Here is a 72,089-nt window from a genome sequence, read left to right on the forward strand (position 1 = left end):
GGGAAGATTATCATACTACATAACTGTGTGCTTTGTTTGTATTTTTAAATGTATATTTCTTTATATCTAATATATACAGTATATTGTTTTATTTTTATTTTTTTAAGAAGGGAGATGTAATGAATATATCATAATGGTTTCTTCCAGTTGTTGCTGTTTATATTTGTTGCAGTTCATATATTCTAACACTAGAGACAAGCATGAGGTATAACAGTGAAATTGGTGTGTTACTTTTAGTTAATAAAAAGTTCTTGACGTTGAACAATGGTGCATTCATGAGTTCTGTGCATTCTATAACAGGAGATCTTTACATGTCCAACTCTGTGAGTGGGAGAGTCGGTCCATTGTGACCAACCGTAACAGGAAGTGAGCTGGAGAAATTTTGTTGCTCCAGGCTCAGTGGGAAGTCCCCAAGAATGAGGGCAGGGATATCTGAGGAGAGGAAATAAGGTAGTCAGGCCACAAAATGATCAAAAATTGAGTTGAGGAGCTAAGGGTGTGATATAAAACCACAACACATAGGGAGAGGGGAGATAGCAAGCGAATCATGTGGGTTTAGAAGAAATAAAATCAGCTAGATTACGAGTTTTGAGGGATTTTAACAACCGCCACAAAAGCGGCATTATTTCACCTCCCTATAGCGCTGGAATTACGAGTTTTTAAAAAGCAGGCTTGCGTGGGCGATATGGTTGCGTTGAGCTCCATACTGCACCCAAATACAAGCGCTGCTTTGAAGTGCTCATGCATAATTTCCCCATAGACATCAATGGGGAGAGCGGAAAAAAAAAAAGCCTAAGACCTGCGATCACGGAATGAAAAGCTCCGTAACACAGCCCCATTGATGTCTATGGGGAAATAAAAAGTTACGTTTAAACCTAACACCCTAACATAAGCCCCACATGTGGGAGAAGGATTACCAAGGCAGTTGTTAATTCAGAAACCAAAGTATCTCCATTTCATTTTTTTGTAAGCCTAAAAATGGTACCTTTCAATGCCCCGGGTGCTCCCACTGTAACAATGTCATTAAAGGTGATGAGATCTGTCATCCCTACTCAGGCTGTAAATTTAAAAAACAAGGTTACTATACCTGTAATTCATCTTATCTTGTGTACGCCCTAAAATGCCCATGTGGGCTACTATATATAGGTGAGACCACCCAAAGAATAAGGGATCATATTGGCGTATTGGACAACATAAATACAACATTAGAAATACAGGCACTAAAGACCTCCCAGTACCAGCCCATTTTTTAGAAATGGGTAACCAGTTTAATCAATTACGTTTCATGGTATTAGACCAAGTTAAGAGAAAGCCTAGGGGGGGTGATAGACAGAAAGATCTGTTCTACAAAGAGGCTAAATGGATATGGAAATTAGACACATTACACCCCAAAGGCATGAACAGGGATTTTGATCTCAATCCAATTTTGTGATTTTTCTATCTAGATTAGCTCAGTTATTATTACTATATAAAGTTATCATAAAAAGTTTTTTCAAAAAATTAGACCATATCCCTATACAAGAAAGTGATATGCATTATTTGGCTGTACAAAAATCTTTTGCTTCCTTTTCAGATTGTTTTTAATCTATGCCCTTTTGGGACAAATTTATGTTTAAATATTTTTATTGGACTTTTCATAACATATATGCCAAAATAAATAAGGTATTACAGAAAAAAGACAACAAAATAAAAGTACAAAAAATATAAGGAATTGGGCTCCCGGATGGGGGAAGGTTGACATTAGAACATCATTCTAATACAACAGTTGCTGCCCGTGTATATAAAGATAAAATAATAAGAAAAAAAAATCAAAGAAAAGAAAAATAGAACAAATCCATCATCAACACATGTCCATATAACTTTTGCCTTTAATTTTATGAAAACTCTTAATAATTGCTTTGCATTGACCAATTGATTACTCCCACTTGGTCCCATTGTAATTAATATCCCTGAGTACCATTTGGTTCACAACGCTATAAACTAGTGCTTTTACTCTATATATGCTAAGTGGTAAGTGTGTTATTCATGATCCAATAGAACCAGATTTTCTCAAATGACTCCCTAGTATTCATGATCCATGAAGTGGATTCAAACGTGTTGTTTATCTTATTACTTATTTCCATCCATTATGGAACCCCCGTTTGCCAATAGTAAGCTATAGCTGTCCTAGTGATTGTACACATTATTCTAAAGAAAGTGTTAATATGTTTGTTATATTTTTCGTCACCTAGGTTTGTTATATTTTTCATCGTCTTGTGTTATGGATTTATAGAGTGGTATGTAGTTATATTTATACAGTAGATTGAACTGTGTCATCAGTTGTATCCCCAGGTATTTGAGAGAGTGTTTTACCCACTTAAATTCAAAATTAAGTTCTATGGTTTTCTTAGTATGGGGGGTAGAGCTATTGGTAGTGCCTCACACTTCTCAAGATTAATTTTATATCCTGAGATCTTTGAAAATCTATTGAGAATATTATATAGGTTCGGGAGAGATATCAAGGGCTTTGTGATTGTAACTAAGATATCATCTGCAAACAGGGTGAGTTTGTAATCATGATTAGCTATTTTTGCACAGGTTATGTCTGGGGACAAACGTATTCTAGCTGCTAGGGGTTCTATGCAGAGTGCGAATATTAGGGGAGAAAGAGGGCACCCCTGTCTGGTTCCATTCCATATGGGAAATGGTTTAGACCTATATCCTGTCGAAACCACCTGTGCTGTGGGATTAGAGTAGATCGCTTGGATTGCCTTAATAAAGGGACCATCAAAGCCCATATGTTGGAGAACTTTCATCATGTATCTCCAGTCTACCCTAGTAAACGCCTTCTCCGCATCTAAAGATAGGAGCAGAGAATGCGTTTTCTCTCTACCAAGGTGATCTATGATGATTATCATTCTCCTTATATTATCAGGGGCCTCCCTATTCGCCAAAAATCTCACCTGGTCTGGGTGGACAAGTGAGGGTAGCATTGTTTTTAAACTATTGGCCAGTATTTTTGTAAAGATCTTTAGATCCTGATTGATAAGCGATATAGGGCGATAGCTGGAACACAGTTTAAGATTTTTCCCTGCTTTAGGAATAACCACAATTTTAGCTCCTAGTAGCTCCCTCTGTATCTCATGGCCTTCTAAGAGGTGATTACAGGATTTTGTGAGGTGAGTCAGCAATGTTGTACGAAATAGTTTATAATAGTCTCCCGGGAATCCATCTGGACCCGCCACTTTTCCCACCTTTAATTCTTTTATGACCTGTATGACCTCTACAGGAGATATGGGGGCATTCACAATTTCCTTATCTTTCTCAGAGATAACTGGAAGGTGGGCATCCAGTAGAAAGTCACCCTGTGCAGTAGTTTGTGAATGTACAGTCTTGTGCATGTCATAAAGTTGTCCGTAGTACCTTGCAAACTCGTCAACTATCTCTTGAGGAGAGGTTATTGTATTACCGTCTGCCTGTTGAATAAGAGGGATAGCCGTGGCTTTATTTCTCTCTTGTATTTTGTGTGCTAAATATCTATCTGGCTTGTTAGCAAATATGAAGTATTGTACTTTCAATATATGCAGTGTTCTAGAGGCATTCGTAGTCAATAAACTAGCTAACGCTGTTCTCTTCGATTGTAAAGTCCGCAAGGTTCCAGTATTGTGTGTGAGTCTATGTACCTTCTCTAAGTTGGCTATCTCCTGATGGAGTTCAGATATCTGTTGTCGTTTTTGTCTAGTATGTGCCGCCTTTCCCTGAATTAGTAAGCCCCTCAAATATGCTTTATGAGCTGCCCACGTGTAGAGGGGGTTGGAAGTTGTGTTTACATTTATGTCCCAATATTCTCTAAGATGTTTTAGGATGTGTTCCTGGGCTAAGGGTTGTTTGAAATATTGTGGGTCATAAGTCCACGATTTTTCTCGTTTGGTATCTTGTACCCCATCTAATAGTAAAGATACTATGGAGTTGTCGGACCACACACAGGTATGGATCTCAGAGGATAGCAAGACTGAATGAAAAACTTGGCTGGCATAAACATAATCAATCATTGTGTAGATTTTATGGGTAGCAGAGTAATAGGTGGTGTCAGTTGTAGTACCGTATAAGGCCTGCCAAGTGTCTATAAGAGTGTGGGATGTAAGGTGTTCTCGTATATATTTAACATCACGGTTATGTTGTTGTTTCTTGTGAGATAAAGCCTCCCGGTTGGGTGCTGTGATTGGAGACAGGTCAATGTTAAAATCCCCAGCCATAATGATCCTATTCTGAGACCATTGAGTCAGGAGATAAGATATCTGGGAAAAGAATTCTGCTTGTTTTTCATTGGGAGCGTATATATTACAAAGCACTATATCGGTGTTGTCAATTTGACCTTTAACTATTAGATATCTCCCTTCCTCATCTATGATTGTGGATTCCTGTATAAAGTTAAGGGCCGAATGGATTAAAATAGATACTCCCCTTTTTTTAGTAGAGGCAGTTGCATGAAAATGCTGTTGAAAGTGTCTGGACCAGTATTTAGGAACTTGATGTCTAAGAAAATGGGTCTCCTGTAAGAAAAGGATGTTAGCCTTAATATTTATATATTGGTTCATAGCCACTCGTCTTTTAAAATCCGTGTTCAGACCTCTTACATTGTGAGAAATCAGTTTAATGTTTGGGGCCATCAGGGTAAGTATTGTTTGGAGCTATAGAGCAGCTAAAAAGTATCTTTATAATGCTATTACACCAGGTATCTTTCGGGTGGGAAGCATCTGCTAACCAATCCCATATAGGGTCTGTGGGGAACACATGGCATTTATCAGTGACTTGTGGATCCAAGCAGAGAACATGTTTGGTTGTGTGGGTATAGTAACAAGGTAACAAACTACCCATAAAAAAACATAGTAATTCCCTCGCGAGAGGGTTATGTAATAGAACAGATAACATTGAAATATTAAAATAAATGTGCAAGTGCTATATATCAGAAACGAACAATAACAGGTGAAGCCCCCTCCATAGGCATATATTGTCTGCAGTAGACACCCATTCTACCTCTGGGTTGCCCATGAACCTGCATATATCATCATCAATAATCTGGTAGCCCATAAAGGGAGTCCCACAATGCAAACGTTCATTAAACATTACAACTGTAGAAAGTCTTATAGCTAACAATTCTCCAGTACAGCTCAGTGGAGAATCTCAAAAAAGGATACTCTGTTCGAGATGGTTAGGCCCTCCAAACATCTTTGGGCCTTCTTCTGTCATCTCCTCACCTCTAGAAAATTTCTGGGACATAAATCTGTATTTCATTTCATTTTGGGACGTCTTTTGCCTGTTGTTTTCCATTTGGGTAGAGTGCTTGATTTCAGCTGTGCTTGAGGTTCCAGTTGCAATACTGAAACCGGCGAATCAGGTATTTTTGGTGAATCTAGTCCCAATCTTTGACACAGATCCGGAATGTCAGTCGCCTCCTTAATGGTTATGGTCAGATTGTCCTTTAGGATATAAAGAGCAAAGGGGAACCCCACTTGTATTGAATCTGTTGCTTTCTCAATAATTGCGTGAGAGGGTGCAGACAGTTCCGTCTTTGTAAAGTCCTAATAGACAGGTCTTGGTAAAATTAAACAACCGACCCTTGGAATTTGAAGGTGGGGTATTTCTGGATGCAGAGAGTATCATCTCCGTATCCTGGAAAGGTAGCATTTTCACTATTACATCGCGTGGTGGAGCCTCCCCCCACTAGGTTTAGTTTTTAGGGCCCTATGGGCCCTTTCCATGGTGAATTCCATATCTCCTTCTGAAGAGATGATGCAGGTAGGTGGGCAGGTCTTTACCGGCTACTGTCTCCGGTATACCTTTTAATCTTAGATTACTTCTTCTGCTCCTGCTCTCCAGGTCCTCTAGTTTATCTTGCATCTCTGTGAACAGGTGTTGATGTGAGGATACAGTTTGCTAAACTCCAGCTATATCCTCAGTGATTGCTTCCATGTGCTCTTCGAGTGTATCTATTCTGCCCCCCAGTTCAGCTATATCTGATCTGATTTCTATCAGACTGGTAGTGACTTCTGTCTGCATAGAGTCGAAAAAGAACAGCCTTGTACAGGATGGAGAACCACTGAAGATCTTATATGCTGGGAGAGAGGCCCACACCACAGATTCTAAGTTTACACACACATATATATATATATATATATATATATATATATATATATATATATATATATATATATATATGGTACCAGAGTGACTGGAGTATTACAGGGGGTCACTCTAGCATGATTTCAATCAGCCAATAGGATTAGAGCTGTTAAAATCCTATTGGCTGTTCCAATTAGCCAATAGTATTAGAGCTGCTAAAATCCTATTGGCTGTTTGAATCAGCCAATAGGATTAGAGCTGCTAAAATCCTATTGGCTGTTCCGGTGAGCTGCGGAATAGGGGTTAATACATTTTAATAGTGGCGTTGATGTCCGGAGCAGCAGATTAGGGGTTAATACATTTATTATAGTGTTTGCTATGCGGGAGGGCCTCAGTTTAGGGGTTAATAGGTAGTTTATGGGTGTTAGTGTACTTTGTGACAGTTATGAGTTTTATGTTACAGCTTTGTAAGGTAAAAAACTCATAACTACTGACTTTAGATGGCGTTACGGATCTTGTGGTTATGGAGTGTACCGCTCACTTTTTGACCTCCCAGGCAAACTCGTAATACCGGCGCTATGGGAGTCCCATTGAAAAAGGACTTTTTTAAAAGTGCGATACTGATGTTGCGTGACAGGCTAAAAGGTGTGCGGTACACCTATACCGACAAGACTCGTAATAGCAGCGTTAGGGAAAAAGCAGTGTTTATGGGCCATAACGCTGCTTTTTCAATCATAACACAAAACTCATAATCTAGCTGAATGTGAGGGAATGGTGCAATCAAAGAAAAGTAAAATACCTACACTACCTCCTTGTCTGTTTCCAGATCTAGGGGTGTCATATAATTGTCTCTCCTTTCAGGATATAACAACTTACTATCGTTTACTGTGCCTTTAAGACTGTCAATTGCCTTACCCTATTAAACTCATTCCGGTTACCTTACAGTGCTTGGTATTTTCCTCCTTGGAGCCTGTAACCTGAGCCTCACTCTTGCTGACCTCGTTAGCAATCTCCAGCTGTCAGTCCTAGACAGATCCCTTGTACACTTCAGGGGTTTCCCTGCAACTTCCTGCTGCAACCTTGTGCTGTGACGTCACAAGCCATTCTGTTTACTACGGACCGGGTGAGTCCTGTAAGCTAGCTCGTCTGCTGCATTTAACTCCTCATAAGGTACCTTATTAATGTTATTTAAAACTTATTACTACCTTATACCGTAGTGTGAACTCTGGGACTTTTGTGCAACTTATTTCTGATCCATTCCTGACTTTCCTTTCAACTGAAACACAGTAAGCTTACTATATTTTGTTTATCATTTTTTTATGCTGCGCCCATCAGCTATAGATTACTTTGAGAAGCATACCTAAATTAAAGGGCCATGATACCCACATTTTTTCTTTCATGATTTAGAAAGAGAATGCATTTTTAAGCATCTTTCTAATTTACTTCTATTATCTAATTTGTTTTATTCTCTTGATATTCTTTGCTGGAAAGCATATCTAGATATGCTCAGCAGCTGCTGATTGGTTACTGCACATAGAAGCCTCATGTGATTGGCTCACCCATGTGCATTGCTTTTTCTTCAAATAAGGATATCTAAAAAATGAAGCAAAATAATTAATAGAAGTAAATTGTAATGTTGTTTAAATTTGTATGTTCTATCTGAATCATGAAAGAAAGATTTTGGGTTTAGTGGCCCTTTAAGGAAGATATCCAACTTCACACTGTTCTCTCTTAACAATTGTTGAAGTATATCTACCACACACAATATATTTTTATCTAAGAGTAACTTATTTCTACAGTTGTGGTTCTTAAAACATACGCTTTATTAAATGTTTTACAGGAAAGGAAACCTGCACTACATATAAAGTGTCATTCTGAAATAGGAATAGGAATTATTCTATCAGTATTTATTCCAATCCTACAATAACCTGTACATATTGTTACATAATTGTTACATAATACCAAGCCTAAAAATGAACCCAGTAGATTTGGTTACTCATGTTCAAAGTTTAACAGATAAGGTTGAGTCTATGGCACAAGCTTTAGCTTCTGTGCAACAAGAAAATATAACTTTAAAACAGTATATTAAAGAAATTGCAGACAAACAGAAAGTTGATAATAACCCTGAACCCACTCTTTCAGCACCAGATACATTCTCAGGTGATAGGAAGCATTTCAGAGAATTTAGAAATGCATGTTATCTGATTTTTTTTCACTAAAACCCAGAACTTATCCCTCAGATCATACTAAAGTTCTGACAACTATATCATATTTAAAGGGAGAGCCACGCATATGGGCAAATACATTTTTTGAAAGTAATAACCCCATTCTGTTCTCCTTGGATGCATTTTTTTCAGCTATGTCACAATTATATGATGATCCTTTTAAACAGCAAACAGCAGAGAATGCTTTGAGATCTCTAAGACAGCTAAAGAGACCTGTAGAGGATTACATAGCTGAATTCCAAAAATGGTCAAAGGATGCTGGGTGGAATGATTTATCTTTAAAAAATCAATTTAGGTTGGGTCTTTCAGAAGCTCTAAAAGATGAGTTGGCCCGAGTAGATCCCCCTGCTACTCTAGAGAGTCTAATAAATCTTAGTATATCATTAGACAGACGTTTAAAGGAACACAAACAGGAGAGATATTTAGGGGATCAGGTAGTAAAATGAACACCAGTATACAACACTAAGTCTACTACAATTACATCCCATGAACCCATGGAGATTGGGGTCATCAAAGGACCACTTAATCCCCAGGAGAAACTACGTTGCAGACAGAATAATCTCTGCATGTACTGTGGATCAAGTGAACATACTGTCAAAGATTGCCACATTCTAGCCCGCTTGAAAAAGGGTAAGAAGAACAATAATGGATACTGTTTAAATTTACATAACGTGAATACTAATCAATGCTCACTATCTATTCTCATACAGTGGGAGAACAATCAACTTCATAACAGAGCTATCATTGACTCCGGTGCCAGCACTAATTATATTGATTTCTCATACACTGTAAATAATAAAATTCCACTAATAAAGAAATCAGTTTCTGTGTCACTTCGTGTCATTGATGGGAATCCATTACCATCTGGTCCAATTGAATACCAAACAATTACACTGCGTGTTACCACATCTGAAAATCACACTGAGTACATCACTTTTGATGTAGTTCCCTCTCCTATTTATCCAATCATATTTGGACTTTCCTGGTTAAAATTACATAACCCGGTAATATGCTGGAAGACATGCAAGGTTCAATTTACTTCAGATTACTGTCTCTCCACATGTTCTATTAATCAATACCTATTACTCACTGACTCTGCTATAATACCTCCCGAGTATTCAGACTTCCATGATGTCTTTAGCAAACAAGAGGCAGAAAACCTACCCCCCCCCCCCCCACAGGAAGTATGATTGTCCCATTGAACTGCTCCCTGGGGCAGACATTCCATGTGGACACATTTTTCCCCTATCAAAACCAGAACTAGAATACTTACGGGGATATTTAGATGAAAATCTACGCAAAGGATTCATTAGACCCTCCACATCACCTGCAGGGGCTGGCATGTTTTTTGTCAAAAACAAAGACAACAGTATACGTCCTATCGTAGATTACAGGGAGCTTAACTTACGTACAAAAAAGAACAGGTATCCTCTACCCTTAATTTCTGAGTTAATTGAGAGACTTGAGGGGGCTTTGTATTTTACAAAATTAGATCTCAGAGAGGCATACAATTTGATCAGAGTTCGGGAAGGTGACGAATGGCTCACAGCGTTTCGTACAAGATACGGTCTATACGAGTACACTGTGATGCCATTCGGCCTGTGTAACGCTCCCGCAACCTTCCAGTTCTTGATTAACGATATCTTTAAGGATTATCTAGACATTTTTGTAGTGATATATCTCAATGATATATTGATATATTCAAATACACTGCCAGAACATATCAAACATGTCAGATTGGTTTTAACCCGATTAAGGGAAAATCACTTGTATGCTAAACCTGAAAAGTGTGTTTTTCACAGTAACAATATCACATTTTTAGGTTACGTGATCACCCCCAATGGCATTAACATGGAAACTACTAAAATCCAGACCATTCAACAATGGCCAATACCTACTAGTAAAAAACAAGTGCAAAGATTTATGGGCTTCGCAAATTTTTATCGAAAATTCATTAAGAATTTTGCCCATCTAACTAAACCACTTGTTAAACTCACAAAATCTGATCAAAAATTTCAGTGGACTAAAGAAACTCAAGAAGTCTTTGACAACCTTAAGCTCCAATTCACCACAGCACCTATCCTAACATTTCCAACCCATCGCTGCAGTATGTTCTGGAGGTTGACGCCTCGGATTTTGCCATCGGTTCAGTGTTATCACAAAGATTGTCATTAAAGATCCCTTACATCCAGTGGCATTCTATTCCAGGGTGATGAAAGCTTCGGAACTTAATTATGCCATCGGTGAGAAGGAATTGCTTTCCATAAAATCCTCTTTAGAACACTGGCGACATCTGTTGGAGGGTACTTCGATACCCATACTCATCTATACAGACCATCGAAATTTACAATACCTTAAAACTAATAGAACTCTTACATCCAGATAAGCCAGATGGAACTTATACTTTAATAGATTCAACTTCCTAATTACCTATAGACCATCCTCAAAAAACGGAAAAGGTGATGCTCTATCATGAATGTATTAAAAACATTCTATTCCTCACCTTAAACAAACAGTCATTCCTTTGGAACAAATCGTTGGTCTTACCCAAGAATCCACCATAAGATTCAAACAACAGCAACAGTTGGTGTTAGGGGTAATATGAACCTGATGGCAGCCATCTTGTTCTTCGCAGCCATCTTGTTCTTCGCAGCCATTTTGTAATGAATAGACTTTATTATACTGGGGTATTATGCAGTGAGAATTATATGCATGTTATGAGTTTCTTTAGCTATTCGGCCTTGCCAATGTACCCTGGCCTAATGCCTAGAAGTAAGATAGAATAAGATAATGTAAACAAGAGGCTTTAGACACTCGGTTGTCTCTGCAGATGGTAGTTTGTTATGACTCTGTAAATATTGTTATGAGAAACTCATGTTCCAGTTTTTCCTTGTAAATTGCTCTGTATAACTGTGTAAGATGACGCGGTCCTAACGTGTCATCCCCTTAACCCTGTATGTCACTATAAGAAAGGCTTGCACTGTGCAATAAACAGAATTGGCTTTCGATCATAATGCTGCGTGGTCTGAGTCATTCTAAGGGGCCCTTATCAGATAATCTACATATGCCTCAGGTGGTACACTAGGCCCCAGGCTTTGGCCTGCGCTGACACCCCCCCGTGGGAAAATACACCTTACAATTCTTGGTGGCAGTTTGTGGGATTCGCAGTGCGTAAGTATGAGTGCTTTTACCATGCTTTCCTTCTGTGAATCTGAACCTAAATTTAGTTGTTTGTGTTTTTTTTTTAAAAAAAAAAGAAAAAAAAAAAAGGTGTAATATATGATATAAGGTTAAAGGGGTTCCTGTGGTTGAAGCACAGGTTTGCAGAGGTTAGAGTCCTGCCGGCAGTTGTGATACCCCTCCAGACAGGTAATCAGTCCTGTGCTGGGACACGACAGGTATTGTGAGTCCTGTCGGTGATAAGCGCGCAAGTAATATATGTATGCCAGTTGACGGGGAGCTTTTAAGATAAGCTACTCCGGGCGAACTTGGCAGTGAAGTGAGTAAGTCTCACGTGTGTTGAAGTTTCCCATATTCATTCCCATAATAGAGTTTTGCTACCCACCTGAAGCTCATGTTGATATCTGATGCTTGCTTTGCTTTGTTTGTGTTTTTTTTGATGCTGTGCATAGAAAATATTAAGTGGCTGTGCATGTTATTATTGTGGCTATTATTGTATTGAGAAAGGAGAACTGCTTATTGATAAGAATGCACAGAGAAAATTACATGTATAAGGTAAAAGAAAAGAAGAGTTAATAGTTTCTGCAAAAGACAGAAATATTTTTTTAAAACACTGTCAGTAAGTACTGCTGTTTGATAAATAGAGAAATCTCTGTGTTAAAGAATGTAGCAGGCAAAGAAGGGGGGCCACCACTGAGAGCGCACATAGCTCAGAAGAAGAAAAAAAAAAAAAAAAGAGAGAAAAGAAATCCTGTCTCCGTTTGTAAGATTTTTTTTGTTTGCTTGCAGTAACAAAAATGAAATTTTGTATATTGAGATGCATAATGTGTGATGGTCTGTAGGTTCTCACTGTGGTATGAGTGTAACAGATTTGCTTTAAACCAAAAACAGAATGTATTATTTGAAAATGATTATCCCACTCCAGGCAAAAAAAATGGCCATTTTGCGTGGAATCGGAAAAAAAAAAAAAAAATACATTGTGGACATGGTGAAAAGTTAATCTAGTGTTTTTTATATATATATATGTATGTCGTACGCTAGAAATTAGATGTTTTTCTGAGAAAGGAAAAAAGGGAGTGAATCTCTGGTATGCGAGATGGAATGAACTTGTGTGTCTGTATCGTAATAATGTTTCCTTCTGTTTCTCTGCTGGGAAATCAGACGTTTTTAGAAGATATTTGGTAATGTTATTTTATATACCTGTATTTTAAAGTCACCAGCATGTTTTAAGTATATGGTATTCATATGCAGTTTTATTTTTAAGTGATAATTGTTGTTCGGCATGTAAAGATATGATATTGTTTTTGCAAGTGAAGTAACGGCTTTGAAAGTGCGATGGTGTGTGATTTTTTGTCACGCTCTGGTAAATATGAAATTGTTTCTGGTATGATTAATGGGTTAACGTATGTTGTATTTGTAAGGTCTGTGCACGGCGTGGGTGCACACAATGAAATATATTTATAGGCTGTAATTGAAAGTTTTTCTAAAAGGGCGTCCGTTTTTGTTGCAAGTAAATTAATCTGCAGGTCATGCTACAGTACAGAGGTGAAATTGGTGTGGTAAATCATACAAGCAGCCTAAATTATGGTTAGGATATACATATGTAATTTGCGTGATGAATGGTTAGTCCTTAAAGGGACGGTTCACTGTAACAAGGTGTTGCTATTAATGTATTGTCCATGACTTGTTATACAAGCGGCATATTATCTTATATTTGTCTGGAAAATCAGAGCTCAGTGCGTAGACGGAGCAATAGAAAATTGTCATTTTATTATTTAAAGAACCAGTGCAATAACCCTGTATTAGTAGTTTGCTAAATATATTTTTAGAGACCTTTCTTTGTATATATTTATTTTAAATTTGCTGTTCAGATAGCAGATATTTTTTTTGCAGCATAACTTAATTCTCTCTGTAATGCAAACTGAAGTGATAAGTTGTCTACAATTTTAGTGGAGGGATCCGTGAGACTAGTGGACAGAAAAGAAAAAAAAAAACCCAGAAAAAAACAGGAGAGAAAATATTTAAAGGGATACAGGAAAACTGGTATAACATCTGAGAATTTAAGGGAATATTTACATAAAAGACGATGAGGTTTACTGTAAGCCTAACACTAGTATATTTCACTGTGTTGGCAGTTTCAATTACAGATTATTTTTAGTTTGGTTAAAATGTCCCTTTAATTAGCCTGCATCCCACTGTGAGTGCGTTCTTATGCTGCTTATGCTTGTTTAGGCTATTTAATGAACGTCAGTATACATTTTTTTATTATAAGGATCATTGGGATTAATTTAAAGGGGAAATTGTATTAGTATTTCTTTTTCAGAAAGCTTATTTTTTTTGTGTTATATGCGGTTGTTATATTTGGCTGGATAGCTGCAGAATGGGGAATATCAAATTATATACAACGTTAAATCCAATAATTTTGTTGTGGTTAAACTAATTAGCATTTATCAAGTTTTAGTGTGAATTTTATATTTTTAAGCAGTAAACAGTGTTTCTCCTTTAAGTAGAAATGAAACTTTGAGCTTGCTTCACTATCCTTGAGAAAGACTGATAACACTGTGCATGTTTTGGTTTCCTTTAAAAAAAAAAAGAAAAGAAGTTTCTCTCTTGTGTTTGGCTTTGTTACAGAGAGAACAATTTGCACTGTACATTTAAAGCGGCAGTACTGGTGTTCTATGTTATAAAAAAATGATAAATATAAATTGCTCACTACAAAGAAACAAGTATTTATATTATATTCTGTCACAGAATATAGCTTAAAAATGATAATTTTATTTCTGTGGCTGTCAAACTGTATCTCACAGATATAACTCTTTGTTATTTAAAATAACCCCCACTGCGTTCAATAAATAAATGAGATATTATTTAATGAAGTGATTTCAGTGACACTTTAAAATATATATAGTTATTTGGTTATTAACTAGTCTACCACTATTATTGCAATGACTTTGATTGCTGCTTAACAGTTAAGCCGTGGTCTATAAGGTGTCTAGAAATAAACACCCCTAAAACAAATGATGCACAGTTTATCTGATTCTACTGCATTTATATAACTTGCTAATTTATCTGATCACAGTTTTAGTTTTATTTATATGGCTTACGTGTATTCTGTCTCTTGGTGTTGTAATGAGATTTATACAGCCTGTGATAAGAGGCAGTCCTCAAAGGTTTAAAAAATTAGCATATGAGCCTACCTATGTTTGGTTTAATCTAGGAAGGTTGGTTAAAATTAAAAGTCCTATCTGAATAATGAATTTTCATTTATCCTAGAATGTCCCTTTAACAGTGGCTACTGTGGTTATCTGATCTTTCCCAAATAAGCGCAATTTTATTTGTGCAATCTGCAACTTAAGTTTCTTGGGCATCTGCTGTGATTGCTTTCTTTGTGTGATATTAAAGTTTTGTACATAGTGGATGTTTTTAATTGTTTGACGTGTTCTGAGTGTGTTGCATTTCAGCGAATGTCAGAATATGTGTTGCATTCTAAGTTAATTGTGGTTGTTTGAAATTTGTGTCAGCAGCTAATGTTTCGTTTTGTGTAAGACAAGAACGATTGGTTTTCATTGTTTGTTATGTTTTTCTCTTTTGTGGACAGCATATTGAATTGTGAAGTGTATTTCATTTTGCTTGCTATTGAGAATTGTCTCTGCATGAGTGGAGTGCATGAGTTATCGTTTAGTTTCTTGTTATCTTGTGTTTGCGTGTCACATGAGATGTTTCACGCAAACATGGGGGAAGTATTGATGAGTATTGATGAATATCTTTATGTAATGGGGGTGATTGCTTTTAGGAGGTGAACCTAAAACGTTTTGAATCTCCTCGTACAATGTTATTGTGTTAATTTCACATGCCTAAAATGTTTTATTTTTCTATGTGGTTCTTAACACTATATTTGTATTTGCAGGATGAGAGTATGCTGTCTTCAGAGATTGAAACACACTAACTGAATTATTTTTGAGTTTCCATATTTAGGTAAAATCTGTACAGGCAAAATTCCATAAGTGCACTCTTCAAAAGATTAAAGATTGAAAGCAAGTAAACCTTTAAAGAAAGAAAAGATAAAGATGAAAGACCTTTTGTCAAGCTTGTTTTAACCATCATACTGCAGTAAAAAAAAAAGTTACTGAACTATCTTTGGATCCATTCTTTGCTTTGCATGCTGGTACCAGCCCCAGAACTGGACTCTGGGTAATCCATGACTGTTTCCTCTGATGTGTGTCTTCAGGACATAAAGACTATCCTTCTCTGGACTGTGCCTTACCGCTCGATATGGAAGTCCTGTTATGCTGTTACAGGGTCAACCAATTAAATTAGGGGAGTATTGTTTTAACCCCATTCCTTATATTGCTTGTTTTGTATTTTCTTGTATTTGTTTTATTTTTATTGATCATATTTGGTCTAAGAAATCATATGCTTCATTGGTATTAGTGCACATTGTAGTTTATGTGCTTAACATAGTAACTTTTTAGATAAAGGTAACTGTGAACTTCGCAGTATTGTACTCTATTGAATGGCCCACTGAGTATAAGAAAATATGTTCAAGGAAAATGCTGCAACATAGCATAATATTTTAGACCCTTCACCCTTTAGAACATAAGGAGGACACGTCTAAGCTAGAAGTTTATAGTAAATATACAGAGAAATGTTTGTTCAGGGAATAGCATAATTATAGTTTATGAAAGCAAAGGTATTTTTTCCCTTTTATTAATTAGTATGGTATCTGCAAAGTGAATTTGGTCATTCCTGATGTTTGTCAAAGAGAGTAATTCTTACCATAAAGATGTGTTTACCTTTAAAAGAGCTTGTAGTTTTAAATGATGTTCTGTTTGTATGCTTTCCTCATATAGGAGTGTGAGAGAATTTAGGTTGGAGAATTATAAGCATTATAGATAGCAGCCATCCAGAATAAAGCAACACAAGGTTCTTTTATTTTTTAGAAGTTCAAAGTGATATTGTAAAGAAATTCATTTATTTTCATTAACTGTTTTATTTTTTCCATTCTTACTACAGGGCAGGCCTTAGCATAAGTTTTAGCATAAACAGTCAGGCCCTTGAGGAAGTCTGACAGGTTTTCACTTGCGTAGTATTCATGAAGTATCATTTAAAAGTGTATAGAGAAGTTGTAAATTATTCTCTGAGAAATGTCAATGTATTTAGGTTGTATTATATATCAACAATGTTTTGTTTGATTTTAAATGACATAGGATGAAAGTGACGTTTTATTTGGACATAATTGTGATTGTATTGCGGTGTGTACTCATCCTGTACTGTTTCTGTTTGCTTCCTAGACTCCCTGTGACTCGAGTGTCTGCTTGCCATGGGTATCCACTGGTTGCATTGTCTACCCCATGAACAAACCATCAGATTTCCAGTATCTCCCTGCGGAAGAATCGTGGATAAGCACCCCTACTGCAAATGAACTGTTGGAGAACTGTATTATAGCAAAGTGTCAAGGTGAAGCGCTCTCAAATGGACAAAGACTGTTCTTAAAGTGATCAGAGGCCACCTAGAGACAGTTGTGCTGTTGCTATGTCATGCTTTACTGTGGAAAAGGAACTGTTGGACATATTGGGGGGTGCTAGCAATGCAGGTGGAGAGATAGAAGATGCAGCGTTGTTTGGGGGTAGATGGGGGCTGGTTGGGTCTCTGTGCCGGTGGACCGGTAGTTTTGGGAAGGCTGGAAGATAGATGGAAGGTATTGGAGGGACTGTACCTATATGCAGTGACAATTAGCCTATAAAAGTATATCACGACATGCGAATATTTTTCTCTTTAGTATTCTTATAGAGTTCTGTTACCATAATATAAGGCTTTACTAATTTTCTATGCCTGTCTATTTTTATGTTATTCTGTTAGAATAAAAGGATGGTATGTTAGGGGTAATATGAACCTGATGGCAGCCATCTTGTTCTTTGCAGCCATCTTGTTCTTCCCAGCCATTTTGTAATGAATAGACTTTATTATACTGGGGTATTATGCAGTGAGAATTATATGCATGTTATGAGTTTCTTTAGCTATTCGGCCTTGCCAATGTACCCTGGCCTAATGCCTAGAAGTAAGATAGAATAAGATAATGTAAACAAGAGGCTTTAGACACTCGGTTGTCTCTGCAGATGGTAGTTTGTTATGACTCTGTAAATATTGTTATGAGAAACTCATGTTCCAGTTTTTCCTTGTAAATTGCTCTGTATAACTGTGTAAGATGATGCGGTCCTAACGTATCATCCCCTTAACCCTGTATGTCACTATAAGAAAGGCTTGCACTGTGCAATAAACAGAACTGGCTTTCGATCATAATGCTGCGTGGTCTGAGTCATTCTAAGGGGCCCTTATCAGATAATCTACATATGCCTCAGGTGGTACACTAGGCCCCAGGCTTTGGCCTGCGCTGACACCCCCCCGTGGGAAAATACACCTTACAGTTGGATAAAACATTACCCAGTCTGAAACTAAATCAATGGGGGGATGACCTCTACTGTTATGAGGATAAGGTCTACGTTCCAACCACTCTCAGACAATCCGTTCTTCAAACTTATCATGACAATCCTTTGGCAGGACATCCGGGTGTTAATAAAACCATTGATTTAATAAAAAGAGATTTCTGGTGGCCCAAACTTACTCAAGACATACAAGATTATATCAAATCTTGCAAAATCTGTACCACTAAGAATCATACTACTAACCAACCTTATGGGAAGTTAATATCTCTACCAACACCAACTAGACCCTGGACAGACATAGCTCTTGATTACATTGTTGAGCTAACAATAATACCATTCTAGTCATCACAGACTTATTCAGTAAAATGGTACACTTTATTCCAACCAACAATCTACCATCAGCTGCAAAGACCGCAGACGTATTGTTTCATAATGTTATCAAATTACACGGTTTACCACAAAGTCTTACATCTGACCGAGGATCGCAATTCACCAGTAAATTCTGGACTGAGTTGTGTAAGAAATTGAATATCCAAACCAGATTCAGCACATCATTTCATCCTCAGACTAATGGACAGACTGAGCGTAGCAATCAGTGGTTAGAACAATTCCTTCGCTGTTATGTTAATTCCAAACAGGATGATTGGACCACCTACTTACCTTACGCGGAATTTGCGTATAATAACGCTAAACATTCTACCACAAAATATTCTCCATTTTATATAAATTATGGATACAATCCATCATTCGACATTGACTCAAAAGAAGAAAGCATCTGTCCATTGGTGAATGATTTAGTTAACAATATCCAGGAAACCTTTTCATCTGTCCAGGGAAATATAGATCAAGCAAAACTGTTTCAGGGACTTTATTATGATAAGAAAAGAAGACCTGGTCCTGCTTACTCAGTTGGTTATAAAGTTTGACTCTCTACCAAAAATTTGAAGCTGAACTATCCATCCCGTAAACTGGGATCCCTGTTTATTGGACCTTTTTCCATCAAGTCAATTGTTAATGACAATGCTGTCACCTTACAATTGCCGTCAACTATGAAGGTGCACCCAACCTTCCACGTGTCTTTGCTGTAACCCTATCATCATACCCGAAATATAGTAGATACTGAAGTTTCGACACCAACTGATCCTGACTGTGAATATGAGATCCACTCCATTCTTGATTCAAGACGACACAGAGGTGATCTGCAGTACCTTATTCATTGGAAGGGGTATCCTTCTGAGGATGATTCCTGGGAGCCTGCAGCTAATCTCATGGCACCTCGGTTGGTCACCCAGTTTCATAGACGGAATCCGGATAGGCCCAGGTGTTGATCTTCGGAGCCGATCCTTGTTGGGGGCGTTCTGTCATATGATTGTCTCTCCTTTCAGGATATAACAACTTACTATTGTTTACTGTGCCTTTAAGACTGTCAATTGCCTTACCCTATTTAAACTCATTCCAGTTACCTTACAGTGCTTGGTATTTTTCTCCTTGTAACCTGAGCCTCACTCTTGCTGACCTTGTTAGCAATCTCCAACTGTCAGTCCTAGACAGATCCTTTGTACACTTCAGGGGTTTCCCTGCTACTTCCTGCTGCAACCTTGTGCTGTGACGTCACACGCCATTCTGTCAGGGTTTTTTCCCTGCTTTGTTTGCCATGTGCTGCTGACCGCCATTTTGCTTACCTTTTCTTGTTGAATCTGGTGCAGAGTGTGTGATGCTGCTCATTTCCTGCACGCCCTCTTATGGCCAGACTGTTGTACATCATCCGTGTGAGACAGGTTGCAGTCTCAGAATTGTGATGTCATCACTTATTATTTAAAGGGCCTCTGTTCAGTATGCTTTGCCCTTGCGTTGTCTCAGACCTGTTTGTGAGTTCCTATGTATTACCTGGCTGTCTAACGTCCCTCCTGGTTCCTGACTCGGCTCGTCTGACTACTAGTGATGTCGCGAATAGTTCGCCGGCGAATAGTTCCCGGTGAACATAGCTTGTTCGCATTCACCGTGGCGGGCGAACATATGCAATGTTCGATCCGCCCCCTATTTGTCATCATTGAGTAAACTTTGACCCTGTATCTCACAGTCTGCAGACACATTTCAGCCAATCAGCAGCAGACACTCCCTCCCAGCTCCTGGACAGCAGCCATTTTAGATTCATTCTGATCCTGCATTCTTAGTGAGAGGAGGGATAGTTTAGCTGCTGATGATTTTATAGGGAAATTGATAGCTAGGCTAGTGTATTCAGTGTCCACTATAGTCCTGAAGGACTCATCTGATCTCTGCTGTAAGGACAGCACCCCAAAAAGCCCTTTTTAGGGCTAGAACATCTTTTTCGCCTGTGTAATTTTGACTGTGAAACATCAGTCTGCTAATGTAATCTAATTGCAGTTGCCTGCCTGCAGTGCCACCACTCATATCTGTTGTAACAGTAGTGTAATATTTGTAAAAAAAAACACTTTTTTGACTGTGAAACATCAGTCTGCTAGTGTAATCTATAAGCAGTTGCCTGCCTGCCAGCGTGTGTGCCAGGTCCACTTGCCAACTAGTGCCACCACTCATATCTGTTGTAACAGTAGTGTAAATTTAAAAAAAAAAACTTTTTTGACTGTGAAACATCAGTCTGCTAGTTTAATCTAATTGCAGTTGCCTGCCTGCCAGCGTGTGTGCCAGGCCCACTTGCTAAGTGCCACCACTCATATCTGTTGTAACAGTAGTGTAAATTTTGTAAAAAAAACTTTTTTTACTGTGAAACATCAGTCTGCTAGGGTAATCTAATTACAGTTGCCTGCCTGCCAGCGTGTGTGCCAGGCCCACTTGCCAACTAGTGCAGCCACTCATATCTGTTGTAACAGTAGTGTAAATTTAAAAAAAAAAACTTTTTTGACTGTGAAACATCAATCTGCTAGTGTAATCTAATTGCAGTTGTCTGCCTGCCAGCGTGTGTGCCAGGCCCACTTGCCAACTACTGCCACCACTCATATCTGTTGTAACAGTAGTGTAATTTTTTAAAAAAAAAACGTTTTTGACTGTGAAACATCAGTCTGCTAGTGTAATCTAATAGCAGTTGCCTGCCTGCCAGCATGTGTGCCAGGCCCACTTGCCAACTAGTGCCACCACTCATATCTGTTGTAACAGTAGTGTAAATTTTTTTAAAAAAAAACTTTTTTGACTGTGAAACATCAGTCTGCTAGTGTAATCTAATAGCAGTTGCCTGCCTGCCTGCCAGCGTGTGTGCCAGGCCCACTTGCCAACTAGTGCCACCACTCATATCTGTTGTAACAGTAGTGTAAATTTTTTTTAAAAAAACTTTTTTGACTGTGAAACATCAGTCTGCTAGTTCAATCTAATTGCAGTTGCCTGCCTGCCAGCGTGTGTGCCAGGCCCACTTGCTAAGTGCCACCACTCATATCTGTTGTAACAGTAGTGTAAATTTTGTAAAAAAAACTTTTTTTACTGTGAAACATCAGTCTGCTAGGGTAATCTAATTACAGTTGCCTGCCTGCCAGCGTGTGTGCCAGGCCCACTTGCCAACTAGTGCCACCACACATATCTGTTGTAACAGTAGTGTAAATTTAAAAAAAAAAACTTTTTTGACTGTGAAACATCAGTCTGCTAGTTTAATCTAATTGCAGTTGCCTGCCTGCCAGCGTGTGTGCCAGGCCCACTTGCTAAGTGCCACCACTCATATCTGTTGTAACAGTAGTGTAAATTTTGTAAAAAAAACTTTTTTTACTGTGAAACATCAGTCTGCTAGGGTAATCTAATTACAGTTGCCTGCCTGCCAGCGTGTGTGCCAGGCCCACTTGCCAACTAGTGCCACCACTCATATCTGTTGTAACAGTAGTGTAAATTTAAAAAAAAAAACTTTTTTGACTGTGAAACATCAATCTGCTAGTGTAATCTAATTGCAGTTGCCTGCCTGCCAGCGTGTGTGCCAGGCCCACTTGCCAACTACTGCCACCACTCATATCTGTTGTAACAGTAGTGTAATTTTTTAAAAAAAAAACGTTTTTGACTGTGAAACATCAGTCTGCTAGTGTAATCTAATAGCAGTTGCCTGCCTGCCAGCGTGTGTGCCAGGCCCACTTGCCAACTAGTGCCACCACTCATATCTGTTGTAACAGTAGTGTAAATTTTTTAAAAAAAAAACTTTTTTGACTGTGAAACATCAGTCTGCTAGTGTAATCTAATAGCAGTTGCCTGCCTGCCTGCCAGCGTGTGTGCCAGGCCCACTTGCCAACTAGTGCCACCACTCATATCTGTTGTAACAGTAGTGTAAATTTTTTAAAAAAAAACTTTTTTGACTGTGAAACATCAGTCTGCTAGTTTAATCTAATTGCAGTTGCCTGCCTGCCAGCGTGTGTGCCAGGCCCACTTGCTAAGTGCCACCACTCATATCTGTTGTAACAGTAGTGTAAATTTTGTAAAAAAAACTTTTTTTACTGTGAAACATCAGTCTGCTAGGGTAATCTAATTACAGTTGCCTGCCTGCCAGCGTGTGTGCCAGGCCCACTTGCCAACTAGTGCCACCACACATATCTGTTGTAACAGTAGTGTAAATTTAAAAAAAAAAAACTTTTTTGACTGTGAAACATCAATCTGCTAGTGTAATCTAATTGCAGTTGCCTGCCTGCCAGCGTGTGTGCCAGGCCCACTTGCCAACTACTGCCACCACTCATATCTGTTGTAACAGTAGTGTAATTTTTTTTTAAAAAAACGTTTTTGACTGTGAAACATCAGTCTGCTAGTGTAATCTAATAGCAGTTGCCTGCCTGCCAGCGTGTGTGCCAGGCCCACTTGCCAACTAGTGCCACCACTCATATCTGTTGTAACAGTAGTGTAAATTTTTTCAAAAAAAAACTTTTTTGACTGTGAAACATCAGTCTGCTAGTGTAATCTAATAGCAGTTGCCTGCCTGCCTGCCAGCGTTTGTGCCAGGCCCACTTGCCAACTAGTGCCACCACTCATATCTGTTGTAACAGTAGTGTAAATTTTTTTTAAAAAAACTTTTTTGACTGTGAAACATCAGTCTGCTAGTGTAATCTAATGGCAGTTGCCTGCCTGCCAGCGTGTGTGCCAGGCCCACTTGCTAAGTGCCACCACTCATATCTGTTGTAACAGTAGTGTAAATTTTTTTAAAAAAAACTTTTTTGACTGTGAATCATCAGTCTGCTAGTGTAATCTAATTGCAGTTGCCTGCCTGCCAGCGTGTCTTCAAGGCTCACTTGCCAACTAGTGCCACCACTCATATCTGTTGTAACAGTAGTGTAAATTTAAAAAAAAAACTTTTTTGACTGTGAAACATCAGTCTGCTAGTGTAATCTAATAGCAGTTGCCTGCCTGCCAGCATGTGTGCTAGGCCCACTTGCCAACTAGTGCCACCACTCATATCTGTTGTAACAGTAGTGTAAATTTAAAAAAAAAAAAAAACTTGTTTGACTGTGTAACATCAGTCTGCTAGTGTAATCTAACAGCAGTTGCCTGCCTGCCAGCGTGTGTGCTAGGCCCACTTGCCAACTAGTGCCACCACTCATATCTGTTGTAACAGTAGTGTAAATTTAAAAAAAAAAAACTTTTTTGACTGTGAAACATCAGTCTGCTAGTGTAATCTAATAGCAGTTGCCTGCCTGCCAGCGTGTTTGCCAGGCCCACTTGCCAACTAGTGCCACCACTCATATCTGTTGTAACAGTAGTGTACATTTTTTAAAAAAAAAACTTTTTGGACTGTGAAACATCAGTCTGCTAGTGTAATGTAAAAGCAGTTGCCTGCCTGCCTGCCAGTGTGTGTGCCAGGCCCACTTGCCAATTAGTGCCACCACTCATATCTGTTGTAACAGTAGTGTAAATTTTTAAAAAACAAACTTTTTTGACTGTGAATCATCAGTCTGCTAGTGTAATCTAATTGCAGTTGCCTGCCTGCCAGCGTGTGTTCCAGGCCCACTTGCCAACTAGTGCCACCACTCATATCTGTTGTAACAGTAGTGTAAATTTAAAAAAAAAAACTTTTTTGACTGTGAATCATCAGTCTGCTAGTGTAATCTAATAGCAGTTGCCTGCCTGCCAGCGTGTGTGCTAGGCCCACTTGCCAACTAGTGCCACCACTCATATCTGTTGTAACAGTAGTGTAAATTTAAAAAAAAAAAACTTTTTGGACTGTGAAACATCAGTCTGCTAGTGTCATCTAATAGCAGTTGCCTGCCTGCCAGCGTGTGTGCCAGGCCCACTTGCCAACTAGTGCCACCACTCATATCTGTTGTAACAGTAGTGTAAATTTTTTTAAAAAAATTTTTTTGGACTGTGAAACATCAGTCTGCTAGTGTAATCTAAAAGCAGTTACCTGCCTGCCTGCCAGCGTGTGTGCCAGGCCCACTTGCCAACTAGTGCCACCACTCATATCTGTTGTAACAGTAGTGTAAATTTAAAAAAATAAACTTTTTTGACTGTGAATCATCAGTCTGCTAGTGTAATCTAATTGCAGTTGCCTGCCTGCCAGCGTGTGTTCCAGGCCCACTTGCCAACTAGTGCCACCACTCATATCTGTTGTAACAGTAGTGTAAATTTAAAAAAAAAAACTTTTTTGACTGTGAAACATCAGTCTGCTAGTGTAATCTAATTGCAGTTGCCTGCCTGCCTGCCAGCATGTGTGCCAGGCCCACTTGCCAACTAGTGCCACCACTCATATCTGTTGTAACAGTAGTGTAAATTTTTAAAAAAAACTTTTTTGACTGTGAAACATCAGTCTGCTAGTGTAATCTAATAGCAGTTGCCTGCCTGCCAGCGTGTGTGCTAGGCCCACTTGCCAAGTAGTGCCACCACTCATATCTGTTGTAACAGTAGTGTAAATTTAAAAAAAAAAACTTTTTTGTCTGTGAAACATCAGTCTGCTAGTGTAATGTAATTGCAGTTGCCTGCCTGCCAGCGTGTGTGCCAGGCCCACTTGCCAACTAGTGCCACCACTCATATCTGTTGTAACAGTAGTGTAAAATTTAAAAAAAAACAAACTTTTTTGACTGTGAAACATCAGTCTGCTAGTGTAATCTAATTGTAGTTGCCTGCCTGCCTGCCAGCGTGTGTGCCAGGCCCACTTGCCAACTAGTGCCACCATTCATATCTGTTGTAACAGTAGTGTAAATCTTTTAAAAAAACTTTTTTGACTGTGAAACATCAGTATGCTAGTGTAATCTAATTGCAGTTGCCTGCCTGCCAGCGTGTGTGCCAGGCCCACTTGCCAACTAGTGCCACCACTCATATCTGTTGTAACAGTAGTGTAAATTTAAAAAAAAAACTTTTTGACTGTGAAACATCAGTCTGCTAGTGTAATCTAATTGCAGTAGCCTGCCTGCCAGTGTGTGCCAGGCCCACTTGCCAACTAGTGCCACCACTCATACTATACTCATATCTGTTGTAACAGTAGTGTAAATTTAAAAAAAAAAAAAACTTTTTTGACTGTGAAACATCAGTCTGCTAGTGTAATCTAATTGTAGTTGCCTGCCTGCCAGCGTGTGTGCCAGGCCCACTTGCCAACTAGTGCCACCACTCATATCTGTTGTAACAGTAGTGTAAATTTAAAAAATAATAATTTTTGACTGTAAAACATCAGTCTGCTAGTGTAATCTAATTGTTGTTGCCTGCTTGCCAGCGTGTGTGCCAAGCCAACTTGCCAACTAGTGCCACCAGTCATATCTGTTGTAACAGTAGTGTAAATTTAAAAAAAAAACTTTTTTGACTGTGAAACATCAGTCTGCTAGTGTAATCTAATTGCAGTTGCCTGCCTGCTAGCGTGTGTGCCCGGCCCACTTGCCCAGTGCCACCACTCATATCTGGTGTAACAGTAGTGTAAATAATTTAAAAAAAAACTTTTTTGACTGTGAAACATCAGTCTGCTAGTGTAATTCTAATTGCATTTGCCTGCCTGCCAATGTGTGTGCCCGGCCCACTTGCCCAGTGCCACCACTCATATCTGGTGTAACAGTAGTGTAAATAATTAATAAAAAATACTTTTTTGACTGTGAAACATCAGTCTGCTAGTGTAATCTAATTGCAGTTGCCTGCCTGCCAGTGTGTGTGCCAGGTTCACAGCGTATACTGTGCCCACTTGCCCAGTGGCACCACTCATATCTTGTTTAATAGTAGTGTAAGTGTACATTTAAAAAAATAAAAACTTTTTGGACTGTGAAACATCAGTCTGCTTTGTTGTGTTAGGCTCACAGTGTATACTGTGTCCACTTGCCCAGTGCCACCACTCATATTATCTTGTTTAATAGTAGTGTAAGTGTACATTTAAAAATAAAAAAACAATTTTGACTGTGAAACATCAGTCTTCTTTTTTGTGTCAGGCTCACAGCATATACTGTGCCCACTTGCCCAGTGCCACCACTCATATTATCTTGTTTAATAGTAGTGTAAGTGTACATTTAAAAATAAAAAAACTATTTTGACTGTGAAACATCAGTCTGCTTTTTTGTGTCAGGCTCACAGCGTATGCTGTGCCCACTTGTCCAGTGCCAACACTCATATTAACTTGTTTAATAGTAGTGTAAGTGTACATTTTAAAAATAAAAAAACTATTTTGACTGTGAAACATCAGTCTGCTTTTTTGTGTCAGGCTCACAGCGTATACTGTGCCCACTTGTCCAGTGCCACCACTCATATTATCTTGTTTAATAGTAGTGTAAGTGTACATTTTAAAAATAAAAAAACTATTTTGACTGTGAAACATCAGTCTGCTTTTTTGTGTCAGGCTCGCAGCGTATACTGTGCCCACTTGCCCAGTGCCACCACTCATATCTTGTTTAATAGTAGTGTAAGTGTACATTTAAAAATAAAAAACTATTTTGACTGTGAAACATCAGTCTGCTTTTTTGTGTCAGGCTCACAGCGTATACTGTGCCCACTTGCCCAGTGCCACCACTCATATCTTGTTTAATAGTAGTGTAAGTGTACATTTAAAAATAAAAAACTATTTTGACTGTGAAACATCAGTCTGCTTTTTTGTGTCAAGCTCACAGCGTATACTGTGCCCACTTGTCCAGTGCCACCACTCACATTATCTTGTTTAATAGTAGTGTAAGTGTACATTTTAAAAATAAAAAAACTATTTTGACTGTGAAACATCAGTCTGCTTTTTTGTGTCAGGCTCACAGCGTATACTGTGCCCACTTGCCCAGTGCCACCACTCATATCTTGTTTAATAGTAGTGTAAGTGTACATTTAAAAATAAAAAACTATTTTGACTGTGAAACATCAGTCTGCTTTTTTGTGTCAGGCTCACAGCGTATACTGTGCCCACTTGTCCAGTGCCACCACTCACATTATCTTGTTTAATAGTAGTGCACTGTCAGTGTACATTTTAAAAAAAAATAAAAAATTTGACTGTGAAACATCAGTCTGTTTTTTTGTGTCAGGCTCACAGCGTATACTGTGCCCACTCACAGTAGCTTGCATGCATAGTAGCACTAATCGAAAAAAAAAAATGACAGGCAGAGGCAGGCCAACCCGCAGGGGCCGTCGTGGTCGTGGTGCTGTGATTCCCTTTGGCCATAGAATAATGCCCAGTGTTAGGCCACGTACCATGAACATGAAGAGTTCTGATGAAATAGTTGACTTTATAACACAGGACACCCAATCTTCTACAGCTTCCGCTCGTAACCTTGACGCACCATCCTCCTCCTCTAGCTTAACTTCGGGCACCTCTCAACTTACCACTCGCCCGCCTGCCGCAACCACCGACACTAGCACCACAGCCGCCTCACTTGATCTGTCAGAAGAGTTATGTACACCTCAGTGTGAAGAAATGAGTGATGCGCAACCATCATTGGCAGAAGATGTAGATATCTGTGATATGTCTCAGTCAGGCAGCATTACAGACATGGACGACGCACAGTGTGATGATGATGATGTACCCGCCGTTGCTTCCGTTGTTGAGTTGTCAGATACAAGTGAAGGGGTTGATGATGACGATGCGTCCGTGGATGTCACGTGGGCGCCCGGTAGAATAGAAGAAGAACAGGGGGAAAGTTCAGATGGGGAGACAGAGAGGAGCAGGAGGAGGAGACGAGTTGGAAGCAGGGGGAGGTCATCGCAAGGAGCTAGTGGCACAGTCAGACAGCATGCATCGGCACCCGGGGTCAGCCAGACAGCACGCCAATCAACGCATGCTGTTGCCACCACCAGTATGCCGTCATCGCAGAACTCAGCAGTGTGGCATTTTTTTTATGTGTCTGTCTCTGACAACAGCAATGCCATTTGCAACCTGTGCCAAAAGAAAGTGAGTCGTGGGAAGTCCAACACCCACCTAGGTACAACTGCTTTGCGAAGACACATGATCTCACATCACAAACGCCTATGGGATGAACACATGAGGACAAGCAGCACACAAACTCAAAGCTGCCATCCTCCTCCTGGTCCAGCATCTTCAGCCACGTCAACCACTGCTGTGCTCCTTGCCCCCTCTCAACCATCCGCCAATCTGTCTCTCTTCCGGAGCAGTTTCTGCTCATCTGACCACAGTCAGGTGTCTGTCAAGGACATGTTTGAGCGTAAGAAGCCAATGTCACCAAGTCACCCCCTTGCGCGGCGTCTGACAGCTGGCTTGTCTGAACTCTTAGCCAGCTTTTACCATACAAGCTGGTGGAGTCTGAGGCGTTAAAAAAATTTGTAGCTATTGGGACACCGCAGTGGAAGGTACCCGGCCGAAATTTCTTTGCACAAAAGGCAATCCCCAACCTGTACTCGATTGTGCAAAAGGAAGTAATGGCATGTCTGGCACACAGTGTTGGGGCAAGGGTCCATCTGACCACTGTTAGCTGGTCTGCAAAGCATGTTCAGGGCAGGTATATCTCCTACACTGCGCATTGGGTAAACCTGCTGACGGCTGCCAAGTATGGAATGCCTGACTCTGCAGAGGAGTTGGTGACACCGCCACGACTTGCAGGCAGGCCTGCTGCCACCTCCTCTACTCCTGCTACTCCATCCTCTTCCATAACCTCCTCGGCTGAGTCCTTTTCTGCTGTTGTGTCTTGCTCCACATCAACGGCACCCCCCCCCCAGCTCCCCAGGTACTATTCCACATCCCGGATACGGCAGTGTCACTCCGTCTTGGGGTTGACTTGCCTGAAAGCAGAGAGTCACACCGCAGCAGCACTCCTGTCCGCCCTGAATGCACAGGTGGATCAGTGGCTGACTCCGCACCAACTGGAGATTGGCAAAGTGGTTTCTGACAATGGAAGTAATTTGGTAGCGGCATTGAAATTGGGCAAGTTGACACATGTGCCATGGGCAAGTTGACACATGTGCCATGACACATGTATGTAATCTGATTGTACAATGCTTTGTGCATAAGTACCCAGGCTTACAGGACGTCCTGAAGCAGGCCAGGAAGGTGTGTGGCCATTTCAGGCGTTCCTACACGGCCATGGCGCACTTGTCAGATATCCAGCGGCGAAACAACCTGCCAGTGAGGCGCTTGATTTGCGACAGCCCGACACGTTGGAATTCAACACTCCTAATGTTCAACTGCCTGCTCCAACAAGAAAAAGCCGTTAACAAGTATTTGTATGACCGAGGTGCTAGGACAGCCTCTGGGGATCTGGGAATTTTTTTGCCCCGTTACTGGACGCTCATGTGCAATGCCTGTAGGCTCATGCATCCTTTTGAGGAGGTGACAAACCTAGTCAGTCGCACCGAAGGCACCATCAGCAACACAATACCATTTGTTTTCTTCCTGGAGCGTGCCCTGCGAAGAGTGCTGGATCAGGCCGTAGATGAGCATGAAGAGGAAGAGTTGTGGTCACCATCACCACCAGAAACAGCCTTATCAGCATCGCTTGCTGGACCAGCGGCAACACAGGAAGAGGATTATGAGGAAGAGGAGTCAGAGGAGGAATGTGGCTTTGAGGAGGAGGAGGAGGAGGAGGAGGAGGAGGAAGATCAAGCACAACAGGCATCCCAGGGTGTTCATTGTCACCTATCTGGTATCCTTGGTGTTGTACATGGCTGGGGGGAAGAAGATACCTTCAGTGAGATCAGTGAGGACGAGGAACGGGACATGAGAAGCTCGGCATCCAACCTTGTTGGGGTCTTTCATGCTGTTGTGCCTGTTGAGGGACACTCGTATAAAAAATCTGAAGGAGAACGAACTGTACTGGGTGTCCACGCTACTAGACCCCCGGTATAAGCATAAAGTGCTTGAAATGTTACCGAATTCTCATAAGTCGGAAAGGATGGAGCAGTTCAAAAATAAATTAAAAAGTATGCTTTACACAGTGTATAAGGGTGATGTCACAGCACAACGGGAATCTAACAGGGGAAGAGGTGAAAGTAATACTCCTCCTCCCACGACCACACCGGCAAGGACAGGACGCTTTACAGATGTGTTGTTGATGGAGGACATGCAGACCTTTTTAACTCCTTTGCATCGCCACAGCCCTTCGGGGTCCAGCCTCAGAGAACGACTCAACCGACAGGTAGCAGACTACCTCGCCTTAACTGAAGATCTCGACACTCTGAGGAGCAATGAACCCCTTGACTACTGGGTGTGCAGGCTTGACCTGTGGCCTGAGCTATCCCAATTTGCCATAGAACTTCTGGCCTGCCCCGCTAGGAATAGTACTACTTAACACACCGCTCCTATCTGGTGGCACATTAGATTGCACGCGCAGTGCCCCAAATTTGAAGTAGGAGGACCGACAAAGCATCTTTTTTCATCTCCCGGTTCCTAAAATCCATGCCATATACACGTCCCTTGATAGGGGATGTAACAGGGATTAAATTGATAAGAATAGTACTACTTAACACACCAATCATATCTGTTGTCACAGTAGCTTGCACGCATAGTACCACTAATTTAAAAAAAAATGACAGGCAGAGGCAGGTCACTCCGCAGGGGCCGTCGTGGTGCTGTGATTCCCTTTGTCCCTAGAATAATGCCCAGTGTTTAGAGGCCACGTACCCTGAACTCGAAAACTTCGGAGCACATAGTTGATTGGCTAACACAGGACACCCAATCTTCTACAGCTTCGGCTCGGAACCTTGACGCGGTGTCTGTCAAGGATATGTTTGAGCGTAAGAAGCCAATGTCACAAACTTACCCCCTTGCCCGGCGTCTGACAGCTGGCTTGTCTGAACTCTTAGCCCGCCAGCTTTTACCATACAAGCTGGTGGAGTCTGAGGCGTTCCAAAAATTTGTAGCTATTGGGACACCAAGTGGAAGGTACACAGCCAAAATGTCATAAATCAATGCCATATACACGTCCCCTGATGGGGGACGTAACAGGGATTAAACTGATAAGAATAGTACTACTTAACACACCACTCATATCTGGTGGCACAGTAGATTGCACGCGCAGTGCCCCAAATTCAGAGCCTAGGGCCCCGCAACTGCCTCTGGGAACCTTAACATGGGTCCCAGACTGCCCGTCTTGTAATTCTCTGTCTGGGAAATGATCTATCTATCAAATATATCTATTAATCTATCAAATGTATCTATCTATCTATCGTATCTATCATCAAATGTATCTATTGCATCTATTGATCTATCTAATCTATGTATCTATCTATCTATCTCATGGCCGGACTGACCAAGCATCTTTTTCCTTCTCCCGGTTCCTAAAATCATCTCCGGGTTCCTAAAATCGATGCCATACCTGTACTCGATTGTGCAAAAGGAAGTAATGGCATATGGGGTCTTTCATGCTGTTGTGCCTGTTGAGGGACCCTCGTATAAAAAGGCTGAAGGAGAACGACCTGTACTGGGTGTCCAAGCATCTTTTTCCATCTCCCGGTTCCTAAAATCATCTCCGGGTTCCTAAAATCGATGCCATACCTGTACTCAATTGTGCAAAAGGAAGTAATGGCATATGGGGTCTTTCATGCTGTCGTGCCTGTTGAGGGACCCTCGTATAAAAAGGCTGAAGGAGAACGACCTGTTCTGGGTGTCCAAGCATCTTTTTCCATCTCCCGGTTCCTAAAATCATCTCTGGGTTCCTAAAATCGATGCCATACCTGTACTCAATTGTGCATAAGGAAGTAATGGCATATGGGGTCTTTCATGCTGTCGTGCCTGTTGAGGGACCCTCGTATAAAAAGGCTGAAGGAGAACGACCTGTACTGGGTGTCCAAACACCTTTTTCCATCTCCCGGTTCCTAAAATCATCTCCGGGTACCTAAAATCGATGCCATACCTGTACTCGATTGTGCAAAAGGAAGTAATGGCATATGGGGTCTTTCATGCTGTCGTGCCTGTTGAGGGACCCTCATATAAAAAGGCTGAAGGAGAATGACCTGTACTGGGTGTCCAAGCATCTTTTTCCATCTCCCAGTTCCTAAAATCATCTCCGGGTTCCAAAAACCGATGCCATACCTGTACTCGATTGTGCAAAAGGAAGTAATGGCATATGGGGTCTTTCATGCTGTCGTGCCTGTTGAAGGACCCTCGTATAAAAAGGCTGAAGGAGAATGACCTGTACTGGGTGTCCAAGCATCTTTTTCAATCTCCCGGTTCCTAAAATCATCTCCGGGTTCCTAAAATCAACTGCCCTGATGTCCCTAATCAGGGCAGTCAGTCTCTCTGTTACACCAGCTGCTTTCTTTTGCACCCCTCTCCTGTGCTTCTGCAGACTCTGGACTCTTTTCTCAGTCTACTCTCTCTTTGTGGTCAGTTTCTGCAGAACATTTCTCAGTTTCTTTTTCTTCTTCTCAGAAGCCTCATTCAGCAGCTCGACCTGGTGTCCTTTGTGCTCTCCGGCCAGGGAGCAGGACACACAGATACAGGCAGCATCCTCAGTGCAGTAATATAATAGGAGCATCTTGTGCGTGGAGCATTTTCTGTTACCCCAAGAAGTGATTGCACGCGCAGTGACATCAGTGAGGACAAGGAACGGGACATGGCTAGCTTGGTATCCAACCTTGTGCAAATGGGGAGTTTGCGGTAGTGCAAATGGACTGTTTGCGGTTGTTTGCGGTGCGTTAAACGGGGAGTTTGGTCTGTCACTGTGAAGCGGGCATAACCCTTACACTACCTGAACGATACAACATCATACCTGATGTTTTAAAGCACGTTATTCCAAACAATTTAGGAATTTTAGGTGATTTATGCCCTTTATGGATTAAAAACAGACTCTGGCATCAACTATGTAATTTTTCATGGGAGTTTTGCCATGGATCCCCCTCCGGCATGCCACAGTCCAGGTGTTAGTCCCCTTGAAACAACGTTTCCATCACTTTTGTGGCCAGAAAGAGTCCCTGTGGGTTTTAAAATTTGCCTGCCTATTGAAGTCAATGGCGGTTTGCCCGGTTCGCCCGTTCACAAACTTTTGCGGAAGTTCGCTTTCGCTGTTCGCGAACGCAAAATTTTAGGTTCGCGACATCACTACTGACTACCCACTTTGACTCTTGACTCGGCTCGTCTGACTGCCAGCTCTGGCTTTCTCTCCTGGCTTGTTATTTGACTTGTGGACTTTTTATTATTTTTTGTTATTATGCACTTCTCGTCTCAGTCTGATTACTGGCACCCTGACAATACGCAAGGGCCATGAATCCTGATGGTGCTAATAATCCACCTTTACCTACCATAATTTCCAGGATGGATGAACAGGATCACCGCTTGGATCAATTTGCACTAGCCCTGCAAACCCTGCTGACTCGCACTGCACATTTGGAACAAAGTGTCCCACAAGTTTTGGCTGCTCCTATTTTCGCTGCTACACCTAGTCCTACCTGGAGCCTGTATGGTTCTGCACCTCTACCTCAGCGATATGGAGGCAAACCTATTCAGTGCAGAGGGTTTTTGAACCAGGTTGGCATTTACTTTTGAGATGTTACCTCCGGCTTGCTCCTCCTCTGCTGCTAAACGACTCATGTCCATTCAGCAAGGAACGAGATCTGTTGCTTAGTATGCCATTGAGTTCCATACGCTTGCCACAGAGGTAGATTGGAACAATGAAGTCCTTGTTGCCGCCTTCTTTCATGGGCTCTCTGATGCGATTAAAGACGAAGTTGCTGCCAGAGATTTACCAGAGGATTTCGAGGCATTGGTGTCTTTTTTGATCCTAATTGACATCAGACTCAGAGTGAGGCCCTCTTTCAAGTTGTCTCCTACATGTTCGTTCCCACCCATGCCTCCTTCTCCTCCCATGCCTCCTGGTCCCGAGTCACCAGGTATTGCTGAGCCGATGCAGTTGGGATTCATGCGTTTCTCTGTGGTGGAGAGGGCCTTTAGGAGGAAGGAGGGGCTCTGCCTCTATTGTGGGTTACAGGGCAACCTTTCAAAGTCTTGTCCTACACGGAAACGCTCGCACTTAAGGTCCTGTCGGGGGCAGACCTTGGGTAGTTTATCCTCATCCCTGGAACCGCTAAAGGAGAAACCTTTGGACACGGTTGTCCTTTCCTAGGTGGACTCCTCCATAGTCACCCAGGCTCTTGTTGACTCTGGTTCTGCTGGCTATTTCACTGACAGTGCTTTTGTATCAAAGCACTCCATTCCTGTATTGCCTCGGTCCATTCCGCTTGTTATTGAGGCCATTGATGGCAGGCTCCTTCAGCCCGCACTCGTTACTCACGAAACCGCTCCGTTATCCACGGCTGTTGGGGCTCTCCATTTTGAAACCCTCCAGTTCCAGGTGATTAACTTTCCGGTTGTTCTGGGTTATCCCTGGCTCCAAAAGCACAATCCCAGTCTCGACTGGCACAGTTCAGAAATTTTGTCATGGTCTCCGCAATGTATTTTCCACTTGTCTTCGGAAACTAGTCTTGTGCACGTCTTCGGTGTCTCAATTGCTAGAGGAGTACAGACAGTTCCTAGAAGTTTTTGACAAGGTTCGTGCCGGTACGTTGCCTCCTCACCGGTCTTACGATTGTGCCATAGACCTGCAACCCGGAGCCATTCCTCCTCGGGGCCGGGTTTATCCTTTGTCTATTGCGGAGAATAGTGCTATGGAGGAGTATGTTGCCGATGCTCTGTCACGGGGGATCATCTGCAAATCCTGCTCTCCTGCAGGGGCTGGCTTCTTCTTTGTGAAGAAAAAGGGTGGCGAGTTAAGACCATGCATCGATTATAGGGGTCTTAATCGTCTTACCATTAAGAATGCTTAACCTATTTCGCTTATTTCGGAACTCTTTGACCGCCTCAAGGGAGCTACGGTCTTTTTTAAACTTTATTTGAGAGGAGTTTACAATCTAGTTAGGATTAAGGAGGGCCATGAATGGAAAACAGCATTTAACACCAGGAGAGGGCATTATGAATATCTTGTTATGCCCTTTGGCCTATGTAATGCTCCTGCATTTTTTCAGGAAATTATTAATGATGTCCAACGAGATATGTTGCAACAGTCTGTTGTGGTATACTTAGACGACATCCTCATACAGTCACCCACACTTGAGGCTCATCGTTCTGATGTCACATGGGTACTTCAGAGACTACATGAGAATGGCCTGTTTTGTAAACTCGAGAAATGTGAATTCCCTCAGACTCAAGTAACCTTTCTATGTTATGTGATCTCCATTGCAGGGTTCTCCATGGATCCTGACAAGTTGTCTGCAGTTCTGCAGTGGCCTCGCCCAGTTGGTCTTCGCTCTATTCAATGTTTTTTGGGCATCGCCAATTACTATAGAAAGTTTATTAAAAACTTTTCTTCCTTGGTCAAACCTATCATTGACATGACCCGTAAAGAGAATGATCCACTACATTAGTCACCTACTGCCATTTAGGCATTTGATAGTCTTAAGACTGCCTTTGCTGCTGCTCCAGTACTGGCTCATCCTAACCCTGTCCTGCCTTTCGTTCTTGAGGTTGATGCGTCTGAGACTGGAGTAGGTGCCCTCTTGTCTCAACGTCCTATGCCTTGCATCCGTGCGGTTTCTTCTCTAAGAAATTGTCTCCAGCGGAGTGCAATTATGAAATTGGTGACAGGTAATTACTGGCCATAATTTTGGCACTCAAGGAATGGAGGCATCTTCTCTAGGGTACTAGCTCATTCTTACTGACCACAAGAATTTAACTTATCTATCTGAAGCAAAACGTTTATCGCCTCGACAGGCCAGATGGGCTATTTTTGTCTCGGTTTAATTATGTGGTCTCCTACCTGCCGGGTAGTAAGAATGTTAGGGCTGATGCCCTCTCTCGACAATTTTCTCCTCTGTCCATGGAGGAGTCTGTACCTACTCCAGTTATACCTCCTGATCATATTTTGGCTACCATACATACTAATTTGACTTCTCCCTTGGGGGAGGAGATCCTTGCTGCACAAACCAATCCACCTCCTGAGAAACCTAGTGGTTAGTGCTTTGTTCCTGAGAATCTTCAAACTAAACTATTAGACACTTACCACTATCCTAAAGCCGCAGGTGACCCGGGCAAGAACCAAATGATTTGGTCTGTCACTCGACAATTCTGGTGGCCAGGTCTTCGTTTTGATGTTGCTGCGTATGTTGCCTTTTGCTCAGTTTGTGCACAGACTAAGACTCCTCAATGTCTTCCTGTGGGTCTTCTTCAACCTATTGCTAATGGTGAGCGTCCTTGGACACACATTTTCATGGACTTCATTGTCGAGCTCCCTGTTTCCAATGGCAATACTGTTATCCTAATGGTGGTTGACCGTTTTTCTAAAATGTCACATTGCTTTCCTTGAAGAAGCTGCCTACCACTCAGGAAGTTGCTTCAATTTTGCCCGGGAGGTCTTCTGTTTACATGGGTTACCCAAGGAGATAGTCTCGGACCGGGGTAGCCAGTTTGTCTCCATATTTTGGCGTTCCTGTTGTGCTCAAATGGGGATCCAGCTTTCCTTCTCCTCTGCATATCACCCTCAATCCAATGGGGCTGCGGAATGGTCTAATCAAGCTCTCGAACAGTTCCTCAGTTGCTATGTCTCAGATCACCACAATAATTGGTCTGAACTGTTACCTTGGGCAGAGTTTGCTCGTAATAGTGCTATTAATGCTTCCTCCCAGTTATCCCAGTTCATGGCGAATTATGGGTTTCAACCATCCTTGTTGCCCGATTCATTCATGTCCCAGGGTATTATGGCTATGGAGGAGCATCTCCTGCAACTCCGTTCCACGTGGGTGCAGATTCAGGATTGCCTTCATCGTTCTATGCAGCGCCAAAAGTTCCAGGCTGATCATAGGCGTCTGCCCGCACCTTCCTACCAGGTTGGTGAGAGGGTTTGACTGTCCTCTCGAAACTTGAACCTTCGTGTGCCTTCCAATACACTGGCTCCTCGTTATTTTGGTCCTTTTCGAATACTCCGACCGGTCACTGGAGGGGCTACGGTCCTGAGGAGCGTTCATGGGTTCCCTCCTCTGATGTTCATGCTCCTGCCCTCCTTCATGCCTTCCATGCCTGTTTCCCCAATAAGCCTTTTGTCCTCCCACGGGGGAGGGGTCGTTGAGGGGAGGGTACTGTCAGGGTTTTTTCCCTCTTTGTTTGCCATGTGCTGCTGGCAGCCATTTTGCTTAACTTTTCTTGCTGAATCTGGTGCAGAATGTGTGATGCTGCTCATTTTCTGCACGCCCTCTTATGGCCAGACTGTTGTACATCATCCGGGTGAGACAGATTGCAGTCTTAGAATTGTGATGTCATCACTTATTACTTAAAGGGCCTCTGTTCAGTATGCTTTGCCCTTGCGTTGTCTCAGACCTGTTTGTGAGTTCCTGTGTATTACCTGGCTGTCTGATGTCCCTCCTGGTTCCTGACTCAGCATATCTGACTACTTGCTTTGGCTCCTGACTCAGCTCATCTGACTACCAGCTCTGGCTTTGACTCCTGGCTTGTTATTTGACTTGTGGACTTTTTATTATTTTTGTTATTAATAAATCATCCTAGAAATAGGAACAAAAGAGGCGCCCAATAGGGTAATAACGTTATGGCTAATGGAACGACTATTGAGTACTCCTATATACTCACAAAATGAGTTGCACATCCAGTGCAATATTCAGCAGACCGAGGCTTCAGAGCCGCTCGGCTGACTCAATCTCCTCTGGAACGGGCAGCACACTCGGCTCACAAGCAGTTTCCTCCAAGCGTCTGCCAGACCAATCCAAAGGGGACCAAGAAGAAAGGATCCAGGAATCCAAAAGTACAAGAGCAAGGTGTCGGTAAAAAGTATTTTTTAATAAAATCAATTTAAAACATATAACAAGCACAGCAATGCGTTTCTCAACGGTAACGCCGTTTCATCAGGCTGTATCGCTCATACTTCACCTTGCTCGATATAAACAGTAAGTATCCAATTACAATCCTTAAAACTCACACACCCCTCTCTAACTGCGATCTATTGGCTAATCCATTTATGCTAAAGTCTAGCAACAAAACAATGACAGCACAATCGAATAAATCTTAAGTGCAATGATCTTAAAGCTCCCATTGTTTAGAAATATTAATGCCAGACTGATGCAAAAGAAATTATAATGAGCCATTCGTATATTAGGATTTATAAGTGGGGATCGGCCCTGACAATATAACATGGTTATATAACCGCAATGCTATAGTGGTAAATAAAGATGTGAAAAGCTAGTCATATTATTAATGATACTTGATAATAATAATATCTAGACCTGCACTCCAATATACTTACAATATCTAATAACCAATATTTAGTGACACTTCTATTGGGTCTCCGAATCGCCTCCCAGACACACCCACCACCAGTGACGTCAGTTAATATACTTAAAAGCATCCCATACTTAGAATGTGGCTTCCGCCTAGCTAACAATAATGTGGCAATAGGGTTCTTGGGTCGGTACAGATAGCCAATCACACAGAGGTGTGTCTACAACCTAAAACTATAACAAACATTCAAGCAATAATTACAATAATTTGCATAACAAAAGATATCCCTAATCCATATACCATGAGCAGTTCAAAGACCAGTGTATATTTGGGCAAGAAAGTATTCATATATTACAATAAGAGCATACATGTAAATAAATTACATATCGGTAACAGCATATCAAGGTTCATCTACAGTTGGCAACAATCATATCACCAAAAACGAACGCCAACAGTAGATCAATACTCTGATGTTTAATCCATCCATAAGTAATTCCAGAAATATAAAAGGAGATACTGGATGTTAGTGCAGAGCCAAATGCAAGATTTATATCTATAATGCTCAATCAGAAAAATAAAATAGTAATCTGTATATAATAAATTAATAACCAAATATTAATAAGAACTAAATAAATAATAAATATATATATATATATATATATATATATATATATATATATATATATATATGTATATATATATTGGATAATATAAAATAGTAAATATAAAATGGAAATATAAAGGACCAAAGATGTGTGTGCGACCCCCCCCCCTTACTAGTATGTCCGTATATCAGTATAGCAAATAGTACTCGAAGTCCATGATGAATACATGAGAACATAGTGGATACCATAGGTAAAAGTTATCACTCGATACCTAAGAGATGGAGATACACTGGAAGCCACAGGCCAGGAGCTAAAATGCAGCCAAATCGATATTCATATTAAGACCCAAAGGGTGAAGTGTCTTAAGCCTGTGGATCCAGTATGTCTCCCTCTGCCTAAGTCTTAAACATCTATTATATAAATAGGACACAGGTATATAAATAAACACCAGGGTAATCTGGATTGTTATGAGATTCTCCCTATTGAACATATACCTGTGTCCTATTTATATAACAGAGAGACTTAGGCAGAGGAAGACATACTGGATCCACAGGCTTAAGACACTTCACCCTTTGGGTCTTAATATGAATATCGATTTGGCTGCTTTTTAGCCCCTGGCCTGTGGCTCCAGTGTATCTCCATCTCTTAGGTCTCGAGTGATAACTTATGCCTATGGTATCCACTATGTTCTCATGTATTCATCATGGACTTCAAGTACAATTTGCTATACTGATATACTAGTAAGGGCGGGGGGGGGGTCGCACACACATATTTGGTCCTTTATATTTCCATTTTAAATTTTTATATTTACTATTTTATATTATCCAATATATATATATATCTCAAAAGTCAAAATAGCGTATAGCCCAGCACTCCAACCAGGTGGAGCAGCCACAACCTGGGTGCAATCCTTATAAGAGATAGTTAAAGAACAATGTAGAAGAAGGGCACTCTCAGGGTTTGTATAGAGACAAATATTTTCTTTATTCCTAGAACATTAATACATGGTCGACGTTTCGGCCCTCAGTTGGGCCTTCATCAGGACAGGTATTATCTGAAAGACAAACATATAAACAGATACTAGAAACATGGAATGATAGAGACAACACGCAACAAGACACACACTACCTATATCACCATCACCAATACAATTAAAAACAGACTATACAGTCTGTAAAGGGAATAATCCAACCTTCAACAAAGGATACCCCAAAAAAAAACAAAGAACATGCAGGATAAAGGGGCCAAGGCAGATATAGATAATATGGTACAGTGCAGCAAACACGAATAACAACATCTAAATAGACTGTGCTGTCTGAGATCTAACAACCTTCAACAAAGGATATCAAAGAACAACTATGAGATAAGAATGCCAGATGGCAATCCGTGGGCAACAAGGCAAAACAAAAACGATGTTATGGTATACAGACGGCATCAATAATAACGTAAACCAAAATCCATAAAAAAAGAAAGAAAAAGAAATGTCACGCACAGAAAATTACTATGTATCTCTATCAATCCCAAAGCAGTGCGTTATTACCCACTCAGCAGGCTCAAGTGAGAAAGTTTGAAGCGATACTAGATAAATTAAGCCATAGTCATAAAATAAGTCCCAGATGAGGACTAAGAAAAAGTAAGAAGAGTACAAATTGACATAAACACATAAATAAAGTTACCATCAAACATATAACCCAAAGAGATGCATAAATCAAAACAATGGACAACGTGTGGATTAGCAAGACACCTAAAACAGATAATAGCAGGGCATAGAGCTTATTAGAAATGTAAAAATGGTGCGTGAGAACACTTAACGGCAGAACATAGCCAAAGCAATATTGTGGATAACAGTATAGACTAATCACGCATATTAGGGCCCCAAGGTGAAACAGTAAAAACAAGCAAGGGAGTTCAGCAATTGTAGGGGAATCACTATATAAACAACACCAAACTGCATTTAGCTCAAAGGTATATGAAACATACTAAAAGCCCATAGCAATATGAAAAACTAGTCACGCTAATGTGAGTACAGCAATAACACAAGTCAGAGCCTTATAGATCAAAGGAAATGAACTAAAAACAGCGTTTTACCATACCTTTAAACTGCCGAGTGGCAGTAGTCATAGATCCAAACAAGCAAATGAGGGTGGCTACCGGAAGCCGCCTTAAATAGGGGAAGCCCTAAAGGCAATCAGTCCCTGATAGGGTGAAAGCAGCCAACACCTCCCGTAACTATGGCAACCAATCAATTGTTTACCTGAAAGAAACACCTAATAATACATACTGCAGGGGAACGGAGCACTGCTAGAGAAGAAAACACACAATCCACATACAAAGGCAGATGGTACGGAAAGCAATCCTATAAGTGAATTATAATATAACACCATATCCACCCCAACACACGCCAAACAGGCACAAATAGATCCACTGTTAAAAAACAGAATTCACCTACCCATATCAGAGCACTGGATATGTGTATGTCCAAGAAGGACATAGAGAAATAGCGCTGCAAGGGTGCCGCAGCTAACATGGGTCAGTCAGAAACCACAATTACGTCAAGTATAGACGCAGGGCTTTAACCCACAGTGAGCTGTATAACTTAGAAGGGTGCACATAGCCACAAAGATACACAGCAATCATATGCGGTGTCAATAATAAACACAAAATGATCTAGAGCAAAGGGCCACACAACTAAACTTAGGTGTGAAAGCCCAAGAGGTTACAATACATATATGATGTGAGACAGTTACTGTAGAAGGTGTTAAAGGGGGCCATAGAAGATCCTAGGTGCAAAACATACACTGAAAACAAGTAATCAAATATGAGAAGTCAAGCAACAAATGAAATCTATATACATATACAACCAGGGAGAGTGCCTCCCAATTGAGAGAAACAGTGACAACTGCACGAGCAGGCTGCAAGACTACTTAAAACATACATAGGAGAACCCCTAATTGGAGCACCAAAGATAAGTACGCCAGAAATTGATAATATATGAAATGAATGTAATGGTGATATACAGCTCAAGCACCAAAGATACACAAGTACACCAACAGAAAGACAGAAAACATAAGATAAATCGTCTAAGTAGACGAAATAGAATGAACAGAAAGCAACTCTAAAAAATACAGAAAATACAGGGAGACTATAAATATAGAATATACATCAAATGAGCCATGGGCCACATATGGGATGGAGATGTTGGAAGGACTTCTTACATCACGGAATTGGTGACCTAATGAGAAAAGGAGGAAAAAACAAAAACATAGAAACAAGCAGGCATTTATAGCTCAAAAAAAATACAGAAAAGTCCAGGTGAGCATTAAGACCATTTGGGCTCAAAGTATTTAATCTATATATCCATCTGGCTTTGCATTTTAGTAGTTCCTAGTTGCGATCACCACCTCTCTTCAGAGGTGCCACTGTGTCGATCAACATGGCACGAAGAGTGGCGATGGGATGCTTATGTTCCAGAAAATGCCTGGGCACAGGTTGATCTGCTTTGCCATCCTTGAATACGGCCCATAAGGCACTTTTATGGTTGGCCAGTCTTTCCCTAAATGTGGTGCTGGTCTTTCCGATGTAGTAGAGACCACATGAACATGATAACAGATACACAACGTACTGGGATGTGCATGTGAGTCTGTGCCTAATTGTATATGTTTTTGTTGATCCAGGATGATGGAATCTTTAGCCAGTGATGAGTGAATTACACGTGATACAGCTGCCACACTTGTAGCAGCCGGTCTTAGTTGGAGCCAGCCAGGTTCTATTTCTGCGCCATTGGTCAGTGTGCATAAGCAGTGTTTTTAAACTGGAGTCACTTTTGTGAACCAATCTAGGAGGTGGGGTATTAACAAATGGTAGTGTGCGATCCTTGTTAATCAGATGCCAGTTAGCCCTAATGACACCCGCGACCAGTCTAGTGGCTGGTGTGTAACTGGTGATAAAGTTAATGGAGGGCTTTGTCTATGCCGGCTTTATTTATGTGTTTATGTCAATTTGTACTCTTCTTACTTTTTCTTAGTCCTCATCTGGGACTTATTTTATGACTATGGCTTAATTTATCTAGTATCGCTTCAAACTTTCTCACTTGAGCCTGCTGAGTGGGTAATAACGCACTGCTTTGGGATTGATAGAGATACATAGTAATTTTCTGTGCGTGACATTTCTTTTTCTTTCTTTTTTTATGGATTTTGGTTTACGTTATTATTGATGCCGTCTGTATACCATAACATCGTTTTTGTTTTGCCTTGTTGCCCACGGATTGCCATCTGGCATTCTAATCTCATAGTTGTTCTTTGATATCCTTTGTTGAAGGTTGTTAGATCTCAGACAGCACAGTCTATTTAGAAGTTGTTGTGTTTGCTGCAATGTACCATATTATCTATATCTGACTTGGCCTCTTTATCCTGTTGAAGGTTGGATTATTCCCTTTACAGACTGTATAGTCTGTTTTTAATTGTATTGGTGATGGTGATATAGGTAGTGTGTGTCTTGTTGCGTGTTGTCTCTATCATTCCATGTTTCTAGTATCTGTTTATATGTTTGTCTTTCAGATAATACCTGTCCTGATGAAGGCCCAACTGAGGGCCGAAACGTCGACCATTTATTAATGTTCTAGGAATAAAGAAAATATTTGTCTCTATACAAACCCTGAGAGTGCCCTTCTTCTACATTGTTCTTTATATATATATATATATATATATATATATATATATATATATATATATTATTTAGTTCTTATTAATATTTGGTTATTAATTTATTATATACAGATTACTATTTTATTTTTCTGATCGAGCGTAATAGATATAAATCTTGCAATTTGGCTCTGCACTAACATCCAGTATCTCATTTTATATTTCTGGAATTACTTATGGATGGATTTAACATCAGAGTATTGATCTACTGTTGGCGTTCGTTTTTGGTGATATGATTGTTGCCAACTGTAGATGAACCTCGATATGCTGTTACCGATATGTAATTTATTTACATGTATGCTCTTATTGTAATATATGAATACTTTCTTGCCCAAATATACACTGGTCTTTTAACTGGATTAGGGATATCTTTTGTTACGTGAATTTTTGTCATTATTGCTTGAATGTTTGTTATATTTTTAGGTTGTAGACACACCTCTGTGTGATTGGCTATCTGTACCGACCCAAGAACCCTATTGCCACATTATTGTTAGCTAGGCGGAAGCCACATTCTAAGTATGGGATGCTTTCAAGTATATGAACTGATGTCACTGGAGGTGGGTGTGTCTGGGAGGCGATTCAGAGACCCAATAGAAGTGTCACTAAATATTGGTTATTAGATATTACAAGTATATTGGAGTGCAGGTCTAGATATTATTATTATCAAGTATCATTAATATTATGACTAGCTTTTCACATCTTTATTTACCACTATAGCATTGCGGTTATATAACCATGTTATATTGTCAGGGCCGATCCCCACTAATAAATCCTAATATATGATTGGCTCATTATATTTTCTTTTGCATCAGTCTGGCATTAATAGTTCTAAACAATGGGCACTTTAAGATCATTGCACTTAAGATAGTTCAGATTTATTCGATTGTGCAGTCATTGTTTTGTTGCTAGACTTTAGCATAAATGGATTAGCCAATAGATCGCGGTTAGAGAGGGGTGTGTAAAATTTTAAGGATTGTGATTGGATACTTACTGTTTATATAGAGCAAGGTGAAGTATGAGCGATACAGCCTGATGATTATGAAACAGCGTTACAGCTGAGAAACGCGTTGCTGTGCTTGTTATATGTTTTAAATTGATTTTAATAAAAAATACTTTTTACTGACACCTTGCTCTTGGACTTTTGGATTCCTGGATACTTTCTTCTTGGTCCCTTTTGGATTGATCTAGCAGTCGCTTGGAGGAAACTGCTTGTGAGCCGTGTGTGCTGCCCGTTCCAGAGGAGATTGAGTCAGCCGAGCGGCTCTGAAGCCTCGGTCTGCGGAATATTGCACTGGATGTGCAACTCATTTTGTGAGTATATAGGAGTACTCAATAGTCGTCCCATTGGCCATAACGTCATTACCCTATTAGGCGCCTCTGTTTGTTCCTATTTCTAGGATGATTTGCTGCTTCTGATTCTTTCTGAAGAGAGATGCCCCGTTGTGAGAACACTGGTCTTCCACAAAGAACACTTAATGATTCTAGCAAACTATCACACCATTTTTTGATTAATTTTTTGTTTTAAAGTTCCACATTTTATTAATTTGGACACGTATTTGGACACTCTTATAATTATATATGGACACTTTGATGAACTTTTTATAAAAGTAGAAATTGGATGAATTTTGTCATCTCATTTAGAGCCATGAATTATTCATTTAATCATTATGACTAATTGTTTATTAGCTATTTTTTAGATTGAATTTGACTATCAATTTGTACTTTTTTGTTTTGTCACGATATTTGGTGCACCCTTATTTCACTCATATTGGTTTGGGTTGATATATGTTATTAATAAAGGTGTGATTATTTTTGTATTTCTCGTCTCAGTCTGATTCTTGGCACCCTGACACTCGCTTACAATATGACATTGCAAAAGAATGCATAAACATGTTACAGTCACATGTAGTTGAATTTTTTTCAAATAAGACAATAAGTATAATCACGGTGGATGTACATAACAAGTTAAACTGAAACCTCATTTTTTTATGTTTTAAATCCCACTCATATTGCAATGAGTCACTTCTGGACCCATATGATCAAAAATAGTAACTAGAGGGAATAGAATGATATATATGGTCACTCTTGGACCTATGGTAGCTTAGAAAAGCACCTTAATATCTCACTTGAACCCAACTTCTGAAATAAGTATAGAGGGTATGAACAACATGGCACGCTGTGAACATTATAACATTAATTAATACAAAACAAAGGTAGCATACATATAAATCATACAGACAGTCCCTCTTGGACCTTGGCAAAATAGTAACTAGAATAATGGTATGGCACATTAACATAAGAAAATAATTCCTAGCTTCTGATAAATTAAGAACATGACATCTTAAAACAATGTGATACGATATATAAGATGATATACAAGGTCAAGATACATAACTGACCACATCACATGAATAATACAGAGCTCTTGCTAACAGAACAATAAGTGTAAAAACAATGGAGTCATATGAACATTTGTGGTACATAAAGAAAGCTAATACAAAACATATCTATTGTATGTTGTTTAATCAATATCACACCAGTTTCTGAGACATACATAACAAAGTGGGATATATTACAGTGACCCATACAGATTCACACTTCCATTCAATTAATTATTTTTGGTTCTCTCACCTCCTATAGCAAACTAAAGTCACTCTTGGACTTTCAACTCTTGTAATAAAGTTGGTGTAGGTGAGTATCTGGTGATATAGGGCCACTTTTGTACCCCCTAAGAACTAGTAAAAGAAATTACCAACATGTGATCTAAGGGGCTGTAGTGTTTGCAGATAAAGTAGGCAGGAAATTATTAACTTACTTCCCACTTAGCGTAAAAAAGATATAGACTCAGACTCTAAATCAAAATGTTCCTATGGGAAATTGAAAATTGTACACCCAGATGGTAAATAGAATCTGCTTTTGGGCACCTGAAGATGAGAATTTAATAGTGGAGGAGTTGAGTCTAAAAAGGTGACTGACAAACTAGTGATATATGGAGATGGGCTTATATATATTAACAGGTTTATTGATTAGGGAACCATCCCTGGTAACCAATTAGGTGTGGTTCAATGGAATAAGAGTTAGGTTATAAATGACTTTTAGAGTTTCCTAATAAGGCAGTGACGCGTAGCTAGGACTTGAAAGTAGACAATTGTCTCACATATTCAAAGCTGTGTAGTCCAGTGTGTAAGGATTGGAGGGTAAAGGGGTGTTTGCACACTCTATACTCTAGTAGATGAACACTTGTCTACCGGTATTAACATTGGTGATAATTTGAAAAAGACTCATATGTGCTGTCCCGGCCACAGACAGCACATCCTCAATGTGAAGTGGATTTGGATAAACACAGTTTCCTTAAAGTGTGGCAATTATTGACCCATTATGTGAGAAAATATATTAGTAACTGTATATATGTATCCAGAGTATGGTTGATCGATTTATTATCTCTCTTCAGTTTTAGGTTATATCTATATTCTCCACTTCTGCATCTGCAACTGCAAGTGCATCATCTTCTTCAGACAGATCCTCATCTTGTGTGTGCGGCAATGTGGATTTTCTTACCACATACTCCTCTGCCTATTTAAGCAGTTCCTAAATATTATCATCAGCCACATCAACAAGGGTTTCACAGACAGTAGCGTTGACAAAACAAGCAGCAGCTGCAAGTGGGGAGAACCTTTCATCTGTTGGATCTAAGAATGAAGCAAAACTCTGGTTCGCATTCCCTTTCATTTTCTGTGCAATTGTGGCAAGGTCTTAGTAGCTAGTGTTCTGTTTAAAGTCATCAAGGTGACTGAGCAGATCAAAGAGGGCAGGGACAGCCAGGGACTGGACATGGAGTCACTCTGGAAGGTTTTAGTATGTTCCGCAAATGGCAGCAGTAGGTCATGCAATCATGTGAGCTTTTGCCATTCACTAGGGAGAAAGCTGTCCCATCCCATGTTGTTTGCGATTTGGCAGGCCAAGTCTTTCACTTTGATGAGTTGTGCGATCATGTTGAAAGTACTTGACCAGCGTGTGGGGCAGTCATTTAAAGCAATAAGGCCACACTGCTCCAATATCTTCTGTGTTGCAACAAAAGACTTGCGGAAGATTTTCACTACTGACCTTGCTTTATCAAGTATTCTCTTAACACTTGCCTCCTTCTGTACCATGTGGACCACAAGTTTTAAGGTATGCACCACAGACAGTGTCCAGTCCATGTCGATCTGTTGGTACCTAACAAGAGGGCGGAGCACAGCCAAATAAGCATTAAGTATAGAAAAAGTTTCCATTGCATTGTTTTAACCCTCAATATCTTAATGATGGTTTAGAGGTTAATAGGTTTATTTAGTGGCAGAGATGTGGGAGGCCGGATGTTTAGGAGTTAATAGGTTTATTTAGTTGCGGAGATGTGGGAGGCCGGAGGATTAGGGGTTAATAGCTTTATTATAGTGTCGGCGATGTCGGGGAGCGGCGGAATAGGGGCTAATAACTTTAATATAGTGGCAGTGATGTCAGGGAGCGGCGTAATAGGGGTTAATAATTTTTATTAGTGTTGGCGATGTCGGGAGCGGCAGATTAGGGGTTAATACATTTATTTAATAGTCACAATGTGGGTGGGCGGCAGATTAATGGTTAATAGGTTTAATATAGTGTTTGTGATGCGGGAGGGTGGCGGTTTAGGGGTTAATAGGTAGTTTATGGGAGTTAGTGTACTTTGTAACACTTTAGTTATTAGTTTTGTGAAACATTTTTGTGGCGCAAAATTCATAACTACTGCTCTCAGATGGTGGTATGGATCATATCGGTATAGGCTGTAATGCAAGCTTCTTAGCCTCACCGCACAACCTGTAACACCGGCGCTATGAAAATCCCACGCAAAAACGTAATTTTTTTGAGTGCGGAATGGACGTTGTGTTACAGGCTAAAATGCTTGCGGTATAGCTATACCGACACGACTCGCAATAGCTGCGTTACTGCTTTTAACCCCTTAACGACCGACGACGTATGCCATACGTCCTCAGAAAAAAAGCACTTAACGACCGAGGACGTATGGCATACGTCGTCGGTTTAACAGAGCACTGGAAGCGATCGAAATCGCTTCCAGCTGCTCTAACAGTATTGCAGGCTTGCCTTGAGGTCTAGGCATCCTGCAATACTGTTCCCGAGTGCCGGGACCGGATTGATCACTCCCCCACGAGTGATCACTTCCGGTTTCGCTCCACGTGGAGCCCGGCAGTGTTTCAGAGCATCGGAAGCGATCGGACACGCTTCCGATGCTCTGCTTGTGTGCTAAGTGCCTCGGTGGGTCGAGGCACTTAGTTACTTGTAAAATAAAATTAAAAAAAAAAAAAAAAATGATTAAAATAAAAAAAGCCCTAAATAGCCCCCCCCTCCCCCTTCACTAGGCATCCAAGATGGCGATGCCCAGTGCATCATGGGGCCTCTGGGGGTGTCCCTAGCCTGCATCATCATAGGGGCAAGCTAGGGTCACCCAATCTGAGCCTCCCACCCTAAAAAAAATAATAATAATAAAATACCCCATTTGTCTGATCATGTCAATATTTGTAAATATTGACTATGATCAGTGTGGATCTCCCTCCCTCTCCTCACTTGCCATTTTGTTGGAGAGAGAGAGAGACCTGTATTTAGCAGAGAGAGAGATTTATTTCTTTTATTTGTTAAAAAATATAGAACCAAAGGCTCTTTTCAGAGCCATTAACCCCTAGCTTGCCAGTGATCACTATATATCACTGGCAGTAGCATAGGTGCACTTTTTTTTGCTGCATTTTGCTGTCTGTGCATTTTTTTAGGGGTTAATTTTGTTGTTGTAATTTTTTAAAAACCCAAAGGCTCTTTTCAGAAACATTTAGTTAATTTAATTTAATTTTCAGAGCCATTAACCCCTAGCTTGCCAGTGATCACTATATATCACTGGCAGTAGCATAGGTGCACTTTTTTTTGCTGCATTTTGCTGTCTGTGCATTTTTTTAGGGGTTAATTTTGTTGTTGTAATTTTTTAAAAACCCAAAGGCTCTTTTCAGAAACATTTAGTTAATTTAATTTAATTTTCAGAGCCATTAACCCCTAGCTTGCCAGTGATCGCTATAAATCACTGGCAGTTGCATAGCTGTACTTTTTTGCTGTCTGTGCATTTTTTTAGGGGTTAATTTTGTTGTTGTAATTTTTTAAAAACCCAAAGGCTCTTTTCAGAAACATTTAGTTAATTTAATTTAATTTTCAGAGCCATTAACCCCTAGCTTGCCAGTGATTGCTATAAATCACTGGCAGTTGCATAGCTGTACTTTTTTGCTGTCTGTGCATTTTTTAGGGGTTAATTTTGTTGTTGTAATTTTTTAAAAACCCAAAGGCTCTTTTCAGAAACATTTAGTTAATTTAATTTAATTTAATTTTCAGAGCCATTAACCCCTAGCTTGCCAGTGATCGCTATAAATCACTGGCAGTAGCATAGCTGTACTTTTTTGCTAGTTAATTTAGTTAATTAATTTAGCTAATTTAATTTAATTTTCAGAGCCATTAACCCCTAGCTTGCCAGTGATCGCTATAAATCACCGGCAGTTGCATAGCTGTACTTTTTTGCTGTCTGTGCATTTTTTTAGGGGTTAATTTTGTTGTTGTAATTTTTTAAAAACCCAAAGGCTCTTTTCAGAAACATTTAGTTAATTTAATTTAATTTTCAGAGCCATTAACCCCTAGCTTGCCAGTGATCGCTATAAATCACTGGCAGTAGCATAGCTGTACTTTTTTGCTAGTTAATTTAGTTAATTAATTTAGTTAATTTAATTTAATTTTCAGAGCCATTAACCCCTAGCTTGCCAGTGATCGCTATAAATCACCGGCAGTTGCATAGCTGTACTTTTTTGCTGTCTGTGCATTTTTTTAGGGGTTAATTTTGTTGTTGTAATTTTTTAAAAACCCAAAGGCTCTTTTCAGAAACATTTAGTTAATTTAATTTAATTTTCAGAGCCATTAACCCCTAGCTTGCCAGTGATCACTATATATCACTGGCAGTAGCATAGGTGCACTTTTTTTTGCTGCATTTTGCTGTCTGTGCATTTTTTTAGGGGTTAATTTTGTTGTTGTAATTTTTTAAAAACCCAAAGGCTCTTTTCAGAAACATTTAGTTAATTTAATTTAATTTTCAGAGCCATTAACCCCTAGCTTGCCAGTGATCGCTATAAATCACTGGCAGTTGCATAGCTGTACTTTTTTGCTGTCTGTGCATTTTTTTAGGGGTTAATTTTGTTGTTGTAATTTTTTAAAAACCCAAAGGCTCTTTTCAGAAACATTTAGTTAATTTAATTTAATTTTCAGAGCCATTAACCCCTAGCTTGCCAGTGATTGCTATAAATCACTGGCAGTTGCATAGCTGTACTTTTTTGCTGTCTGTGCATTTTTTAGGGGTTAATTTTGTTGTTGTAATTTTTTAAAAACCCAAAGGCTCTTTTCAGAAACATTTAGTTAATTTAATTTAATTTAATTTTCAGAGCCATTAACCCCTAGCTTGCCAGTGATCGCTATAAATCACTGGCAGTAGCATAGCTGTACTTTTTTGCTAGTTAATTTAGTTAATTAATTTAGCTAATTTAATTTAATTTTCAGAGCCATTAACCCCTAGCTTGCCAGTGATCGCTATAAATCACCGGCAGTTGCATAGCTGTACTTTTTTGCTGTCTGTGCATTTTTTTAGGGGTTAATTTTGTTGTTGTAATTTTTTAAAAACCCAAAGGCTCTTTTCAGAAACATTTAGTTAATTTAATTTAATTTTCAGAGCCATTAACCCCTAGCTTGCCAGTGATCGCTATAAATCACTGGCAGTAGCATAGCTGTACTTTTTTGCTAGTTAATTTAGTTAATTAATTTAGTTAATTTAATTTAATTTTCAGAGCCATTAACCCCTAGCTTGCCAGTGATCGCTATAAATCACTGGCAGTTGCATAGCTGTACTTTTTTGCTGTCTGTGCATTTTTTTAGGGGTTAATTTTGTTGTTGTAATTTTTTAAAAACCCAAAGGCTCTTTTCAGAAACATTTAGTTAATTTAATTTAATTTTCAGAGCCATTAACCACTAGCTTGCCAGTGATCGCTATAAATCACTGGCAGTAGCATAGCTGTACTTTTTTGCTAGTTAATTTAGTTAATTAATTTAGTTAATTTAATTTTTTTTAGTAATTGTTTTCTGTGACAGATACAAAAATGTCACAGAAAAGATATAGTGCTGAGGAGGCGTATGCCATCCTTGCGTCAGAGTCAGATGCCTCTATTTCTGACTCAGACCCCAATTTTGACCCTGCCATGTGCTCAGATATATCACTAGATGCAGTCTCAACTGATAGTGATGTATCTGTGGCTGCTAGCCCCCCTGCCAGCCCCCCTGCTACCCCCCCTGCCAGCCCCCCTGCTAGCCCCCCTGCCAGAAGGAGGCGTGTTGCTGCCATTGCTGCTGAAGAGTGGGTAACGCCTCATCTCCAGAAGCCAGATATCCCACCCTTCACAGCAAATGCTGGCATAAATATAGATGTGGCAGGTTTTAGCCCCCAGCAGTTTCTGGAAGTGTTTCTGGGCGATGATATATTGGGGAACATTGTCGCCCAAACTAATTTATCTGCCCATCAGTTCCGTGCTGCAAAGCCTGGAACATATTTGGCAAAGCAGCAATGGGCCCCCATCAATGTGCCAGAATTCAAAAAATTCTGGGCATTGACTATGCTGATGGGCATCATAAAGAAACCCTCCATTCGCTCCTACTGGAGTAGTAGCCCCATCTGCTCTACCCCCATTTTCTCCCAGACTATGTCGAGGAAGAGGTATGAAATGATTCTGCATTTCATGCACTTCAGCGACAACAGCCTGTGCCCCCCTAGGGAGCATCCCCAATTTGACAGGCTGTATAAAATCCGCCCCCTGATAACCCACTTTTCTGCCAGGTTTGCAGAGGCTTATACACCTGGAAGGAATATATGCGTTGATGAATCCCTAATGAAGTATAAGGGAAGGCTGGGATTCAAGCAGTATATTCCTTCCAAACGCTCCAGATATGGGGTAAAGGTGTATAAGCTCTGTGACAGCGAGACTGGGTATACTCAGGCCTTCCGGGTGTATGAGGGAAAGGATAGCCACCTTGACCCTCCAGGTTGCCCAGAACATATGGGAACCACTGGCAAGATTGTCTGGGACCTGATATTACCCCTAATGAACAAAGGGTATCACTTGACAATTTTTATACAAGTGTCCTTTTGTTCAAGCTACTGTATTGCTTTGATACAGTAGCTTGCGGTACAATTAAAAAGAACCGCGCAGGTTTCCCAGGACAACTTGTACGCACCCGGCTACGAAGGGGGGAGACCTCAGCTCTGCGCCAAGAGGAGCTGTTGGCACTTAAGTACAGAGACAAGAAGGATGTATACCTTCTTACCACCATCCACACAGAGAGGACGGTGGCGGTTTCTGTACGTGGCAGAACTGAGATCATAAGGAAGCCAGTGTGCATCAAGTCTTATAACCGGCATATGGGTGGGGTTGATCTGGCTGATCAGCTGCTGCAGCCCTACCTAATTATGCGGAAGACAAGGGCCTGGTACAAAAAGGTTGCAATTTATCTAATGCAGATTGCAACCCACAACGCTTTTTTGTTGTTCAAAAAAGCAAACCCCAGAGTTAAAAAAAACTTTTTTACAGTTTCAGCTCCAGATTATTACTGGGATTTTGTACCATGATGCACCTGCTCCCCGGGCGGTGATGGGAGAGAGCAGAGTTGGGGCTACTCATTTTATTTTTAAAATCCCCCCTACTGCCACAAAGCAGAAACCACAAAAAAAATGCAGAGTCTGTACCAAGAGGGGGAAGAGAAGGGACACCATATATCACTGTCCTGATTGCCCTGGACTTCCTGCACTCTGCATTGGGGACTGCTTCAAGCGGTACCATACAATGGTCAATTTTTTAAAAAATAAATACATTTGGTGTTTTATATATATATATATATATATATTTATTTTTTTTGGTTATGTTTACTGTTAGATGGGTTTTTGTTTTTTTTACTTTTACTGTGCCAGATTTTTACATTTCACTACTCTATTTTTTTCTAAAATTGGGCCTGTTATTTTTTTTTTAACCAAAACCCCTGTCAAACCTATGCATGGGGGACATAGGTGTTCTCAGGGTGCCTTGCAAAAAACAACCTGAAGTATGTTTTTGTAATAACTTACAACAGTCTCTCCTAAATCATAGTCAAAAAGCAATATGTCTGTAAAAATGAAAATTGAAAAATTACCACCATACACTTTCTCCAATTTTTTGGGCTAAAACGGTTGCTTCAAAGGCATCAAAGCACACCATATACAATACCTTGGGGTGTCAACATTTAAAAAATATACACTTTCATGGCAATAAATAAAAGTGGGGTATGCGATAGGCCACAAACTAAAGATAGGCCTATCAGAAGAAATACTCTCATTGTTAATAACTAAAATCACAAGTCATAAATTTGTAACATAACCTTCCCAAAATCCTGGCAAACCTATGCATGGGGGGCATAGGTGTACTCAGGGTGCCTTGCAGAAAACAACCTGAAGTATTCTTTTGCAATAACTTACAACAGTCTCTCCTAAATCATAGTCAAAAAGCAATGTGTCTGTAAAAATGAAAATTGAAAAATAACCACCATACACTTTCTCCAATTTTTTGGGCTAAAACGGTTGCTTTAAAGGCATCAAAGCACACCATATACAATACCTTGGGGTGTCAACATTTAAAAAATATACACTTTCATGGCAATAAATAAAAGTGGGGTATGCAATAGGCCACAAACTAAAGATAGGCCTATCAGAAGAAATACTCTCTTTGTTAATAACTAAAATCACAAGTCATAAATTTGTAACATAACCTTCCCAAAATCCTGGCAAACCTATGCATGGGGGGCATAGGTGTACTCAGGGTGCCTTGCAGAAAACAACCTGAAGTATTCTTTTGCAATAACTTACAACAGTCTCTCCTAAATCATAGTCAAAAAGCAATGTGTCTGTAAAAATGAAAATTGAAAAATAACCACCATACACTTTCTCCAATTTTTTGGGCTAAAACGGTTGCTTCAAAGGCATCAAAGCACACCATATACAATACCTTGGTGTGTCAACTTTTCAAATATATGCACATTCATGGAAAACAAATAAATTGGGGTATGTTAAAAGACCCCCCAAAAAGACGATAGGCAAAGAAAATATGTTAAATGTGAAAAAAAATCACAAACGCATGTCAGACATTTGGCATTGCACCCCCCAAACAAGCCACCAAACCTATGCATAGGTGGTATCACTGAACTCAGGAGATGTTGGTGACCACATATTGGTGTCTTCTTTGGTAGTAACACATAACAGGAGCTGTGAATCCATGTCTAAAGTACAATGTATGTGAACAATAACACAAAAATATGAATGCCCAATAGTTTGACAAAGACTAGTGGTTAAATTAGTGCATGGAAAGTGTTAAAATACCTGCATTTGAAATACCCTAGGAAGTCTACTTTTCAAAAATATATGGTTTGATTGAGGTAAATTACATTGGCCGGCTTCAGAAATGTCTTAAATAGGACATGGGTGCATGGGATGTGAAAATTCAAAGTGGAAAAAATGGAATGGGCTTCCTAAAAATAAGGCCTTTTAGCCCCCAGAGAACCCAACACACCTATACATGGGTGGTATCACTGCACTCAGGAGAGGTTGTTGAACACATATTGAGGTGTTTTTTTGGCAGTAACACATAGTGTTAAAATATCAGCATTTGAAAAACCCTAGGGTGTCTACTTTTCAAAAATATATGGTTTGATGGGGGTAAATTCCATTGGCCAGCTTCAGAAATGTCCCAAATAGGACATGGGTGCATGATGACCGATGTGAAAATTCCAAGTTGAAAAACTGGAATGCGCTACCTAAAAATAAGGCCATTTAGCCCCCAGAGAACCCGACACACCTATACATAGATGGTATCACTGTACTCAGGAGATGTTGTTAAACACATATTGAGGTGGTTTTTGGCAGTAGCACATAACAGGAACTGAAAATCCATGCCTAAAGTACAATGTGTGTGAAAAATAACACAAAAAAATGACTACACAAAAGTTTGACAAAGACTAGTGGTTGAATTAGTGCATGGAAAGTGTTAAAATACCAGCATTTGAAATACCCTAGGGTGTCTACTTTTCAAAAATATATGGTTTGATGGGGGTAAACTCCATTGGCCAGCTTCAGAAATGTCCCAAATAGGACATGGGTGCATGATGACCAATGTGAAAATTCCAAGTTGAAAAACTGGAATGTGCTACCTAAAAATAAGGCCATTTAGCCCCCAGAGAACCCGACACACCTATACATAGGTGGTATCACTGTACTCAGGAGATATTGTTGAACACATATTGAGGTGGTTTTTGGCAGTAACACATAACAGGAACTGAAAATCCATGCCTAAAGTACAATGTGTCTGAAAAATAACACAAAAAAATGACTACCCAAAAGTTTGACAAAGACTGGTGGTTGAATTAGTGCATGGAAAGTGTTAAAATACCAGCATTTGAAATACCCTAGGGTGTCTACTTTTCAAAAATATATGGTTTGATGGGGGTAAACTCCATTGGCCAGCTTCAGAATGTCCCAAATAGGACATGCGTGCATGATGACCAATGTGAAAATTCCAAGTTGAAAAACTGGAATGTGCTACCTAAAAATAAGGCCATTTAGCCCCCAGAGAACCCGACACACCTATACATAGGTGGTATCACTGTACTCAGGAGATATTGTTGAACACATATTGAGATGGTTTTTGGCAGTAACACATAACAGGAACTGAAAATCCATGCCTAAAGTACAATGTGTCTGAAAAATAACACAAAAAAATGACTACCCAAAAGATTGACAAAGACTGGTGGTTGAATTAGTGCATGGAAAGTGTTAAAATACCAGCATTTGAAATACCCTAGGGTGTCTACTTTTCAAAAATATATGGTTTGATGGGGGTAAACTCCATTGGCCAGCTTCAGAATGTCCCAAATAGGACATGCGTGCATGATGACCAATGTGAAAATTCCAAGTTGAAAAACTGGAATGTGCTACCTAAAAATAAGGCCATTTAGCCCCCAGAGAACCCGACACACCTATACATAGGTGGTATCACTGTACTCAGGAGATATTGTTGAACACATATTGAGGTGGTTTTTGGCAGTAACACATAACAGGAACTGAAAATCCATGCCTAAAGTACAATGTGTCTGAAAAATAACACAAAAAAATGACTACCCAAAAGTTTGACAAAGACTAGTGGTTGAATTAGTGCATGGAAAGTGTTAAAATACCAGCATTTGAAATACCCTAGGGTGTCTACTTTTCAAAAATATATGGTTTGATGGGGGTAAATTCTATTGGCCAGCTTCAGAAATGTCCCAAATAGGACATGGGTGCATGATGACCGATGTGAAAATTCCAAGCTGAAAAACTGGAATGCGCTACCTAAAAATAAGGCCATTTAGCCCCCAGAGAACCCAACACACCTATACATAGGTGGTATCACTGTACTCAGGAGATATTGTTGAACACATATTGAGGTGGTTTTGGCAGTAACACATAACAGGAACTGAAAATCCATGCCTAAAGTACAATGTGTGTGAAAAATAACACAAAAAAATGACTACACAAAAGTTTGACAAAGACTGGTGGTTGAATTAGTGCATGGAAAGTGTTAAAATACCAGCATTTGAAATACCCTAGGGTGTCTACTTTTCAAAAATATATGGTTTGATGGGGGTAAATTCCATTGGCCAGCTTCAGAAATGTCCCAAATAGGACATGGGTGCATGATGACCGATGTGAAAATTCCAAGTTGAAAAACTGGAATGCGCTACCTAAAAATAAGGCCATTTAGCCCCCAGAGAACCCGACACACCTATACATAGGTGGTATCACTGTACTTGGGAGATGTTGTTGAACACATATTGAGGTGTTTTTTGGCAGTAACACATAACAGGAACTGAAAATACATGCCTAAAGTACAATGTGTGTGAAAAATAACACAAAAAAATGACTACCCAAAGGTTTGACAAAGACTAGTGGTTGAATTAGTGCATGGAAAGTGTTAAAATACCAGCATTTGAAATACCCTAGGGTGTCTACTTTTCAAAAATATATGGTTTGATGGGGGTAAACTCCATTGGCCAGCTTCAGAAATGTCCCAAATAGGACATGGGTGCATGATGACCAATGTGAAAATTCCAAGTTGAAAAACTGGAATGTGCTACCTAAAAATAAGGCCATTTAGCCCCCAGAGAACCCGACACACCTATACATAGGTGGTATCACTGTACTCAGGAGATGTTGTTGAACACATATTGAGGTGGTTTTTGGCAGTAACACATAACAGGAACTGAAAATCCATGCCTAAATTACAATGTGTGTGAAAAATAACACAAAAAAATGACTACCCAAAAGTTTGACAAAGACTGGTGGTTGAATTAGTGCATGGAAAGTGTTAAAATATCAGCATTTGAAAAACCCTAGGGTGTCTACTTTTCAAAAATATATGGTTTGATGGGGGTAAATTCCATTGGCCAGCTTCAGAAATGTCCCAAATAGGACATGGGTGCATGATGACCAATGTGAAAATTCCAAGTTGAAAAACTGGAATGTGCTACCTAAAAATAAGGCCATTTAGCCCCCAGAGAACCCGACACACCTATACATAGGTGGTATCACTGTACTCAGGAGATGTTGTTGAACACATATTGAGGTGGTTTTTGGCAGTAACACATAACAGGAACTGAAAATCCATGCCTAAAGTACAATGTGTGTGAAAAATAACACAAAAAAATGACTACCCAAAAGTTTGACAAAGACTGGTGGTTGAATTAGTGCATGGAAAGTGTTAAAATATCAGCATTTGAAAAACCCTAGGGTGTCTAATTTTCAAAAATATATGGTTTGATGGGGGTAAATTCCATTGGCCAGCTTCAGAAATGTCCCAAATAGGACATGGGTGCATGATGACCGATGTGAAAATTCCAAGTTGAAAAACTGGAATGCGCTACCTAAAAATAAGGCCATTTAGCCCCCAGATAACCCGACACACCTATACATAGGTGGTATCACTGTACTCAGGAGATGTTGTTGAACACATATTGAGGTGGTTTTTGGCAGTAACACATAACAGGAACTGAAAATCCATGCCTAAAGTACAATGTGTGTGAAAAATAACACAAAAAAATGACTACCCAAAAGTTTGACAAAGACTGGTGGTTGAATTAGTGCATGGAAAGTGTTAAAATATCAGCATTTGAAAAACCCTAGGGTGTCTACTTTTCAAAAATATATGGTTTGATGGGGGTAAATTCCATTGGCCAGCTTCAGAAATGTCCCAAATAGGACATGGGTGCATGATGACCGATGTGAAAATTCCAAGTTGAAAAACTGGAATGCGCTACCTAAAAATAAGGCCATTTAGCCCCCAGAGAACCCGACACACCTATACATAGATGGTATCACTGTACTCAGGAGATGTTGTTGAACACATATTGAGGTGGTTTTTGGCAGTAACACATAACAGGAACTGAAAATCCATGCCTAAAGTACAATGTGTGTGAAAAATAACACAAAAAAATGACTACACAAAAGTTTGACAAAGACTAGTGGTTGAATTAGTGCATGGAAAGTGTTAAAATACCAGCATTTGAAATACCCTAGGGTGTCTACTTTTCAAAAATATATGGTTTGATGGGGGTAAATTCCACTGGCCAGCTTCAGAAATGTCCCAAATAGGACATGGGTGCATGATGACCGATGTGAAAATTCCAAGTTGAAAAACTGGAATGCGCTACCTAAAAATAAGGCCATTTAGCCCCCAGAGAACCCGACACACCTATACATAGGTGGTATCACTGTACTTGGGAGATGTTGTTGAACACATATTGAGGTGGTTTTTGGCAGTAACACATAACAGGAACTGAAAATACATGCCTAAAGTACAATGTGTCTGAAAAATAACACAAAAAATGACTACCCAAAAGTTTGACAAAGACTAGTGGTTGAATTAGTGCATGGAAAGTGTTAAAATACCAGCATTTGAAATACCCTAGGGTGTCTACTTTTCAAAAATATATGGTTTGATGGGGGTAAATTCTATTGGCCAGCTTCAGAAATGTCCCAAATAGGACATGGGTGCATGATGACCGATGTGAAAATTCCAAGTTGAAAAACTGGAATGCGCTACCTAAAAATAAGGCCATTTAGCCCCCAGAGAACCCGACACACCTATACATAGGTGGTATCACTGTACTCAGGAGATATTGTTGAACACATATTGAGGTGGTTTTTGGCAGTAACACATAACAGGAACTGAAAATCCATGCCTAAAGTACAATGTGTGTGAAAAATAACACAAATAAATTACTACCCAAAAGTTTGACAAAGACTGGTGGTTGAATTAGTGCATGGAAAGTGTTAAAATACCAGCATTTGAAATACCCTAGGGTGTCTACTTTTCAAAAATATATGGTTTGATGGGGGTAAACTCCATTGGCCAGCTTCAGAAATGTCCCAAATAGGACATGCGTGCATGATGACCAATGTGAAAATTCCAAGTTGAAAAACTGGAATGTGCTACCTACAAATAAGGCCATTTAGCCCCCAGAGAACCCGACACACCTATACATAGGTGGTATCACTGTACTCAGGAGATATTGTTGAACACATATTGAGGTGGTTTTTGGCAGTAACACATAACAGGAACTGAAAATCCATGCCTAAAGTACAATATGTGTGAAAAATAACACAAAAAAATGACTACCCAAAAGTTTGACAAAGACTAGTGGTTGAATTAGTGCATGCAAAGTGTTAAAATACCAGCATTTGAAATACCCTAGGGTGTCTACTTTTCAAAAATATATGGTTTGATGGGGGTAAATTCTATTGGCCAGATTCAGAAATGTCCCAAATAGGACATGGGTGCATGATGACCGATGTGAAAATTCCAAGTTGAAAAACTGGAATGCGCTACCTAAAAATAAGGCCATTTAGCCCCCAGAGAACCCGACACACCTATACATAGGTGGTATCACTGTACTCAGGAGATATTGTTGAACACATATTGAGGTGGTTTTTGGCAGTAACACATAACAGGAACTGAAAATCCATGCCTAAAGTACAATGTGTCTGAAAAATAACACAAAAAAATGACTACCCAAAAGTTTGACAAAGACTGGTGGTTGAATTAGTGCATGGAAAGTGTTAAAATACCAGCATTTGAAATACCCTAGGGTGTCTACTTTTCAAAAATATATGGTTTGATGGGGGGTAAATTCCATTGGCCAGCTTCAGAAATGTCCGAAATAGGACATGGGTGCATGATGACCGATGTGAAAATTCCAAGTTGAAAAACTGGAATGCGCTACCTAAAAATAAGGCCATTTAGCCCCCAGAGAACCCGACACACCTATACATAGGTGGTATCACTGTACTTGGGAGATGTTGTTGAACACATATTGAGGTGGTTTTTGGCAGTAACACATAACAGGAACTGAAAATACATGCCTAAAGTACAATGTGTGTGAAAAATAACACAAAAAAATGACCACCCAAAGGTTTGACAAAGACTAGTGGTTGAATTAGTGCATGGAAAGTGTTAAAATACCAGCATTTGAAATACCCTAGGGTGTCTACTTTTCAAAAATATATGGTTTGATGGGGGTAAACTCCATTGGCCAGCTTCAGAAATGTCCCAAATAGGACATGGGTGCATGATGACCAATGTGAAAATTCCAAGTTGAAAAACTGGAATGTGCTACCTAAAAATAAGGCCATTTAGCCCCCAGAGAACCCGACACACCTATACATAGGTGGTATCACTGTACTCAGGAGATGTTGTTGAACACATATTGAGGTGGTTTTTGGCAGTAACACATAACAGGAACTAAAAATCCATGCCTAAAGTACAATGTGTGTGAAAAATAACACAAAAAAATGACTACCCAAAAGTTTGACAAAGACTGGTGGTTGAATTAGTGCATGGAAAGTGTTAAAATATCAGCATTTGAAAAACCCTAGCGTGTCTACTTTTCAAAAATATATGGTTTGATGGGGGTAAATTTCATTGGCCAGCTTCAGAAATGTCCCAAATAGGACATGGGTGCATGATGACCGATGTGAAAATTCCAAGTTGAAAAACTGGAATGCGCTACCTAAAAATAAGGCCATTTAGCCCCCAGAGAACCCGACACACCTATACATAGATGGTATCACTGTACTCAGGAGATGTTGTTGAACACATATTGAGGTGGTTTTTGGCAGTAACACATAACAGGAACTGAAAATCCATGCCTAAAGTACGTGTGTGAAAAATAACACAAAAAAATGACTACACAAAAGTTTGACAAAGACTAGTGGTTGAATTAGTGCATGGAAAGTGTTAAAATACCAGCATTTGAAATACCCTAGGGTGTCTACTTTTCAAAAATATATGTTTTGATGGGGGTAAATTCCACTGGCCAGCTTCAGAAATGTCCCAAATAGGACATGGGTGCATGATGACCGATGTGAAAATTCCAAGTTGAAAAACTGGAATGCGCTACCTAAAAATAAGGCCATTTAGCCCCCAGAGAACCCGACACACCTATACATAGGTGGTATCACTGTACTTGGGAGATGTTGTTGAACACATATTGAGGTGGTTTTTGGCAGTAACACATAACAGGAACTGAAAATACATGCCAAAAGTAGAATGTGTGTGAAAAATAACACAAAAAAATGACTACCCAAAGGTTTGACAAAGACTAGTGGTTGAATTAGTGCATGGAAAGTGTTAAAATACCAGCATTTGAAATACCCTAGGGTGTCTACTTTTCAAAAATATATGGTTTGATGGGGGTAAACTCCATTGGCCAGCTTCAGAAATGTCCCAAATAGGACATGGGTGCATGATGACCAATGTGAAAATTCCAAGTTGAAAAACTGGAATGTGCTACCTAAAAATAAGGCCATTTAGCCCCCAGAGAACCCGACACACCTATACATAGGTGGTATCACTGTACTCAGGAGATATTGTTGAACACATATTGAGGTGGTTTTTGGCAGTAACACATAACAGGAACTGAAAATCCATGCCTAAAGTACAATGTGTCTGAAAAATAACACAAAAAAATGACTACCCAAAAGTTTGACAAAGACTAGTGGTTGAATTAGTGCATGCAAAGTGTTAAAATACCAGCATTTTAAATACCCTAGGGTGTCTACTTTTCAAAAATATATGGTTTGATGGGGGTAAATTCTATTGGCCAGCTTCAGAAATGTCCCAAATAGGACATGGGTGCATGATGACCGATGTGAAAATTCCAAGTTGAAAAACTGGAATGCGCTACCTAAAAATAAGGCCATTTAGCCCCCAGAGAACCCGACACACCTATACATAGATGGTATCACTGTACTCAGGAGATGTTGTTGAACACATATTGAGGTGGTTTTTGGCAGTAACACATAACAGGAACTGAAAATCCATGCCTAAAGTACAATGTGTGTGAAAAATAACACAAAAAAATGACTACACAAAAGTTTGACAAAGACTAGTGGTTGAATTAGTGCATGGAAAGTGTTAAAATACCAGCATTTGAAATACCCTAGGGTGTCTACTTTTCAAAAATATATGGTTTGATGGGGGTAAATTCCACTGGCCAGCTTCAGAAATGTCCCAAATAGGACATGGGTGCATGATGACCGATGTGAAAATTCCAAGTTGAAAAACTGGAATGCGCTACCTAAAAATAAGGCCATTTAGCCCCCAGAGAACCCGACACACCTATACATAGGTGGTATCACTGTACTTGGGAGATGTTGTTGAACACATATTGAGGTGGTTTTTGGCAGTAACACATAACAGGAACTGAAAATACATGCCTAAAGTACAATGTGTCTGAAAAATAACACAAAAAATGACTACCCAAAAGTTTGACAAAGACTAGTGGTTGAATTAGTGCATGGAAAGTGTTAAAATACCAGCATTTGAAATACCCTAGGGTGTCTACTTTTCAAAAATATATGGTTTGATGGGGGTAAATTCTATTGGCCAGCTTCAGAAATGTCCCAAATAGGACATGGGTGCATGATGACCGATGTGAAAATTCCAAGTTGAAAAACTGGAATGCGCTACCTAAAAATAAGGCCATTTAGCCCCCAGAGAACCCGACACACCTATACATAGGTGGTATCACTGTACTCAGGAGATATTGTTGAACACATATTGAGGTGGTTTTTGGCAGTAACACATAACAGGAACTGAAAATCCATGCCTAAAGTACAATGTGTGTGAAAAAAAACACAAAAAAATGACTACCCAAAAGTTTGACAAAGACTGGTGGTTGAATTAGTGCATGGAAAGTGTTAAAATACCAGCATTTGAAATACCCTAGGGTGTCTACTTTTCAAAAATATATGGTTTGATGGGGGTAAATTCCATTGGCCAGCTTCAGAAATGTCCCAAATAGGACATGGGTGCATGATGACCGATGTGAAAATTCCAAGTTGAAAAACTGGAATGCGCTCTCTAAAAATAAGGGCTTTTAGCCCACAGAGAACCCGACACACCTATACATGGGTGGTATCACTGTACCCAGGAGATGCTACTGAAGACATATTAGGGTGTTATTCGGCAGTAACCCTTACAATTTTATCAGTAAATGTATTCTTAAATTGCTATTTGTCAAAAAATCAAATTATTTTTTTCCCCCCCCCCAAACTTTGGCATAGATTGGTGGTAAAATGGTCAAAATACCCCAAGTTTAATACCTTAGGTTGTCTTCTTTTAAAAAATATATACATTTGAAGGGTTATTCAGGGATTCCTGACAGATATTGGTGTTACAATGTAACTATCGCCAATTTTGAAAAAACATGGTTTTGAAATAGCAAAGTGCTACTTGTACTTATTGCCCTATAACTTGCAAAAAAAGCAAAGAACATGTAAACATTGGGTATTTCTAAACTCAAGACAAAATTTAGAAACTGTTTAGCATTGGTATTTTAAGGTGGTTGTAGATGTGTTAGAGATTTTGGGGCTCAAAGTTAGAAAAAGTGTGTTTTTTTTTCATTTTTTCCTAATATTTTATAATTTTTTTATAGTAAATTATAAGATATGATGAAAATAATGGTATCTTTAGAAAGTCCATTTAATTGCGAGAAAAACGGTATATAATATGTGTGGGTACAGTAAATGAGTAAGAGGAAAATAACAGTTAAACACAAACATCGCAGAAATGCAAAAATAGCCTTGGTCTCAGATGGTCAACAAATTGAAAAGTGGCCTGGTCACTAAGGGGTTAAGCTGAAATTGCCATGTTTTCAGTGTTAAAAGCCGTAACGCAAAACTCGTAATCTAGGTGTCAGTCTCCTTTCTACAATCTCCATCATGTTAACAAAGTCCTCATTTTCAATCGGTCTGGTAATCCAGTGCGCCCAATCCATTTTTCTATGGCATCCTCCCTGACCTGTTGTTCCTTCGAGTCACTTTTGTATTTTTAAGCACTTAGAAGAGCTGTGTAAATATTTTGCTGTGGTGCACTGGCTTGACTTGGCCCATCATTGGATGTTTTCTGTATCTGTGGGGTTGAAAAAGGGGGGGGAAAATCAAATTATTCAGATTTTTCTTTCTCTCTCACCCATCCACAGCTCCAAGTTCAGTTGTCTCTCTCTCTATATACTACATTGATGTCCCTTCCCCTACCATATGTCTCAAAGGGTTAGTTATCTAATCAATACAGGACAGCAGTGGTTTTAGGCTTGTAGTAAAGGGGCATAAGTTGGGATAGAGACAAAATATAATAATATGTATTTTAATTACTTTACCTGCAATTTTATACTGCAGTGCCTAGCCATTAACCCTTTCTTTTTAGTTTCTGAATTGTAAAGCTCTATATCTATTGTGGGTTGTTTTTTTTTTTTTGTAGAATGTAAAAATACATAGGGATTATCTCCCAGACGTTATCATTTCTGTACAGTTTGTGCAGCAGTGTATGCTACCTGGTGGTGACTGGTGCTACACAAAAAGCAGGATTTTAGCACTAGTCAAAATGGTAATACAGAAAAGAGAAAATTGCTGTAAGTGTAAAGAAGGGGTCAGTCAGCTCAGCAACCTACGGCTGGTGGTGGGACTGGGCAGCAGCAGGCATTCCCCCACTCTGCCCCTAGTTTTCAGGCCCATCAGTGCCCCTTATAAATTCACCTGCACCACCCGTCAGCTGAGCCTGCCATCCTATCCTAAATAAGACATGCACTGCCACTGACTAGTGACTACTGCTGCATTGTGAGTTCTTTCTTGTATTATTTAGTAAAAGAAGGGACCTCGCTTTCTCAGTTGGCTGCCTTGGAGGTGATGATCACCTCCAAGACAATGAAGGCAGCTGAGCGAGGTCCCTTCTTTTACTAAATAATACAAGAACTGACAGGGGACTAAGGGAGTAGATTTAGAAAAATTAGATGGGAGTGGTGGTCAGTGGTGCAGTACTGGAGGACGGGGGGATATACTTCTGAAAGTGTGGATGGGTGCCCCTGATACACAGGAAACCCTGCAGGGGAAATGCAGCTTCATTTATAGTTAACTTAGTAGCAGGGATAGGCAAGGTGTCCGTATATGGACACTGGTGTCCGTGACTAGCCCTTGAAGTGTCCGCCACAACCTTAGTATATCTTTTCTTTCTAATTAAATGATAGGAATAAAAAAATATGTAGTGTGAATAAAGTTAGTGGCTTGTCAAGAGACTGCTAATGATATTGGGTGATAAGTTATGGAATAAATAAAGCCTGAGTGAAATACTGGATGTGTATCTGCATCTGTATAATAACTCCCAGCTCTATACAAAGACACAGTAGTGACACTGACACATACGTATAGCCAAACAAGGGCTGGTTATAGGGTCAGTGGTATTTGCATCAGTATAATAACACCCAGCACTATGTAATGACACAGTAGTGACACTGACACATGGGTATAGCCAGAGGAGGGCTGGTTATAGGATCAGTGGTATCTGCATCAGTATAATAACACCCAGCGCTATATAATGACACAGTAGTGACACTGGCACATGAGTACAGCCAGAGGAGGGCTGTTAGTAGGATCAATGGTATCTGCATCAGTATAATAACACCAAGCACTACAGGGAGTGCAGAATTATTAGGCAAGTTGTATTTTTGAGGATTAATTTTATTATTGAACAACAACCATGTTCTCAATGAACCCAAAAAACTCATTAATATCAAAGCTGAATATTTTTGGAAGTAGTTTTTAGTTTGTTTTTAGTTTTAGCTATTTTAGGGGGATATCTGTGTGTGCAGGTGACTATTACTGTGCATAATTATTAGGCAACTTAACAAAAAACAAATATATACCCACTTTAATTATTTATTTTTACCAATGAAACTAATATAACATTTCAACATTCACAAAGCCTCCCAGACACTGTTCAGAAAGGTGTACTGTTTTCCCTCCTTGTAAATCTCACATTTGATGATGGACCACAGGTTCTCAATGGGGTTCAGATCCAGGTGAACAAGGAGGCCATGTCATTAGATTTTCTTCTTTTATACCCTTTCTTGCCAGCCACGCTGTGGAGTACTTGGACGCGTGTGATGGAGCATTGTCCTGCATGAAAATCATGTTTTTCTTGAAGGATGCAGACTTCTTCCTGTACCACTGCTTGAAGAAGGTGTCTTCCAGAAACTGGCAGTAGGACTGGGAGTTGAGCTTGACTCCATCCTCAACCCGAAAAGGCCCCACAAGCTCATCTTTGATGATACCAGCCCAAACCAGTACTCCACCTCCACCTTGCTGGCGTCTGAGTCGGACTGGAGCTCTCTGCCCTTTACCAATCCAGCCATGGGCCCATCCATCTGGCCCATCAAGACTCACTCTCATTTCATCAGTCCATAAAACCTTAAAAAAAATCAGTCTTGAGATATTTCTTGGCCCAGTCTTGACGTTTCAGCTTGTGTGTCTTGTTCAGTGGTGGTCGTCTTTCAGCCTTTCTTACCTTGGCCATGTCTCTGAGTATTGCACACCTTGTGCTTTTGGGCACTCCAGTGATGTTGCAGCTCTGAAATATGGCCAAACTGGTGGCAAGTGGCATCTTGGCAGCTGCACGTTTGACTTTTCTCAGTTCATGGGCAGTTATTTTGCGCCTTGGTTTTTCCACACGCTTCTTGCGACCCTGTTGACTATTTTGAATGAAACGCTTGATTGTTCGATGATCACGCTTCAGAAGCTTTGCAATTTTAAGAGTGCTGCATCCCTCTGCAAGATATCTCACTATTTTTGACTTTTCTGAGCCTGTCAAGTCCTTCTTTTGACCCATTTTGCCAAAGGAAAGGAAGTTGCCTAATAATTATGCACACCTGATATAGGGTGTTGATGCCATTAGACCACACCCCTTCTCATTACAGAGATGCACATCACCTAATATGCTTAATTGGTAGTAGGCTTTCGAGTCTATACAGCTTAGAGTAAGACAACATGCATAAAGAGGATGATGTGGTCAAAATACTAATTTGCCTAATAATTCTGCACTCCCTGTATATAATGACACAGTAGTGACACTGGCACATGGGTATAGCCAGAAGAGGGCTGGTTATAGAATCAGTGGTATCTGCATCAGTATAATAACACCCAGCGCTATATAATGACACAGTAGTGACACTGGCACATGGGTATAACCAGAGGAGGGCTGGTTATAGAATCAGTGGTATCTGCATCAGTATAATAACACTCAGCACTATATAATGACACAGTAGTGACACTGGCACATGGGTATAACCAGAGGAGGGCTGGTTATAGAATCAGTGGTACCTGCATCAGTATAATAACACCCAGCGCTATATAATGACACAGTAGTGACACTGGCACATGTGTATAGCCAGAGGAGGGCTGGTTATAGAATCAGTGGTATCTGCATCAGTATAATAACACCCAGCACTATATAATGACACAGTAGTGATACTGGCTCATGGGTATAGCTAGAGGAGGGCTGGTTATAGGATCAGTGGTATCTGCATCAGTATAATAACACCAAGCACTATAAAAAGACACAGTAGTGACACTGGCTCATGGGTATAGCCAGAGGAGGGCTGGTTATATGATCAGTGGTATCTGCATCAGTATAATAACACCAAGCACTATAAAATAATGTTTTTCATTTCAAATGTACCTTGGTGTCCTTCACTAAGGTCTGTACTTTAGAAAATGTCCGCCACAGCCTTTGTCTGTGCCTATCCCTGCTTAGTAGTCACAAACAAGAGGAGGCTGACACCACGTGACATCTAGGAGTAGGGCATTACTGCATTGCAATGCATGGCATAACCACGTGGCAATGTGAATGGAGATCTTAATAGTTTTTTTTGCAACTAAAATTCCATTGCTGTACAGTAGTCAATATCATTAGTCAAGTAACAAATTCTAGTTGTGGCTGCTGCTTAGTCGTCAAATCAACACAGTGCTGCTAACCGGTACTGCTGCTAGTACTACCTGGGAGGGACAAAAAACAGCCACTCACCACGTCACATCCAGATTTCAGTTTCCAGACACGGAGGAGTTCCAATTCCAACTTCTTCTTCTATGGTTTGCACTTTGTACTGCAGGGTGTCGTTCCAGAAGTCCCAGGCAGACAGAGCGGGATACTGCTTCTCTCTCTCTCCCATCTGTCCAACTCACTCTAACAGACAGGCGGAGCTCCGAGGAAAGTGGAAGTTCAGGTGATGTCCCTCTCTTAGACCCTCACAAATTCGTTTCAGTTTTGTTCCTTGACGAAAATTGTAATTAATTTTTGTCATAGTTTTCGTTAATTGACTTAATTTTAATTTCATTTTCGTTACGTTTTCGTCACTGAAAACATGCAGCTGACGAAAACTTTGAGGAAAATATTTTCGTCAATGAAATTAACACTGGTCCACGAGACCCACCCTTGTTTTTTCTATAACAGTTGACAGCAGTACCAGATTGCACTGCTCTTAGTCTGCTTTTTCCTTTCCTTCTTTCTTATTTTCTCCTTTCTCTTGGCCATATGTATGACTAAGGAATCATGGGAAAGTGGAAGGGATTAAAGCTCTATGTGGGGTGTTTTGTCTCCACCTATAGGACTGGTCTTTTATACAACATGTGATGGCTCATGAATGTTCTCCATCATGAAATAAATGAATTTATCAGTTAAGCACACATTTTGTTTTAATAATATATTTATTTAGCAAGGGGGTGATACCTCACAAAATAGGACAAAAGCTATAAAGTACCTGTCAGCTACCAGTTGGACAGACACATGGCCCTCTGTTATGTTGTATTTTTAAATGTTTTATTTCTAACAAGTATATAGAAGAAATGTTGCTCCTTTGATAATTCTGTCTAAAAGTTGGAGCTTAAACTTAAGGCAGAGTATCTGTGAGCAATTACTGTAATTTGGTGAGATTCTGGGTTATATCTTTAATGAAAAATAAACCTTTTAAAGCAACAAGATAAGCGAATACAGAAAACACTAGTTCAGTGAATTCAATGATGCAAATCAGAAATATGCAAAATAGAATATATTAATGAATATAACAGGATAAGTAGTATATAAGTTATAGTCCGTTTTCACACACTCACTCAGATAAGTAATTCAGCTTGTTTTAGTCTAGGTTAGAAATGTCAGAGAGATACTTGCAGTTCACAAATATACACTTAGCCAGCATAAGGTTTGTAGGAAAGATTATACCTTCGATTTGATAAAGTAAGTAAGTACAGACCGTGAACTGAAGATCAGAGCGACAGAGCGTTGTGGCGTCTCAGCGGTAGCTCAGACTGAACGAGTGTGACTCACTTCCGGTTTCGGCGAGCAGGCAGCTGGAGCACCGCAAGGGAGATTAGTGACAGCCTGCGAATACCTATTGATCGCAAAGGAGAGAAGGTAATGCAGGATGTCAGTTGAATCTGGATAGCGATTTATAGGTAATTCCAGGAGGTTTCCCAAGGTGATAGGAACCTGTGAAATAAGAATAAAGTAGCCAGGAGAGCAAAAAAAGGATGATACTCCTTAGAGGTAACATCAATTATCAGGCAGTGAATAGAAGGCGTGAAGGTGATTAAATAGGGAGAGAGGAAAGTGGGAGGGATATGCCTTAAAGGTATATCACATCTCCCCCCCCCCTCAAGGGACCACTCCAGAAGACCCTAGATGAGGTTTGAATGGATACTTGTGGTGAAACCGGCGCACCAATACAGGTGCATGGACTGGGAATGCCACGAATTCTCCTCCGGACCGTAACCTCTCCACTTGACCAAATACTCCAATTGTCGGTGTCTCAAACGGGAATCAAGAATCTTCTCCACTTCAAATTCCTCCTGACCATCAATCAAGATTGGGGCTGGAGGAACTAGATGTTGTCTTGAAGGGTCCGATTTATATGGCTTTAATAGAGAAATATGAAAAGAATTATGTATCCTAAAATCCTTCGGCAGGGTTATACGGACTGCATTCTCGTTTATGACCTTTTCAATAGGGAATGGACCTAGAAATTGGTTAGCGAGTTTCTTGCTAGGTAATTGCAGTTTGAGATGTTTAGTGGATAGAAGGACAAGATCACCAATCTTATATTTTGGGGTTTCTCTGTGTTTTTGATCGTAATATTTCTTCTGTCTTTCCTTTGCATCTTGAAGATGGGTCTTCAAAATGTCCAACCGTTGTTGTAGAGATGATGTGTAATCTGTAGCACTTGGAGAGTTAACAGTTACCTTTGATAAAGTAATAGAGATTGGGTGATAACCATAAGTTGCGTAGAATGGAGTCATTTTAGTGGAAGATGACATTGAATTATTATAGGAGAATTCTAATAACGGTAAATATGGGACCCAATCATCCTGTAAATGGGTAATATAACATCTGAGATATTGTTCGAGGGTTTGGTTTAATCTCTCAGTTAGTCCATTTGTTTGAGGATGGAAAGCAGTTGAAAACCTGACATCAATCTGCAGGATTTTACATAAAGACCTCCAGAAAGCTGAGGTGAACTGAGTTCCCCTATCAGATATTATGACTTTGGGTAAGCCATGTAAGCGTACGATAGAATCTATAAAAGCTTTAGCTGTTGTACTTGCAGTAGGAAGGGACTTCAATGGAACGAAATGAGCAAGTTTGGTTAAATGAGCTACAACAACGAATATTGTGTTGTATGTTTGTGAAAGTGGTAAGTCAACAATGAAATCCATCGAGATTGTTGTCCAGGGCTTATCAGGTATTGGTATGGATGCTAATAACCCAATCGGC

At 40.0% G+C, this 72,089-nt stretch overlaps 1 long non-coding RNA gene across 1 annotated transcript; it reads left to right on the forward strand.

Annotated features, from left to right (window-relative positions):
- Nucleotides 1-7,209: 7,209 nt before the first annotated feature.
- Nucleotides 7,210-15,766, forward strand: LOC128665187 (uncharacterized). The gene is made up of 3 exons (XR_008403024.1): nucleotides 7,210-7,225; nucleotides 7,320-7,388; nucleotides 15,470-15,766. It is a non-coding gene; the product is annotated as an uncharacterized LOC128665187 (long non-coding RNA).
- The last annotated feature ends 56,323 nt before the right edge of the window (nucleotides 15,767-72,089 follow it).

The sequence above is a fragment of the Bombina bombina genome, chromosome 6 (genome assembly GCF_027579735.1).
Source record: "Bombina bombina isolate aBomBom1 chromosome 6, aBomBom1.pri, whole genome shotgun sequence".
NCBI lineage: Eukaryota > Metazoa > Chordata > Amphibia > Anura > Bombinatoridae > Bombina > Bombina bombina.